This window comes from Lycium barbarum, chromosome 10, assembly GCF_019175385.1.
Source record: "Lycium barbarum isolate Lr01 chromosome 10, ASM1917538v2, whole genome shotgun sequence".
NCBI lineage: Eukaryota > Viridiplantae > Streptophyta > Magnoliopsida > Solanales > Solanaceae > Lycium > Lycium barbarum.
The window spans coordinates 38,415,967-38,488,055 of NC_083346.1; the positions used below are offsets into that span (position 1 = coordinate 38,415,967).

The window sequence follows — 72,089 nt, forward strand, 5'->3', positions numbered from 1 at the left end:
AGAGCTTTTGAGAGCTCGTTTTCTCGACCAGTAGACAGGGTTGTTCCAGCCGGGTCCTCAGCTTCAGTTTATCAGTCTCCGCCCTCCAAAGGCTGTTTTGTGTGTGGAGAGTTTGGACATATTTCTAGGAGGTGTCCCTGAACCAGGTAGGATCATTATTCCCATAGGACTCCGGCATCGTCATGCTGTCGGGGAGGTACTTCTGAGAGGGGCGGTGCTCAGTCAAGCCGCGGTGGTTCTCAAGTTTCTAGAGGTGGATCCCAGGTTAGTTGAGGTGGGTCCTAGAGTTTGAATGGTGGATCTCAGTCTGGACGTGGTAGGGCCCAGTGTTACTCATTCCCGGGTAGACCCGAGGCAGAGGCCTCAGATGCTGTTATCTCAGGTACCGTTTCTATCCGACATAGGGCAACTTTCGTGTTATTTGATCCTGGATCCACTTATTCATATGTGTCTGCATATCATGCCATTGATTGGGATTTGCCTTGTGATAGCATAGATATACCTGTTCATGTGTTTACTCCAATCGGAGATTCTGTTGTGGTTGATCGAGTTTATCGATCATTTTTTGTTACTTTTATACATGACACTTAGGTAGATTTTATGATTCTTGATATGGTGGACTTTGATTTTATCTTGGGTATGACCTGACTTTCTCCTTATCAGGCGATCTTGGACTGTCATGCCAAGACAGTCATTTTAGCCATGTTGGGCATTCCTAGACTTGAGTGAAGAGGTACTCCTAGCCTCGCTCCGAAGAAGATCATTTCCTTTTTTCAGGTGAAGAAACTAGTTAACAATGGGTGTTTAGCTTATCTGGCTCATGTGCGTGACACTACTGTTGCATCTCCACCCCTTGAGTCCATTCCTATTGTGAGCGAGTTCGCGGAGGTATTCCCGTTTGATCTGCTAGGTATGCCACCCGATCGCGATATTAAATTATGTGTTGACTTAGCTCCGGGCACTCGCCCTATTTCTATTCCGCCATATCGGATGGCACCAACCGAGTTGAGAGAGCTTAAGGAGCAATTGCAGGATTTGTTGAGAAAGGGGTTCATTAGATCAAGTGTCTCCCCTTGGGGTACTCCTGTGTTGTTTGTGAAGAAGAAAGATGGATCTATGAGGATGTGCATTGACTATCGTCAGTTGAACAAGGTTACTATTCGGAACAAGTGTCATATGCCTCATATTGATGATTTATTTGACCAGCTTCTGGGTGCTTCAGTGTTCTCGAAGATCGACTTGCGTTCAGGCTATCACCAGTTGAGGATCAGGGCTGAGGATATTCCGAAGATAGCCTTTCGGATGAGTTATGGGTATTATGACTTTCTGGTGATGTCATTTGGGATTACCAATGCCCGGGATGCTTTCATGACTTTGTTGAATGACATCTTTAGGCCATTCCTTGATTCCTTTGTGATTGTGTTTAGTGATGATATTTTGGTGTAATTCAAGAGTAGAGAGGAGCATGAGAGTCATCTTTGCACTGTACTTAGGTTGTTGAAGAAGAATTGCTTGTTTGCTAAGTTTTTGAAGTGCGAGTTTTGGTTAGAGTCTATGGCGTTCTTTGGCCACGTTGTGTCTAAGGATGGGATCATGGTGGATCCTTAGAAGATTGAGGCTGTGAGAGATTGGGCGAGGCCCACTGTGACCGAGATCCGTAGTTTTGTGGGTTTGGCCAGTTACTACCGCCGATTTGTGAAGGGTTTTGCTTCTATTACTTCGCTTTGACCAGATTGACTCATAAGGATGTTCCCTTCCAGTGGTCCGATGATTGTGAGGAGAGCTTTCAAGAGCTCAAGACTCTTTTGACTTCAGCCCCGATTCTCGCATTACTCGTGGGTAAGGATTTTGTGGCCTATTGTAATGCATCCCGTATGGGTTTGGGTGATGTGTTGATGCAGGAAGGTAAAGTCATTGCCTATGCTTCCCGTTAGTTGAAGTTTCCATGAGAAGAATTACCCTACCAATGATTTTGAGTTGTTGGCCGTAGTCGTTGCTTTGAAGATTTGGAGGCATTGCTTGTATGGACTTTATTGTGAGGTATCGATCACCGTAGCCTTCAACATGTGTTTACCAGAGAGATCTTAATTCCAGGCAACGCCGATGGATGGAGCTCCTGAAGGACTATGACATCTCTATTCTTTATCATGCAAGGAAAGCCAATGTGGTTGCTGATGCCTTGAGTCTTAAGGCAGTGAGTATGGGGAGTTTAGCTTGTTTGATTGTTTCCGAGCGTCCGTTGACCATGGAGATTCAGACTCTAGGCAATAGTTTCATTCGTCTTGATATTTTAGCCTCAGGCAGAGTTTTGGCTTGTGTAGAGGCGAGATCATCCTTATTAGATCAGATCAGGACTCATCAGTTTGAGGATGCATAGTTGAGCATGATTCGAGATAGGGTTCTGAGGGGTGAGGCCAAGGAGGCCATGATTGATTCTGATGGTACTTTGACGATTAAGGGGCACGTGTACGTTCCTCGTGTTGGTGACCTGATTCATTTGATTTTGACTGAGGCCCATAGCTCTCGATATTCCATTCATTCGGGGGCGACTAGGATGTATCGTGATTTGAGGAAGCACTATTGGTGGCATCGGATGAAGAGGGATATAGCCGATTTCGTGGCTAAGTGTGGTAATTGTCAGCAAGTTAAGTATGAGCACCAGTGACCGGGTGGTGTACTTCATAAGATGCCCATTCCCGAGTAGAAGTGGGAGAGGATTGGCATGGATTTTGTTGTGGGTCTCCCAAAGACCCTGGGTAAGTTTGATTCTATTTGGGTGATAGTTGATTGGTTGACTAAGTCAGCTCATTTCATTCTAGTTCTGATTTCCTATACCGTGGAGAAGTTAGCCAAGTTGTACATTTGTGATGTTATGAGATTGCATTGGGTTTCCTATTTCTATCATATCTGATCGGGGTACTATCTTCACTTCCCATTTCTGGAGAGATTTTCATGAGGAGTTGGGTACCCGATTGGATCTTAGTACAGCTTCTCACCCCTAGACCGATGGGCAGTCCGAGCTTGCGTTATTGATTTTGGTGGTCATTGGGATCAACACTTGTCGTTAGCAGAGTTTGTATACAACAACAATTATCTATCGAGTATCGATATGGCGCCTTTTGAGGCGTTATATGGTAGGAGATGTAGATCTCCGGTTGGTTGGTTTGATGCATTTGAGGTTCGACCTTGGGTACGGATCTGTTGAGAGAGTCTCCTTAGAGAGTGAGGGTTATTCAGGCCAATCTTTTGGCAGCTCAAAGTTGACAGAAGATGTATGCTAACCGGAAGGTCCGAGATTTATAGTTCGCTGTTGGTGACTAGTTTCTATTAAAAATCTCACCCATGAAGGGTGTTATGAGGTTTGGGAAAAGAGGTAAGTTGAGTCCGAGGTATATTGGGCCGTTTGAGATTCATGACCGTGTAGGCGATGTTGCTTATGAGTTAGCCTTGCCGCCAGGCTTGGCGGAAGTTCATCCAGTTTTTCATGTGTCTATGCTGAAGAAGTACCATGCCGATGGTACTTATATTGTTCGTTGGGATTCGATATTGCTAGATGAGATTTTGACCTACGAGGAAGAGCCTGTTGCGATTTTGGATAGGTAGGTTCGAAAGTTGAGGCCCAAGGAGATTGCTTCTGTGAAGGTGCAATGGAAGCATCGTCCTGTTGAGGAGGCCACTTGGGAGACTGAGTCTGATATGCGCAGCCGATATCCTCAGTTGTTCGCTGATTCAGGTACTTCTCTGTCCCTTTCCCTTCTTCGCTCGAGGACGAGCGATGGTTTAATTGGTAGATGATGTAACGATCCGCTTGGTCGTTATAGTCTTTTCAGTACTTTTGACCCAAGGGGACCGTTGACATGCTTCCCGAGGTGTTCGGGATTAACTTTAGTGACTTTTTGGAAAATAATTTAGCTTTAAGCGAAAAAGAGTTGACTCAAAATTGACTTTTGGGTAAACAGACCTTTTTAGAAAATCTGTCGATTCCGAGAGGTCCGGATGGTCATTTAGAACTTGTGTGCATATCTGGTTCGGTTTCCAATGAACTCGGGTGCATTTTAGGACTTGGGTTGGGTAGTTGAAATTGAAGTATCGGGGGTTGACTCGGTAAACGAGATCTATGTTGGGAATTCCGAGGCCATGAGTGCGTTCGTAGCGTGTTTTTATGTGTGTCTTTGTATGTGGTTTGTGAGCAGATGGCCTCGGGTATTAGTCGGGATTTCAGATTGAGATTGTGATTGTTGTTGGGGAAATCTGGTGCTGGTGTCCGCTTGGGCGGCATCCTTACCGCCGCAACGGTACCGCCCTAGCGGTGGAATGGGCCGCCACAACGACCAAGTACTTTGATGGCTGACCGTCATGGCGGTCTGAGTGACCGTCGAGGCGGGATCGCTGTGGTGGTCCCGCTGCCACCGAAACGGTATCGGGCTTGGTTATTTCATTAATTGTGTATTAAAAGCCCTTAGTCCCTCATTTATTACTATTCCGAAATCTTTACTGTTGGGAGCAATCCTAGGGTATTCTTGGAGGAAATTCTTGGTGGTAAGTTCTTCTAATCCATTTACTATTCTATTGTCCATAATCACCTTAGAATCCCTTTATCTTGATAGTTCATTAAGTGATTGAAGATTAAAAGTGGGTTTAATGAGTTATTCCTTCCAGGCTTCTAAATCATGATTTGTTGGTTGGGTTTGCTTCTTTAAGCATTGAATTGTTGATTAGAATCCTTTATCTCATAACTTCTTCCTAATTAATGGCTAACTCATGGAATTGGAAGTTAGGGTTTATACCCAAATTTGGGGGGTTTTGCCTAGAATCCGAAATTGAGTGAATTGTTGATTATTCTAGCTTGCTATTGATGGGAATTGATCACCTAGAGCTTTAATTTCATGTTGGGGCCTTTAGATTCCTAATTTCACCCTTCTAGTTCATAAACCCTGTAGACACCTAATTTTTGACCTCATATAATTTATTTTAATTGCTTAAAGTGCTTGAATATTAAATGGGGTAAAATTATTTTTGAATAAATCAGAATGATTTTATAAACTATGCGGATAATATTTTGCCTTTATTGTTTGGTAAAATAATTTCCATAATAAACCATTTGGAAATTACTTTACAGCAATTAATGATGTATTTTACTAATTTCAATCAGGAAATAGTGTAAAATAACTGTGTATTTAATTGTTCAAATTATCAGAATTTAATCAGCAAATATTTACCGCATTTGTATTCCAGGAAATTGATTAATTGAAATAAATAATCATTTTTACCCCCAAATTTGAATTTTCCGCATAATCAATTTATATGGACAATTCTCAAATTAATTATAATTAATTTAGATAATTAATTGTGCTTATATTTGTAAATTTCCCGTTATATGTTTAATTATGGCTATAATTGAAATAATTAATTAGTTAGTAAAATTGGGCCATAATTGGAATAACAAAATTCATGTTTTAGTTCAATAAGGCCATACTTGTAAATCCAATATTTTGTGAAAATCAGTTATGGTTTTGAATTAATCGATTATTTAGTTTTAATTAAAATGCTTTTTAAATCAATCCCTTTAAATTTTACCTACGCATTTGCATTTTTTGTCCCTTATATATATATATATATATATATATATATATATATATATATATATATATATATATATATATATATATATATATATATATGTTGAAAATTGGGCCTGCCCTTTCCTTTTTTTAAATGGACCGAGTCCAGCCCAACAAGGGCCAGACCCGGCCTAAATCGGCATACAAACAACAGCAACACAACACAAACGGACCCTAAGGTCTCATTTGTGGGAAAGGCGGGAGAGAGGGGAGGCAAACCCTAGCGCCGCCAACCCTTCCCCTTCCTCTTTCCTCGTCACCATGGCCAGTTCTGGCAAAGTTTCAGACGCGTAAGACTTTTTCAGGATTTGGTACAACCAGATCGAGCAAACATTAATTGTTTCGCTCCTTCTCACCTAACGCCACCTCCAAACACGGTATAAACCTCTGTGTTTTCTTATTGTCTCTTTACTTTTCTACGAATTAACGGTCAACACTTCTTTCTCTTTAATTCTTGTTCGTTTGCGATTTTGAATACCGCGATGCGATTGGTTCATGAAGAACCTTTCGGATTGGGTTTTGTTGGTTGAAATTCGACTATTGATGCCTTTTTTTTGTTGTTTACATTTGCTCCGTGTTTAGTTTAGTCTCCTGTTTTCATGCGTTGTTTCACTTAGTTTTTTTTATGTGGTTTGATGCCTATTTGTGAAACCTGTATGTTCTTACTTGAATATATAGGTTATAAATGGTGTTTGATTTAATCTTAGATTGAAAGTTTTCTCTTTTGCTTTAATTTTATGGCTGCCCAGTGCCAATCATGTTTGTTTATTAGATTAATCATGTTAGAGTCCATACATTGCCTGATCATCACTAATCTAGGCTAATGACTAGTTAAATAGGTTTATGTGCTTAACTAATACTGAATATTTGTGATTTCTGATCACCATATCTAGATGCTTAATTGATTTAAGGGCTTATAATTTGTGTAAATCATGTCTAAGTGTTTACTTGCCTCAGGACTAATGTGATTTATAAGTTTTCTTTTGTTGGTCAAACATAGTAGTGTCTTACCTGTTTGGGATTAGTTGACATCTAGATCATGTTTTGTCTGATCTTTTAGGTAGTTAGTTCATGATTCCTTTCTTAAAAAAAAAAAAAGAAGAGAGAATGGGCTCACATATTTGGCAGTCTACATAGGACCACTTCGCTTATGCTTTTCTTTACTCAAAACATGGATCATAGTAATTAGAGTAATGTCTGTAATAGCTAAGTCATGTTCAATAATGTGAGTTTATAACTTTATTCAAAGATGTCCTATGTGTTCCTCTAGCAAATCCCAGACCATATTTATTGAGTATGTTCCTTGTGTGCTTGTATTGGCCCCATCATTTAAAAGTGTTGATGAATATTGGATTGCACCATATAAACCAATATGTGCGTTATGTCTTTTTTCTGGAATCTGGGCTGGAAATAAAACTAATGCCCTGCCATTTTTTTTTGTTTGAAAACTGGTGTTGAGCCTCTTGTTGGCATTCATTTGGGGTTTGCTAAAATATCTAGGCCTCTAATGGGAGGGTTTTTGTTCTCTTTTCCTCTGTTTTTCTTTCTTTCTTCCTAAAAAAAGAGATTCTTTGATGTGTGAAGTGGTTGGTTTGACCTTTTTGGTTACTGTAATTTGGCCTGGTTTGAGTTTTGCTTGAACTATTTAAACTTCAGTCCCATAAACTCTATTTCTGGTATGGTTCAAAGATGATTGGGAAAGTATAACGTTTAATTAAGGTAATCCAAACTTGGCTACTCAATTATTTTAGTTTGGGACCTGTGTGGTTTGTTGTTGTCTTTCAGTCTGATTTGAGTAAGTGTTTAGTCCATATTTGTCACCTTGGGGGTTTGGTTCACATTCATGTAATTGAATAAATAGTGGAGTCCGATAAGCTTGACATACCATTCTATTTAACATTTGGGTTATCTCAATCTTTTTAGGCTTAATTTATGTTACTCTATACATTATGAGTAGTATCATGCCAAACGTATACAGAGTATACATAACTTGTATACACCTTGGTGTATACAAGGATGTATACTATGTATATCTTTCGAATAATTGTTAAGACATGTTTGTTTATAAGCTTGGGCCAAATCTGCCCCCCTCCCCTCCTTGATTCTGTTGGACTTCTCTTGGTTAAACCTCTATATTTGAAAGTCTATCATCCTTTTACCATCTTCTCTATATGATTGTTTGTATTTCTCAAATGGATGAAAGGATATACCTAGATATATAAGATATACTCAAACTTTATACACCTCACAAGTGTATAAAGGTTGGTATATCTAGCATATATGGTGTATATCACTACTATAAGTCTGTTGGCATTAATTAATATTGTATTAGTTTTGGGGGTTTAGAGTCAGTTTCTTGGGCCTTCTCTAAATGACTATGTGTAATTCATTGGTTAGCCCAGTTTGTTGTATTTCTGATAAGTGATACTATTTGGGCTTAAGGTTCTTTCTCACTATTATTTTTACTTGGGCTGACTGTCCCTTGAAAGTGTTACATTTTTAAAAAAATTCACTCGACTGGTTGTACAGTATGTGTAGTATAACTAGTTTTATGGTAAGCTGTGCATACAAATATTGATACTTGTTTCTTATATACCATAAGTTTAATACATAAATGGAGATGCTTAATAGCACTCAAGGATTAAGCTTAAGCCTTCCCTGGTGTCTGCTATGCCTGGGGTTCCTAGAAACCCCTTAGATCTTGTGCGGCATTAGGAACAAGAGGGTGAAAGTTTTCCTTTTTGGGACATTTTAGTATCTCCATGGATGTGTATATCCATGGTATATTGGCATGAAGTTTTGTGTAATTATATGGCACTGCCTACCTTTTATTTTAAGAGAAATGATCTTGTGGGCTTTCTTCTATTTGTTTTTCGATGTTTGGGTCTGTTTCTATGCTCTCTTGATCTACATGGGCCTTGGGTTACTTGAAAATTTTGGGCACCAACAACCTCGTAGTAACTTTTATGTCTTACCCGTGTAAAAGTGAACCGTAACAGATGGCGACTCTGCTGGGGATTTCCTAGGTTCTAACCATACGAGTTTCAATATAATGTGATTTTAACTGTACTTATTTGTTTATGTGTTTAAATTCCGCAAATTATAGCTGTCATTCATTTCATATCATAAACTCCGCCACTCCTGGCAAAAAACATGGTTTCAAAGGGGACACGCGGGCCCGCGGTTTTGCCTTCACTAAAAAATCCGAAACACCCTTTCTTTGGAACATGTTGAAAGTTAAGTTGGTGTGCGGTCACCTAACGGCCAACAACGGTTCACCCCGAGTAGTCCGCTCAGGTCCAAGGTCAATTCAAAAAACTCACTCTTGCATAAGCCTAAGTTAGAGCTAAGCCAAATGCAAATGAGAAGTAGACTGGGTGGTTTGGATATTTTAGACATATCAAAACCTGATAGGGAGACTACCCTGTGTCATGTACGGTTTATGACCTGAAAAACATCACATATCATATTATGTGCTATTTGAAAATGTTTAAATGTGCCTATAAATGAACCATTGCCTAGTGGGGGGGGGGGGGGGGGGGGGGGGGGGGAGGGAATCAACTTTGGTATCTGTTTTGTAGATGTCAATCAATCTGAGTTTCAATATAGTCCGGACTATGCCCGAGTTGCTGTGGATTTGGTGGGGCCAAATATCCCCGGAAGAGAAAAGAGGAATTTCATGTTATTTAGGGAATTTGACATCCATCATGACTATGACTGGTTGCAAGGAGCTGATAGAAGGGATTACCAGATTCTGGGATAGAGATAGGATGATTTTCAGATTTGGGGATGACATCGAAATGACACCAACTCTGGAGGAATTAGGGATGTATTGACTAGCATAGGCTCGGGGCTGAAAAGAAGAAAGAAACCCGACCAAAATGCTTTGATCCCAGAAAAACCCACCTACTCCCAAATTTGTAGAGTGCTTTGTTTAAATTACGATAATTGGGCCCACGGCCCCACCATACCCTTCAGAGAATTGTATAGAAGGTTTGGAAGCTCGAATGGATTTGTGGAGCATCTCGGGGAATTCAAGACTTGCCGAATGGACGGCCACCAAACCTTTGGCTTTCGCCATTTCCTTTTTGGGAACCATAGTCTTTCCCAAGGATTGGTCCTTAGCCATAGACACCCGAGTCATTTTAGTCACCTATGCCATCTTTTACGGCATAACCCAAAAAGAAGAAACCAAAAACTTTGACATAACCCAATCATATTAGCCGATTTGTACTGAGCTCTGAGCCTCTACCAGAATCACTACAAATACTTCCAAGGCTACAACTTACTCCTGCAATGGTGGATCCTCAAGCATATGGTCAAAGTTAGGGGAGAACAACACTTAAGTAAGCCGACGTAAAGGGATAATCTTTGGGATTTTTGCCCGAACTTTGGAGAACAAAACAGACAAAGTTGGACATTTACTTTCTCTAGATTGAAAGAAGAAAGCATTCAATGGGTGTTCCATGACTTTGTGTCTACTGAATTTGTAGTTAAAGGAAGAAAGTGTCCATTCTTGCCACTTATGGGAATACGAGGGATTCGCCCTTATGTACCTGCCCGGGTCTTGAGACAATTTGGGAGAATCCAAGTCATACCCCAAATTGGATGCATGGGGGATTTCATCATTGATTACAACATTGATAGACCACCGAGTGCTTTGGATTGCATACGAGAATAGAAGGGTCGCATGATTTGGGATCCCGATACTTTTTTCGAAGATAGGTTCGTTCGGGTTGTGTCGTGGAGTATAAGGATTGGTTGAGGGCCGATTTTCAAGGCATGCTTCCTCCTACACCTGTCCTCTACAGCTGTGTCCAAGACAAGGATTCGCAAGCCGAGATCCGAGCCTGTTTGGTTCAAAGGAGAGCCGACGACAGAGATGCTAAGTATTTGGAGAAAATTGAGCATGACAAAGCCGTCATAGAAAGTTTGAGACATAAGTTAGAGCTTACTAATGATTGTTTGGTTGAGCTAGACGACTGAATGAAAAAGACTTTAGACGATGTCGCTCCACTGACCTTCACACAGAAAGGGTTTCTGATAGAGGCCACTTTGATATCGGCCCATCTTCATATCCAGACTACTCTCCGGAAAGTGAAGAAAGCCAAGACTGATAGGGATCGAGCTTCATCATCCATTACTGGAGCACACTTCTGCTGATTTATTTTTATGCACTGTCTTTACTTTATCTTTTGTATCCTTTTGGGGAAGAATATTATTATTAATGATTATGGGGCAATGGTTTGATTCAATGGCACATTTATGTTTAAAACGATTAGTATGCTTAGGAGCACGCCTAGTATATTCTTATAAATTGATTTGTGTGACTTTATTTGCATCCATATGTTTTGTTTAAATGCTTAATTGATCTCGAATACCGTCCACTCACCCAAAGAAACACAATGAACAAAATTACCCATACTAAGCCTAACGACTTCCTCAAAATCTGAAGATGAACAACAAGACTGCACCTGAGCTCGAGGTTATGAGAAGGAATGAGGTCTCGCTGCGCCGCAAGGTTCAAGATCTTGAAAAGCAAATTCGAGCGGTCAAAGCCAAGATTAAGGAGGCAAACAAATTAATGGACTCGGTAGAGAGTTCGCCCAAGAAACTTGTCGAAGCTCAAGGAGAGAATGCCCTGGATAAAGGAAAAGGGATTCTTCCCGAGTACATCCCGATAATGGAATAATCCGAGGAAGAAGAAATGGAGTTGGACCCACGAGAGCCTACATGGTCATCAAAAGGGGCTGCCTCCGCTGCGTCATCCAGCCTAAAAAGGAAAGAAACTTCCGCTCCACTATCAAGCCCAAAAAAGGAAGAAACCTCTGCTGCACCTTCAAGCCCAAGAGGGGAAGGAGCTTCTGCTGCGTTATCAAGTCCTGGGGAAGAGCCCGTGGAACAAATAGGGTACATCCGACCAGCTTCGCCTGAATGGTAGGCTATTGTAGTTAAGTATTTGGATTGTCCCTACCATGTCTCACCTTAGTATATTACGAGCGAGGAAATGCTGATAAAGTTTCGAAGAAAAGGAATAGTCAGTGTTTGCTTCGACAGGTTGCTACTATGTCCTCCGGTCTTCGCACACAAGAGATGCCCTTATCACCAGGATCAGGCGGGGCACACCATTAATGAATGCTTAGCCTTCAAAAAGAGACTCATCAGGTTGATAGATGAGAAAAACATCACCAAAATATAGGGACCGCATTCACTTTTGGTCCACGACAACATTACCCCAACTGAAGGGATTACTCTAATCACTCGTATTTGGCGTTACGACTTCACAATATCCAGAGACTTTTATGCTAGCATCTTCCAGAAGCTGGTCGACATTGGGAAGATTAGCTCCGTCAGAACCAGAAGGGCTAAAACTGAAGGAGTTGGCCATCGTAAAATGTGCCAATACCATTCTGGAGCCTTAGGGCACGATATAGAAAAATACAATGCATTCAAGTTTGAGTTGGAAAATTTGGTCCATAAGGGCGCCATTTGGTTGGTACTCCCATCTCAGTTTTAGGATTTAGGGCCTGTAGGGCCAGGAAAAGGTTGAACGGACAAACAACCTATATTGACCTCAAAAGAAAGGTCGCCTTTTGGGTAGTTTTAGGGGATCCCATTTTTTGTATTTAATACGGATCCCCCCCCCCCCCCCCCCCCTTTTGTAAATGGAACTGCACCGACCTAATGTCCCAAGGAGGGATACGCAGGAAGCGTCTATTAGGCTTGGTCACGGGTAGGTTTAAATTTTATCTTATGTAAACCGAACTACGAAAGGGCATGACTTCTCCCGGAGGGATACATAGGCAGTCTACGTAAGACTCGGTCCCTATATATTATAAATATTATATTCCCCTCACTCTACAAAAAAAACGTACCCAAAACCCGGTACAAGAGATTGAGCATTTAAGTCAAACATATGATTATTTGTGTGCTGAATGTTTAAATTGCCACCTATGTATGATATCTTGATTGTCTTTTTATTATCTGACAAAACTAACTTTGTTTGCCTTTGAGCTATTCTTTTCTTATAGAAAGAAAAGTTGATTCGTGTCCACACTGGCATAATTTACAAGATCCAAAGCTGTAATATCATCCTTATCCTTACAAGATAGAGGCAAAGAAAAGATGACTGGTACTTCAGAGAACGAAGCTATCCCTACTGATATCGCACTCAGAGAATCGCCTCTACGCGAACTACCTGAGTCGTCACCTATTGAGGACGTCATGAAAATGAAATTTGAAAAGATCTCCCATATTTAAGGGGAAGTGGCGCGAAACAAAGCTGCTAATGCTGCTCGAGAGGCCCCTGCTGAAGAAAGAAGGCCACCGCCATTTTTTCCATCTCTGAATTCACTACTACCTGATCACTTCCCCACCAGCTCCGTCATGACCACCATACCATTTACCCCAGTCGATGGACACATAGGTGCCTCAAACCACACCCCACCACCACTTAACATTAACCAAATTCCCGGGATCGCTCGCTCCATCCCTTCTTACCCAACACCATAAAATACCCATCCCGGTATCACTATCCAACCAAGCATCATCCCACTACCAACCGATAAAAGCACCCATGTTACCCGAACTCGCCCTGTTATTTCTTTCTATACACCTGTTACACCAGACACCTTTTCACCCGATCAGGAAATTGACCATTATCAGGAGATGAAAATGATGTGGATGGCTGAGCAGGAAAAACAAGAAGAGAGGCTTAAGAGAAAGATGACCGCGATGCTGGAACGATCCATGAATACTACCCTCACTGGCACGGGCATGAGTTATGACGACTTGTGTATGCATCCCAACTTGGATTTACCCGAGGGCTTCAAAGTACCCTGTTTCGAGTTGTTCAATGGGACGGGCAATCCTAAAGCGCATCTGCGGGCCTACTGTGACCAATTGGTCGGTGTCCGAGACAATCAAGCGCTCATCATGAGGTTGTTTAGTCGAAGTTTGACTGGAGAAGTCTCAGAATGGTTCACGGCACAAGACATACGCCGTTGGAACACATGGGAAGCCATGGCTGCAGCTTTCATGGAAAGGTTTCACTTTAATATTAAGACGGTACCAGATAGATACTACCTGGAGAAAGTACAACAAAAGTCCACCGAAAAATTCTGCGAGTATATGAGCAGGTGGAGAACAGAGGCTGCCCGGGTACAACCCCCTATGGGCGAAGAAGAACTTGTGTCGATTTTCATCCGTTCACAAGAAACATATTTCTATGATAGAATGTTTTCAATGGCAGGAAGACCTTTCTCTAAATTAGTCAAAATGGGCGAGGCCACAGAAGATGGTCTCAAGACTGGTCAAATCGTAAGCATGACTGGAAAATCCACTGGTTCAAGCTCAACCGGGTTCATGCGCAAAAGAGGGTAGCATATCCCACACCTAATCAAGGGAAGATTTCCCGATGGAAGCATATGCTTCACCTCCTCCAAATACTTACATACCGACCCCTTACAACTCAGTGCCCATATATTACACGCAACCAACCTTCCAATCACCACCACAAAATTACCAAGCTCTACCAAATGCCTTCCAATCCCCCCCCCCCCCCCCCCCCCAAAATACAAAGCTCCATAGCCAAATTATGAACCTCCCCCACCCATTTACCATACCCCACAAAATAACCAACCCCATACCTACTAAAATCAACCACTACCAAATGTTTATAATGTGCCACATCTGAATTTTGAGAAGAAACCCCCTTGGGTATTCACTCCGCTGATGGAATCTCGGACTGATTTATTCAAAAGATTGAGTGCGGCTGGGATGATCCAGGTGCTTCCTCCAAAGGTCGTCGAGCCAAAGAATTGGTTTTACCGAGCTGGCCAAACATGTGCCTATTATTCCAATGGCGTAGGACACTGTACTGAGGATTGCATTAGCCTCAAGTACAAAATACAAGACTTGATTGACCGAAAGGAAATCGTACTCCAAACGACCCCTCCAAATGTGAACACCAACACTTTGCCAAATAATGGAAACAATGTGATTCACATGATTGGGAGAGAGGAAGACTGGGTCGCAGAAAGGCCCACAATCCGTGATTCCGTGAAAAAGCTTGAACGCACAGTAGCGACACTGTCTTCGCATGAACGCCCCCAAATTATTAATCCTTGCACCAGTGACAGCACACATTGCCCAAGTGACTCGAGCACCACCCCACAAAGAGTTCGTAGCCCAAGTTGCTGCCGCACATGGCATCACAAGGTCGGGGATATGCTACACTCTTGAGGACCTAGCCCAAGGGTCACCCCGAAGAGAGGGAAATCAGAAAAAGACTTTCACCGAAGGAGAAGCTGAAGATTTCTGGTGCCGAATGCAGCCAAAAGAATACTCCATTGTTGAGCATTTAAAGAAAACGCCCGCCCAAATCTCGATACTGGACTTGTTGCAAAGCTCACCTCAACACCGCCTGACTTTAATGAAAGTGTTGGAAGAAGCTCACATCCCGGCTGGGACAAACAGTGAGAATCTAGTCGAAATGGTCGCTCATGTTATGGAGGAACATCAAATTGCCTTCACAGAAAAAGAGTTGCCTAAGGAAGGCATAAATCACAACAAAGCGTTGTACATCACTATCATGTACCGCAACAAAGTGGTAACCCAGGTATTAATTGACAACGGAGCAGGACTTAAAAATTGTCCCGAGTCTACCTTGACTCAGCTGGGATATGACCTTGGAAAGGTTTGTCAAAGCCACACTAACATAAGATCATTTGATGGAAGACGTGATGCCACTGGAGTAGTTGATTTGGATATTCAAATAGGACCAGCTGAATTCACCGCTGTATTCCAAGTCATGGAAATACCCGCCAATTACAATTTTCTTTTGGGAATACCATGGATCCACATGGCAGGAGCAGTACCATTCTCGCTCCATCCATCTGTGAAATTTGTCTAGGAACGAGAAGAAGTGGTGATCCACGGAGAAGCTAGCATGCACAATTACCCAGACAATTATGTTCCTGTCATTAAAGCCGCCCCCAAAGGAACGGATTGTCATGTCATGGAGTTAGTGGGAGCGGCCTACAAGATAGATTCCCCGGAAGTTCGCATGCCAGCCGTTTACAAAATGATTGCTGCCACTAGGGGTGTACAAAGCAAACCGACAAATCGCACCAAACCGATAATCTAAACCAAACCAAGAAAAAAACCCAACTAGTGATTTAGTTTGACGTGGTTTGGTTTTAAAAAGAAAAACCTGAACACTATTGATTCTGTTTGGTTTTAACTAAAAAAAGTCAAATCGAATCAAACTAACCTGACATTAAATTTATAACATTTTAAACATGTTTTATACATAAAAATATTTATATATAATGTAATTTATAAATGTTTCTTTAACTTTTTCATTGCTTTTTATCTTTTAACATATTATTTCAAGCTTGGAATTAATATTTTGAATGGTCCAATAAATTTTATAGCCCAATGATATTAGTAACTCAAATAAAACTCAACAAAAATCAAATCAATATTAATGGTAACAAAAGTAATTCATAGCTAACACTGGAATGAAAATAATGTTGATATCTATTCTTTAGTTTTATATTAGTTCAGAAAGTGAAAATACACAACTTAATTTTATTTTTTCTTTAATATCTAGTCATGTAATTAATACTTATTAGCAGTACTTTTAGCTTGACTTAGTATTTTATATTATGATCATTTTTTACATGCCTTATAAATTAGTCATATTTATTGTAGCATGACTTATTACTTTTAGATTATGATCATTTTATTTTATGCAATTTCATTAATTTTTTTCGTTGAATATTTTAGTACAATTTCATTTCTCATCACATTTTATGTTATTTTCTTAATAAATATCTTAATTAGATAGTCGCATCTTACTAAGACTACAGAAATATTCGAAGTACAAGTTATATGTTTTGTATGAAGACTTTACGGAAAAAAATAAAAAAAACCCGAGAAACTCGAGCAACCCGAAAAAACCAAGAAAACCCGAGGTTAAAAAACCCGAATATTGTTGGTTTGGTTTGGGTTATACATTTAAAAACCCGATGCAATTGGTTTGGTTTGGTCTTTAAAAAATTCGAACAAACCCGGTCCATCTACACCCCTAGCTGCCACAATGATCCTAAACGGGTTCGAACCCGGAAAAGGTTTAGGAAAGAACTTGCTGGGCATCACCAAGCCCATTCCCATTCTTCAAGATAACGTTCTCTTTGGATTTGGTTTCATCCCAGCAGAGGAAGAGATACCGACCAAGAAGAAACGAGGGGTTGTGAATCTTCGCAAACCCATCCCAAATCTGTACCAGTCATTGCCCCAAAGAATGCCTATGCCTAAAAATGCTGACATAGAAGAGGGGATAAGGATGCTATTCCAAGAAGAAGATTGCCTTGTGATCCTGATGGAGAAAGTGGTGATGCTCTTTGATTGCATCCGCTTGCTTGATCTTTGATCGTCTAGCTGTCCCCTAAGCCCCTTTCGCCTATGTTGTCTCAGTCTTGGATAGAGTCCATTACCTATCTTTCTTTGTTTGAATGAGACTATTTGATGTCCTTTCATCTCAAACTGAATGTAATAAGAGTGCAAAATTCGGAAATTTCGTACGAAAAGGAGGCTATGTAGTATGGCCCCTATGAAGAATGTGCTAAAGTGCCTACCATCAGAGAGGCAGAACCGGGCGAGCAGCTGTCCAACTAGATCTCTATCCCGATACTGGATCTTCGGTAGAGAAAGATGAATTTATTTTGGAAAATGAGGAGAATCGATCGAGGCCCGATTACTCACCCTCTTTGTCACTTACATACCTAGTAATGTTTTAAAAAACAGGAATGGCTAGATCTAAGCCTGGACCATAGTTTGTACTTTTAAATATTTTTTTAAACAGTGAAAGCCTCGGTTTATCAAAAATGTTTTATTTATTTGTTGCATGCATGTTTTATACTAATATATTTTGCCTTGAATTTCTTTTCAATAATAAAAATAATAATGCAACCTTAAATGTCATGACATGTTGCGAAACGAATGAGTCAGGCAGCATAGAGGAAAAATAGTATGAGGAATACGATAGGACCACAATGCTACCCGAAGGTCTCACAGAGGAAGTAGAACAACTAGAAAATGAGCAGAAGCCAAACTTAGACGAGACAGAAGCCATAAATCTAAGTGATGAAGAGAACGTCAAAGAGACAAGGATAAGTGCACACCTAGATACGCCGACATGCCAGGGCTAAGCACTAGCATAATATCCCACAGGCTACCCATCAATGAGTGTTTTGCTCCGGTAAAGCAGAAAACCCGATAGTGCAAACCTGATCTTAGTATCCGAATCAAAGACGAAGTGGAGAAACAGATTGAGTCAGGAGTGATGGAAGTGACATCATACCCCATGTGGCTGGACAATATAGTTCTGGTACCCAAGAAGGACGGTAAGATAAAAATCTGCGTGAATTACTGAGATCTTAACAAGGCTAGCCCAAAGGATAATTTTCCACTCCCGAACATCCACATACTCATAGATAATTGTGCCAAGCACGAACTACAATCATTTGTGGATTGTTTCATCGGCTATCACCAGAGAGGATGCTGAGAAAACAACTTTCATCACGCCATGGGGGGTGTACCATTACACGGTAATGCCCTTCGGCCTCAAGAACGTCGGCGCAACCTACATGAGAGCCATGACCACCATTTTCTATGACATGACCCATAAAGAAATTGAAGTCTATGTGGATGATGTCATTATCAAGTCAAGGAAAGTTTTGAAGCATGCCACACATTTGAGGAAATTCTTCGACAGGCTCCGAAAGTTTAGCTTAAAATTAAACCCGGCCAAATGTACGTTCAGAGTACCGGCTGGAAAATTACTAGGGTTCATAGTCAGCCGAAGGGGCATAGAGCTAGACCAAACAAAGATCAAAGCAATCCAAGAATTACCTCCTCCCAAAACTAAGAAACAAATCATGAGTTTCTTGGGAATGCTGAATTACATTGGGCGATTCATAGCTCAATCCACCATCATTGTGGAGCCTAGCCTCAAGGTTTTGAAAAAGGACGCTCCTACAAAATGGACAGAGAAGTGCCAATAGGTATTCGACAATATGGGAGAAACACTCTTTCGCTCTCTTCTCTCTCCTCCCACACTCTTCCGCTCTTTTCTCTCTCCTTAAAGTTCATGCAAACCCTAATACTACAAACCCTAACTTAGCCGTAACATGGCCATTCCGGCCACTGGTCAGCGGCGGCTGACCAGACGTTCCCTCTAACCTCTTCAATCATATTTCCACCTCTACCTCAATCCAACCTACCCCCTTCATCTTCATCTCAACCAAACCCTAATTCTTCAAACCCTAACATCAACCCTTCTAAATACCCTACTTCTTCAAAAAGCTTTGCCAATGCATTAACGGGTAGAGAGGAAGTCTGTACAGCAATAAAGCAACAATGTGAGCCTATACCTAGGAAGTATCTAACGTATATTGATGTTATTCCAATGGTGAAGTGGACCGAGGCTGAAATCAAAAGAATGGAGATATTGGAAGACCTTCAACATGCAGTAATAGGCAAATTTTATCATGGATGGCCTGAGTTGGAAGAACTACGCAACATTATACCATCACAATGTGGTTTAAAAGGTGACTGTAAGGTTGGTTTATTTAGGCCAGCACATGTATTGATCAGATGCTCACTGATGGAAGATTTTATCAATCTTACGTCCAAAGGAGTATATTATTTGAAGGCTAAAGATGGTTTTACTTATCAGATGAGGCCCCTTATTTATGATTCTAAGTTCAAAGTGGATGAAAAAACATCTCAGGCAATGGTGTGGATTTCTTTTCCAAACTTATTACCTACTTTCTTTGTCAAAGAATCTTTGTTTACTATGGCTTCTGCTGTTGGAAAGCCTTTACAGTTGGACTTGGCAACCATAAACAAGACTCGACCTAGTTGTGCTAGATTCAAGGTCCAGGTTGATCTTCTTGCTGAATTACCTCAGTTTCTGATGTTGGAAATAGAGGATGAGGATACAAAGGACATCAGGAAGATGAAAGTCAAAATTCAATATGATTTCTTACCAAAATATTGTACTGAATGTAAGATTCAAGGCCATTGTAGAGATGAGTGTAGAATCCTTCATCCTGAATTGAAGAAAACAGCAGATGTTGAGGTTACAGGCTCAGACAAATGGGTGAAGGATACAAGAAATCAAGAGGCACAAACTGTTCAGGATAAAGGCAAGCATAAGGCACGTAGATGGTATCATGGCAGAAATTATCATATAGTGAAGTTTTTCCCAAAAATTAACACTTCTGATAAGGTGAATGAAAGCAAAGTTGAGAATGCTGATGCAAAGAATAATGCTGATTCAGAAGTACAAGTGATGGTGCAAAACAAATTTGATGTTTTAAACACTGTGGAGGAAGGTGAGATACCAAGTACAAGTACATCCACAGCTGAGGGGGAGAATTCTAATGCAAATGGCAACAAGGATGGTCAAAGTAATAAGGTGGAGACTAGGCTGAATAATGCAGATATGGAACAAGCAAATGTGGATAACACTACTCAAGTTTCCACACAAGGTCAGCAAATTGATCAGGAAGTTATGCTAGGCATTACTCAGGAAAAAGAAATTCATAGCTCATGGGCTGATAAGGTGGAGGAAAATGAATTGTATACAGGAGAAAGGCAACATGAAGATGGAGAACAAGGTAATACTGATGAAGACTCTAATAAAAAGGACAGTGTGGAAGAATCATATCCTTGTGGCGCCAATACAGCAGAAAAGGGAACAAGTTTGAGGCAAGTAGAGATTCTAGACAAAGAGGAGGTGCAAAAACAAGATGTTCATCCAGATCATGATGAACATGTGGCTGTTGATGATACAAGATTAGGTGGAGTAAAAGAGGCTACAGAGGGTTCTCCTTCAGTGATAATTCATAATCCTGTGCAAAGAGAAGGAAAAGTACAGGAAAATGTGCAATCAATAGAGGCAACAGTAGTAGATGCCACAAGTGATAAGATAAAGGAGCAGATATATGTGGAGCAAGATGCAGATCCACCAGATCATTCTTCCTCAGAAAAGGCAATGATGATTTCACATACTAAGCATCAAAAAGTGACATTTTGTAGAAAGTCTTCCACAGTCAAAGAACTACATGACCTGATCTCTCATAATATAGATGTATTGGAAGTAGATGAGGATGTCAGAGAACTCCATAAAGAAGACAAGGAGGAGAATATTAAGCAAAATAAGGAAAACATTCTTAAACAGGCTGATATATCTCCTAATAGCAAGTCTAACAATAAGGGTCAGAAGAAAGGCAAGAAGAATGCTATTGACAAGCAAATTCCACTCAGGGTGGTACCAAAGAGGAATGCTACTAAATCTAATGTTAAATGATGTTAAAGTCATTCATTTGGAACATTAGGTCAGTAAAGACACAAAAAGCCTTTCATAGGTTACAAATGTTAAACAAACATCACAAATTCTTTTTGATTGCTCTCATGGAACCATTTCAACATATCAGGACAATAAACCATTATAGGATGAGGTTGGGCATGTGCTTAGCTAATGCCAACTGTAATGGTAAAATCTGGTACTTTGTGGCTGATAATATAGATGTAGAAGTTCTGATCGATTCCCCTCAGCAGATTACTTTGAAGCTGTTTTTACAAGATTTGAATCAGCATCTTATTACTACTTTAGTATATGCTAAATGTAGTGCTTCTGAAAGGCTAGAGTTGTGGGAGGATATCTATCATCTTTCCAATACCTTATCTTGTTCCTGGTTAATAGGAGGAGACTTCAGTGTGGTTATGAATGATGAAGAAAAGATAGGGGGTAATCCTATTCAACCTCAGGATATAGAAGACTTTGCTTTTTGCATAAACTCCTGTGATCTTGAAGAGGTAAACTTTAAGGGTAGTCCTTTCACTTGGTGGAATGGAAGAGCAGATGAAGCATGTATTTTTGAGAGATTGGATAGGATGTTGGTGAATTCACTGCTTCTGGACAACTTTGGAAATATTGAAGTGGAACATCTTGTAAGAACAGGATCAGATCATGCTCCACTTCTATGTACCTATGGTGATAAGCATCAGAATCAGGTCAGACCTTTTCAATTTCTATAATTTTGGATAGAACATGCATCTTTCCTGGATACAGTCATGCTGAATTGGTCACTTGGGAGCATGAGGATCCTTTCATAAACTTCAAAAGCAAGATGAAAAAGCTGAAAGGAGTGTTATCCAAATGGAGCAGGGAAGTGTTTGGTGATATATTCAAGCAGCTGATCATAAGGGAGGAAATAGTGAGATTAAAGGAACAGTTGTTTGAAGAAAATCCAAGCCAAGTAAATAGAATGGCTTTGCAGAGGGCTCAGGCTGAGACTAAGAGATATTTGCATTATGAAGAAGAGTACTGGAGACAAAAATCAGGCCTGGATTGGTTTGTAGATGGAGATAAAAATACTAGATTTTTCCATAATCTAGTAAAGGGAAGAAGGAAGAAACCGCAGATCAAAAGAATTCAAAATTCATATGGTTCATGGATTGAGGATGATGACCAAATGGCAGATGAGGCTGTGCACTTTTACTCTCAACAATTTTCACAAGAAGAGTTAATTGGAGATGAAAATTTGTTGTCACTCATTCCTGTTTTGATTGATCAAAATAGAAATGATCTACTGTGTCAAATGCCTAGTGTTGATGAAATCAAAAAAGTTATTGTCAACCTTAGTGGATCAAGTGCTAGTGGACCTGATGGTTTTCCTGGAATTTTCTATTAGACATGTTGGGACATTATTAGCTTGGATGTATACAAGATGGTGGTGTCTTTCTTTCAGGGTCATACTCTTCCAAAGTCAGTTACTCACCCAAATCTTGTTCTACTACCAAAGAAGGAGTTTCGTTCAAAGTTTCTCAGACTTAAGGCCTATAAGTTTAAGTAATTTTATCAACAAAGTGATGTCAAGAGTGTTTCATGATAGATTGTAAGCTGTGCTACCTCAGTTGATATCTATTAATCAAGCAGGTTTTGTACAAGGGAGAAGCATGATTGAGAATGTGCTATTGGCACAAGAAATAGTGACACACATCAGAAAAAGGGGCAAACCAGCAAATGTAGTTATCAAATTGGACATGGCAAAAGCCTATGATAGAGTATCTTGGTCAAATTTGATAAAGGTACTCAGCAGAATGGGATTTGCTAGTCAATTCATTGACATGATTTGGAGGTTGATTTCAAATAACTGGTATTCCATCCTTTTCAATGGTCAGGCCAAAGGATTTTTCCATTCAACCAAGGGTGTCAAACAAGGTGATCCACTTTCACATGCACTGTTCATCTTATCAGCAGAGGTGTTATCAAGAGCTCTAAATGCAGAATTTGACAATGTTGAGTATGTGGGCTATGGCATGCCTAAATGGAGTCAAAATATCAATCACATGGCTTATGCAGATGATACTATAATATTTGCATCTGCAAAAGGGGAGTCATTGAAGAGAATTATGAAGATACTGCAGGATTATGAGGCAATTTCAGGTCAGCTGATCAATAAAGGCAAGAGTGCCTCTTATATGCATAACAAGATTTCTGGTGCACTGTCTCAGTAGGTGGAGCAGATTACAGGCTTTAAAAGGGATAAATTTCCATTAAAATACTTGGGATGCCCTATATTTCATTCAAGGAGGAAAAGGGTATATTACAATGACCTTATCTAGAAGGTGAAAAACAAGCTGCAAAATTGGAAAGGAAAATTGCTCTCTTTTAGTGGAAAAACAGTTCTTATCAATAGTGTGCTTTAGAGTATTCCAATATACATGATGTTAGCTGTTGTTCCCACAAAATATACCATTAATGAGCTTCATAAAATCTTTGGAAGGTTTTACTGGAGTACTAAGGAAGAAGGTAAAAGCAGGCATTGGTCCTCTTGGGACAAGGTTTGTTTACCAAAAGAAGAAGGCGGATTAGGATTCAGATCTCTAGATGATGTGTCTAAGGCCCTTTTTGCAAAATTATGGTGGAGATTTAGAACATCAAATACATTATGGTCAGCCTTCATGTGAAATAAATATTGCAAGAAGAAGAAGCCTACAGAAGTGCAGTGGAAAGGTGGGTCACAAGTGTGGAAAAGAATGATAGAAGCAAGGGATCGGGTGGATCAACAGATATGGTGGGAACCTAGAAATGGAGCATGTGATATATGGGAAGATAATTGGACTAAACTTGGTTCACGCAAACAGGTAATACCACTAGATTTTCAGATTGACACCAGCATTGAAGAAGTATCACACTTTATGAATGCAGAAGGTTGGGATGTACAGAAATTGCATAACAAACTGCCAAGTAATGTGTGTGATCATATCCTACAAGAGTTGAGTATAGTGGAGCATTCAGAGGAGAAAGATAAAGCCTGGTGGATGGCTAGTACTACAGGAGATTTCACTGTATGGAGTGCTTGGAATTTGCTCAGGAAAAAGGCTCAAACATCAGCTCACTTTTCAAAATTGTGGTTCAAAGGAGTTCCATTCAAAATATCATTCTTCCTTTGGAGATTGTGGAAGTTCAAAATACCAGTGGATGATGTACTAAAGAGAATGAATATCAGCATTGTATCTAGATGTAGATGCTGTCTGAACCCTCATCAGGAGGAGACAGTTCAACATCTATTCCTAATAGGTGAATTTGCAGCAGAAATTTGGCAATATTACAATGCTGCTGTAGGGATAATTGTTCCAAGGATTCAGATTCATCAGACCATAGTGCAATGGTGGTATATGCAAGGTCCTACAAAACTCAAGTCAGTTATGCAGGCTGCACCAGCATTCATATGCTGGCAATTATGGAAGAGAAGAAATACTATCATGCATGGGGGTAAGATGAATAAAATAAAGGTGATAAACAGGATCAACTATAGTCTACAACAACTGGTGAAGACATTATATCCTTGTCTGAGAAATATTCCACATGATTGGCCTCACATGGTGAAATATTTGGAGGATTACTGGCCTAGAATAGGATATAAGATGGTGCAATGGAAGTTTCCTAATACTGGCTGGTTCAAGTGCAATACAGATGGGGCCTCTAGGGGTAATCCAGGGTTGAGTTCAGCTGTTTCTGCATTAGAGATGAGGTTGGAAACCTGATATTTACTGGGGCAAGAAGAATATCTGATACAACTAACATCACAGCAGAATCTGTAGCTATATTGGATGGAATTGAGTTCTGTATTAAAAATGATCTGGTGCCTGTAATGATTGAATCAGATTCTGTCCATGATAAACATTATTCAAGGAATATGGGAGATTCCATGGAAGATCAGTATGGAAGTTAGTAAGATCAACTTTTGGAGGAACAAGGGACAAGTGCAGTTTTCTCATATCCTTAGGGAAGGCAATGCACTTGCTGATTTTTTAACTAACCTGGTTTTTTATTTTGCAGGTACAGTTCATTTTCATTCATTTGCTGAGTTGCCAACAGGTGCAAAGAAGATTCTCAATAGTGATAAGATGATGATGCCTAATTTCAGAAGCAAGATCTACAGAAATAGAGAACCAGACTGATCATATGCATCTGATCTCTGTATACATGCCAACAAGTGATGACACAAGATTCAGTTTCACAAGGAAGTAAAGGTTCATGATAACAGCTTCATCTGATTGTTGTAGTCCCGGTTGGATGACTAAGGTTATCCTTGTTAGTGTGTGGTATTAACAGAAATGTTCATCTTACTAACAGGATCTCCTTAGTTACCTAATCCAGCTCCAAACATTCAACATAACCTCATGTGTAAGATTGATCAGGGATATTGGACAGCAAAGGACAGCAACTATGAGGAGCTTCATACCACACTTCTTCTTGAAAGATTTTCAGTGAGATTAGATACCATAGCACCTGGTGAGAGCTTGAGGTGACTGATAATGGCATCAATCCAAAGAATGAGTGTTCTTGTTTGCAGTTTCTTCATTGTTACACTTGGCTGTTCAAACAAGGCTTAGACTTTATTTTCATTTCCTAGGATAGAGTAGTATAGCTTTTTTTCATCTTTCTTTCATTTTGTTCTATAAATATCTTTGTTTATTTTTAATAAAATCCAACAGCATCAGGCTGATTGGTTTTGCTTAAAACAAAAAAGGTATTTGACAGTATCAAGAGATACTTATCCAACCCACCAGTCTTGGTACCACTAAGGCCCGGGAGTCCGCTGCTGCTATACTTATCGGTTGCTGAAAAGGCCTTTGGTTGCGTATTAGGGAAACACGATGAAGAAGGAAAAAAGGAGCGTGCCATCTACTACCTGGGCAAGAATTTCACAGCCTGTGAGGCGAGATACACACTAGTGGACAAAACCTTCTAACTTGGGTGGCTCAGAAATTGAGGCAATACTTGTCTTCATACACCACTCATCTCATATCCAAAATGGATCCGTTGAGGCACATATTCCACCAACCCATTCCCATCGGGAAGTTGGCCAAATGGCAAATGCTATTTGTCACAACCCAAACTGATGAGTCATGACGAGTGCCTGACCTCTATCAACTAGACACCCTTATACTCGTACCTCGATCATACTGAACAACAGGGTGGCCTATAAATGGCTAAACTGAACTATAATGACCCTGTAATGACAACATCATGAACTCTACATTAAGAACTCACAACCACCTATATACATATATACTGAAAATAACAGTGCAAGCCGACTAGGCCGCCACATATGATGTATAACAAAATAAGAGCCGACAAGGCCTCATAACATCCCAACTATATACAACTGTCTGCAGACCTCTAATGGAGTACAAAGCGTTAGAAAGGATGGGACAGGGCCCCGTCATGTATATATATATATATATATATATATATATATCACAAATAGCATACAAAAAATAGACTGCAGCTCCGAACCAAGTGGAGCGCACTGACTACTGCTGGGTGGAAGTCCTACTGAGCTGGACCGCCTACCTGTCTACCTAAACTTGCGGGCATGAACGCCGCCCCCCGAGCAACAGGGGAGTCAGTACGAATAATGTACCGAGTAGGTAAGGCATACGAACACCATATACATGAGAATCATGAAGGATATTTGAAATATGAGAGCTAATCCAAATATCTGAAAATATATGTGTACTCTGTATAACTGAAAGTGCCTCTGTGGCGTATGGTATGCATGCTTCTTTTCAAAATCATATACATATATCATAGTATAAATGCTAGTGCCGTGGAACGTACATCCCGATCCATATATCATGTCATCCTGCGTGCGGGGTAATCTCATAATTTGCCCTCTGTAGTGGTGTGCACATCTGCGTGCCTTCCCGGCTGACTATAGCGCTGCGCAGTGTAAGAAAATAGTTGTACATATATGTAAATGCATCAAAGACTCGTAAAAGAATTCCCTAAACTCCTCAGGGTAACATAAGATGCTAGTATATCAATATAATCGATCTCTGGAAGCTATAGATATGGAACATATGAAATCAAGGATACAATGAATCCTATACTATCTAGGAATATAGTCTTTGGAACTCGCTCGTTTACTTCTTTCGTTCGTATCATAAGGATCATGCCAAAATGAAAGAAAGGGACAACCTTAACATGCCTTATCCGCTCAAGCTAACTATGCTTATGTCCTGGGCTTGACGAATCTACACACAAGACCAAGTATGCCATCTATTAGTCTAGAACGCTTATATTCCAACCTTTAAATTAGTCTATAACTTGACAAAATTCGAACATCATCTCCTCTGTAAACTTAACAATCCCTCAAATTCCAATTCAACCCGAACATCAACAACAACAACAATACCAATAGCTACATATCAAAATATAATCAATTCCTTCCCAAAACATCTCCCAAATCAGCCCCTGAACTCAATTAAACTCAATTAACTTACCGCTTTCATAACTATGTTTTCTTCACTTTAAATTACTAAAACTCTTGGTAATCAACTCAATAACAAAGATAAGAATCATATACATGCCTTGAAGGAACTAGAACTCCAACCATAAAACTTCAAATCCAACTCTTAAGCTCAACAACTGCAATACAACCCCAGGAACAACTTTCTCTTCACTAGCTCGGTTTCACGAGGCTTGGATCTTGCCAAAACATCAATAATAGGATGGGACAGGTTGGGAGGAATATATTAGGGTTTGCATCTGGTTGGGGGAGTATAAAATGAAGAGTAAAATGTGATTTGGCTATATATATAAGTGGAACAAAAGTTCCTGCGCCTCCGAGTCGACGAGCAGGGTTGACGGCTAGTTAACACGTCGACTTGCGCCGTCGTTCTGCCACCCAAGATTCAGGGGCCTCGGCATATTGACAGCGTGAAATGACGCCACGTCCTGGTTCCCTGAGTTGCTTCGATTCACATTGATTTGATTCGTTTAACTTCAAATTCTATCGTATTGTAAGGAACATATACTTGTACTTCGGTATACGCAAGCTAGGGCACTTAATATCTCAAAAACTCGGGTACAAATCTCTGTACTAAGGATATACACAACTAGGAATCCGTAGACTTTCTTACAACGAAAACGAGAGGCATAAAATTATTCCCCCCTCAGAAACATTCGTCCTCGAATGTTCATACAAGTCATGAGTTATAAAAATTTCGGCAGAGTCTCCTCTGTAACTATACCAATCCAACTTGTACACAGTAACCCAAAATAATGCCACACAGGGCCATATGCTAAAATATGCCACATTATGGCCTCACACGATCAATCACAATAGCTATAAATAAATCCAATACCTGGGGATGATGATGTCTCAAACTGGGCCTCTTGCGACAACAGAAACATGTGCGGGTACTTCGTCTTCATCTCCTCTTCAGCTTCCCAAGTCATTTCCTCGACATCGTTATTTCTCCAGAGCACTTTAACAGAAGCCATATCCTTAGTTCGCAGCCGATGGACTTGTCAATCTAATATAGCCACATGGGTTTCCTCATATGATAACTGCTCAGTCACCTGGATATCATCTACTGGTACAACTCTCGAGGGATCTCCTATGCACTAACGGAGCATGGACACATGGAATACTGGATGTACAGACTCTAGATCAGAAGGTAGCTCTAACTCATATGCTACCTTACCTACTGTACGAATGATTCTATATGGCCCAATATATCGAGGGGTTAACTTACCCTTCTTGCCAAATCTCATCGCTCCTTTCATAGGTGAGATCTTGAAGAGACCTAATCGCCTACCTCAAATTCTAACTTACGTCACCGATTATCTACATAGGATTTCTGTTGACTCCGTGCCACGAGTAACCTTTCTTGAATCACTTTCACTTTGTCAACCGCTTGTTGTATTAAGTCTAGGCCTACTGACTGATTTTCTCCAACATCAAACCATCCTATGGGTGACCTACATCTCCGTCAATATAAAGCTTCATAAGGAGCCATCCGAATACTGGAGTGGTAACTGTTGTTATACGCAATCTCAATAAGAGGCAAGTGATCATCCCAGCTACCTTAGAAATCAATCACATAAGCCCTCAGTATATCCTTCAACGTATGTATAGTACGCTCAGCTTACCCATCTGTCTGTGGGTGAAATGCAGTACTAAGACTCACCTGAGTCCCCAATCCGTTCTGGAACGATCTCCAGAAGTTGGCTGTGAACTGCGTTCCTCTATCTGAAACAATAGATGTTGGAACCCCATAAAGTCGTACAATCTCTCTAAGGTAGAGCTTCGCATAATCTTCAGCTGAATAAGTAGTTTTGACAGGTAGGAAGTGGGATGACTTTGTAAGTCTGTCGACTATAACCCATATTGAATCATACTTATTCTGAGTACGGGGCAAACCTGTAATGAAGTCCATATTAATTACCTCCCACTTCCATGCCAGAATTTTAATAGCCTGTAATAAACTTCGAGGCTTCTGGTACTCTATCTTAACTTGTTGGCAATTTGGACACTGAGCGACAAACTCCGCTATGTCCCTCTTCATACCATCCCACCAATACACTTGCTTGATATTATGGTACATTTTTGTTGTGCCCGGATGGATAGTATAGCGAGAATAATGAGTTTCCCCATACCCTGCTGATGAAGCCCTGTAACATTAGGAACGCATAATCTATCTCGATACCTGAGTACTCTATCTCTTGTAATTACGAAGGGTGTCTTTTCCTTCTGAGGAGACGTATCTCTGTAATAAACTAAAATAGGATCCTCGTACTGACGCTCCTTTATCTCAGCTACCAAATATGACATCGCAGTATTCTGGATAGTAACTCTTGTATCACTTGACTCTACCAATTGAACTCCAAGACTGGCTAGCTGACAAACTTCACAGACTATCTCTCTTTTCTCTAGCTGCACATGTGATAAACTACCCATGGACTTACGACTAAGAGCATCGGCTACTACATTGGCCTTCCCAGGGTGGTACAGAATATCAACATCATAATCTTTTAGCAACTCTAGCCATCGCCTTTGACGTAAGTTCAAGTCTTTCTGCTTAAAGATGTACTGGAGGCTCTTATGGTCGGTAATAATATCAACATAGACACCATATGGATAGTGCCTCCACATTTTCAAAGCATGGATCACTGCAGCCGACTCAAGATCATGGGTTGGATAATTCTTCTCATGCTTCCTCAGCTGTCTAGAGGCATAAGCAACAACTTTACTATGTTGCATTAATATATAGCCCAATCAAATACCTGAAGCATCACAATATATCACATAGCCACCTGTTCCCTTTGGAAAAGTCAAGACGGGTGCTGAGGTCAACTTGTCCTTTAATATCTGAAAACTCCCGCTCACATGCATCTGTCCACTGAAACTTAGCTGATTTTTGAGTCAACTTGGTTAGTGGAGCTGAAGGAGAAGAAAATCCCTCGATGAACCGCCTATAATATCCTACTAGACCCAAGAAACTACGTATCTCTATTGGTGTCGTGGGTCTTGGCCAGTCCCTTACAGCCTCGGTCTTCTGATTATCCACTCCAATGCCTTCATCTGAAATAATGTGACCAAGAAAAGCCACAGAATTCAGCCAGAACTCACATTTAGAAAATTTCGCATATAACTCTCTATCTCAAAGAACTCTCAGTACTGCACGTAGATGATCTGCATGTTTAGCTTCTGACAGTGAATAAACTAGAATATCATCTATAAATACAATTACGAACAGATCTAGGAAGGGTCTGAATACACGATTCATCAAGTCCATGAATACAGATGGAGCATTAGTTAACATGAATGACATAACACGAAACTCATAGTGCCCATATCTAGTCCTGAATGTCGTCTTCAGAATGTCTTCCTCCTTCACCCTAACCTGATAATACCCCGATCTCAGGTCTATCTTCGAAAAATATTTGGCACACTACAGCCGATCAAATAAATCATCAATCCTCGGAAGCGGATACATATTCTTTATAGTCACTTTATTCAATTGCCTATAATCAATACACATTCGCAAGGAGCCATCCTTCTTTCTTACAAATAATACTGGCGCTCCCTACGGCGATGTACTGGGTCTAATGAAGCCTTTCTCAAGTATACCCCTCAATTGTTCCTTTAATTCTTTCAATTCTGCAGGTGCCATTCTATAAGGAGGAATGGATATTGGCTGAATATCTGGTAATAGATCTTTCATGACCCAACCAGAGGGCCATAACAGGTACCCGAAGCTAGCCTACCAAGCACCACCTAGCATACTTCTTCCCATCTATCTCAGTGGACTATATGTCTAACTCTCAATTAACACCATATGAACGAATGTAAATTCTCAAGTAAAACTCATCGTAAGACAACCTTCAACTGCACCTCACCTACATACATACGTACAATCCCACAAGGTTACAAAAATGATATACAAAATATACATTAGTGACGCCATGAAACTTCTAGCTATCCACATATGTCTACGAGCCTCTATCTGGAGTATTGGAAATCATAAGGACGGGATAAGACCCCGCCATGCCCAATATATACACAAAAGAAGTATACCACTAGACTGTGACTCCAAAGTAGTGGAGTGCTCCTGTATCTTCGTTGACAAAGATCCTAGGGGTCTGGATCGCCTCCCTGTCTACCTGTGGGCATGAACGCAGCGTCCACAAAAGAAAGGGCGTCATTACGAATAATGTATTGAGTATTTAAGGAATGAATAATAACATAATAAAGAGATAAAGAAACATGAGATGCAGAGATAACCTGTACATATGATTGCCTCTTAAGACGGATACCATGCATGATCACTTTTACTTTAAAACATGATAAACATATATATATATATATATATATATATATATATATATATATATATATATATATATATAAACTGTACGGTGTAATCATCATTAGCTCAATAATCTCCAATTTTCATTATGAAACAACCATCATCGCTATACCTCACCTTGAAGGAACGAGTAACATAAGGTGAGATCAACAACAATGAGCGAAATCCAGAAAATCATGAAATAAGCTCAATAATCTCATAATGGCATCGCAACCATAAGATTTGTAATCTTTAGAATTTGATCATCATTATTATCATTGCCATCATAGGAAACATCTATCCATATCCTCATAAGGATTTAAAAAAAATCATAAGCTTCTAGCTCTTTGGGGAAATAAGGGTGATATGAATGGCACATATAAAAATATAATAAAGGAATCATGCCTTTTGAAAGAAGGAGTAGCTTTACATACCTTCACGTCTTCTTAACGACTAAGCGCTTCCCTCCAAAGTTCGCAACTCTACATTCAAGAGGATTCGTACTAAGTTAGGTTATTGCAAACATGCTTAAGTTCAAGCTAGGGCAACTAAAGGCTAACGGAATTTGGGCAACATTTCCCCTATTTTATCAACTTCCACTATTTATAAAACAGCTCCCAAACAATATTAACAACATCCATAATATCATAATCTAGTAATTACATTCAATTCAATCTCAAGTTCAACCAAAATCCCCTTTTCAAGCTCACAGCATAGTCATCTTCTTCACTATCACACTTCTGCTTTTTCCACTTTAATTCTTTCCCTTTCGAGGGGTCACTAAACCATTACATCAATCTAACCATATAACTAAGATGAAATACATACCTTATGGTAAAGGAACCTCACCTTGCTCAACTCCCTTCAAGACCAAGTTCACTCCAACCTTGAAAGAAATCAAGAACAATCACTTTCCTTGGATTATCCTTGGGTGTTAATGTTGATTCTCTCTTTGGATGATATGGAAGGATGTGAAGTGTTAGGGAACCTTAAAGAATTTCTTAGAAGTCTCTAGAGAGGTGGATAAATAAGTAGGAAAACTTGGAAATAAACTTAGGGTTGTTTAGGATTTAAAAAGGTGGCAACTCCACACCCACGCACCGTCTTGCGATGGAGATGCGACATCGCATGGTGGAGATACGGCCGCATCTCCCCTCCTATACTTAGGGAGGAGACTGGGTAGTGAGGGCTTGTTCTGTCCATATGCGGTCCAACATACTGAGTATGCGACCACATATGGCCCTATTTTGTCCGGTTCCGCGAAAATGCGTTCTTTTTTATTCGTTTGACCTCCAATCCTTATGGAACTTTCTTGGCACTGGTATAAAACTTCATTAACCATCCAAGGAGCTCTATATCTCTTCCTTAAAGTGATTCTAAGTAATGCATAGCTCAAATGATACGAAATTTCCCAAAATATGGCTCAACCTTAGCTTTCTCCGACAAACTTACTTCTTTTGCCTCAAATGCCTTTGGAATCTTAAGGTATACTCTTAGAATTATCAATTATCTTTCTTAAACTTATAGGGACTTCATGTACACCCTAGAATTACATTAGTCTATTCGTCATACGAATAATATGAGATTTCCAAGGTGTGACAAGATCGATAGTAAAATCAATCTCCGGCTCCGGCGGAATGCCTGGAAGTTCATCTGGAAACACCTCTGGGAATTCACTAACCACAGGAACAGACTAAAGGGTCGGTGACTCTGCTTGCATATTCTGAACTCGAACCAAATAATAAATATACCTTTTTTTGATCATCTTACTTGCCTTAAGGTAGGAAATAAACCTACCCCTCGGCGAAACAGCATTACCCTTCCACTTTAAAGCTGGCTCGTCTGGAAACTGGAACCGAACCACCTTTGTTCTACAATCAGCATTAGCATAGCAGGAAGCCAACCAATCCATACCCATAATAACATCAAAATCGAAACTCAATCAAGTCTGCTATGGTATGATGATTATAAACTATAACTCCAAAACCTCGATATATTCGCCTAGCTATGACTGGGTCACCAACTGGCATAGACACCTTAAAAGGTTTAATCGACTCAGGCTCTATCCTAAATTTACCAGCAACAAATGGAGTAACATATGGCAAAGTAGATCCTGGGTCAATTAGTGTGTATACATCATCAGAGAAAACTAATAATATACTTGTAACAACATCAGGAGACGGCTCACAATCCTGTCGATCGGCTAATGCATAGATGCGGTTCTGAGGACCGCTTGAGCTAGATGCTCAATCCCTTCCTCTACCACGTCCGGCTGGTGTCTGAGAACCTTGCCTTGATGGGTGTATAGATAAAGAAGAACCAGCTGCGGACCCTGTGGGATGAACTATACCTACACTACCTCTCAGCGGACACTCCCTCATCACATGACCTGGCTGGCCACAAGTATAACAAGCATCTGACCCCAATCGACACTGTTCAGCGTACAGTCTACCACCCTAGGCACACCGTGAAAAAGGTGGTCTCATCTGGCCTAACTCCAGTCTATAATGAGAACCCAAAGCTCTGGAACTCTGACCCACTCTGGAATAAAAAGACCGGTCAAATCTCTGACCTGAAAATTACGGAGGTGCACTCGCCGCTGAATGGGATGGATATCGGAAATACTGTTGTCTCTGTCATCTTCTAAACCCTTCAACAATATCTAAAGATCTAGCCCTCTTGCCATGGCCTCGGTCACGCTCACGCTCTGTCCTCCGCTGACGCTTACGGTCCTCCAAATTCTGTACATATGCCTATATGTGAGAAATATCTATACCTGGCTGTAACGCAGCTGTCGTACACTCATCAATAAGATGTGGCCCTAAACCGATCACAAAATGATGAACTCGATCCTTCATCTTGGCCACCACAACTGGGGCATATCTAGCCAATGAATCAAAGGGCACACTGTACTCTCGAACACTCATGTCGCCATGATGAATAAGCAAGAACCTATGTGCTCGGGCCCGTCGAACCTCTGGCGGTAAATAATGGCGAATAAAGGCCTCTGAAAACTCCTGCCATACTGCTGGAGGGGCATCCTCTCCCCTATATAACTCCCAAGTCTGGTACCACTGCACCGCAACATCACGAAGTCTATAAGAAGCCAACTCCATGGACTCAACCTCAATAGCATGCATGACCCTCAAAGTCCTCTACATGCTATCGATAAAATCCTGAGGATCTATATTCTGTCTCAAACCCGAGAACTCTAGGGGATCCCAACCAAGAAAATCCTTGACCCTTGCACTGATAGCTCAGTCTGCCTGATCAACACCAACTCCCTCACTCGGTGCATTTGGCTGAGGGACTGGAGGCAGTAGGGTAGGTGCTAGAGCTGGGGCTGGCTCCCCTCTAAGCTCTTTTGGTACAGGCGGGGTATGCAAAGTCTAAGATGGTGTCTCATTCTGAGACTCGCCCCGAGCTTTGGTAATCCATGGAGTACGACTAATAGCCTCTCCAGTCACTGTCTTGCCCTTTTGGGCAACTGTAGCTTTCTTCGGAGGCGTCACTGAAATCATAACAAGTTATTAGAAGGTGAAATCTTACTACACGGCTCTATCGCACGATCTAAGATAGAAAGAATGACAACATCCTAAATGCCCTGCAGCCTCCTGTCTATAAGTGTAGTGCACAACACCCATAAACATGATTCTACTGGACACGGTCTGTAGACAACCCTAGGACAGAACTGCTCTGATACCACTTCTGTCACGACCTAAACCGATGAGTCATGACGAGTGCCTGACCTCTCTTAACCAAACACCCTTATACTCGTACCTGGATCTCACTGAACAATGGGGTGGCTTATAAATGGCTTAACTGAACTATACTGACCCTGTAAGGACAACATCATGAACTCTGCATCGAGAACTCACAACCACCTATATACATATATGTTGAAAATAACAGTGCAAGCCGACAAGGCCGCCACATATGCTGTAAATAAAATAAGAGCCGACAAGGCTACATGATATCCTAACTATATACAACTGTCTGCAGACCTCTAATGGAGTACAAATCTGTAGCAAAGACGAGACAGGGCCCCCTCATGCCCATATATACATATCAAAAATAGCATACCAAAAATAGACTGCAGCTCCTAAACAAGTGGAGCGCACTGACTACTGCTGGGTGAAAGTCCTACTGAGCTGGACCGCCTGTCTGTCTACCTAAACCTGTGGGCATGAACACAGCCCCCCGAGCAATAGGGGAGTCAGTACAAATAATGTACCGAGTATGTAAGGAATAAGAACAACATATACATAAGAATCACGAAGGACATCTGAAACATGAGAGCTAATCAAAATATCTAAAAACATTTGTGTACTCTGTCTAATTGAAAGTGCCTCTGCGGCGTATGGTATACATGCTTCTTTTCAAAATCATATACATATATCATAGTATAACTACTAGTGTGCTGTGGAACATACAGCCCGATCCATATATATTGTCATCCCGCGGTTGGGGTAATCTCATAATTTGCCCACTGCAGTGGTGTGCACATCTACGTGCCTGCCTGACCGACTATATTGCGGTGCGGTGTAAGAAAATAGTTGTACATAGATGTAAATGCATGAAAGACTCGTAAAAGAATGCCCTGAACTTCTCAGGGTAACATAAGATGCTAGTATGTCAATATAATCGATCTCTGGAAGCTATAGATATGGAACATATGAAATCAAGGATACAATGAATCGTATACTATCTAGGAATAGAGTCTTTAGAACTCGCTCATTTACTTCTTTCGTTCGTATCATAAGGATCATTCCAAAATGAAAGAAAGGGACAGCCTTAACATACCTTATCCGGTCAAGCTAACTATGCTTATGTATCGGGCTTGACGAATCTACACATAAGACTAAGTATGCCAACTATTAGTCTAGAACGCTTATATTCCAACCTTTAAATTAGTCTATAACTTAACAAAACTCGGACATCATCTCCTCTGTAAACTTAACAATCCCTCAAATTCCAATTCAACCCGAACATCAACAACAACAACAATACCAATATCTACATATAAAAATATAATCAATTCCTTCCCAAAACATCTCCCAAATCTGCCCCTGAACTCAATTAAACTCAATTAACTTGCCGCTTTCATAACTATGTTTTCTTCACTTTAAATTACTAAAACTCTTGGTAATCAACTCAATAACAAAGATAAGAATCATATACATGCCTTGAAGGAACTATAACTCCAACAATCAAACTTCAAATCCAACTCTTAAGCTCAACAACTTCAACAGAACCCTAGGAACAACTTTCTCTTCACTAGCTCGGGTTCACGAGGCTCGGATCATGCTAAAATTTCACTAATATGATGGGAAAGGTTGGGAGGAATATATTAGGAATTTCATCTAGTTGGTGGATTATAAAACGAAGAGGAAAATGTGATTTGGCTATATATATAAGTGGAACAAAAGTTCCAGCGCCTCCGTGTCGACGACTCGTCAACACGTCGATAACTATCGACTTGCGCCGTCGTTCTGCCACCAAAGATTCAAGGGCCTCGGCATGTTGACAGCGTGGAAGGACGCCACGTTGACAGGACATCCCTTTGCACTGTCAAAGTGGACTGGTTCCTGGTTTCCTAATTTTCTCCGATTCGCGTTGATTCGATTCATTTAACTTCTAATCCTATCCTTTTGTAAGGAACATATACTTGTACTTTGGTATACGCGAGGTAGGATACGAGGCCTGCATCCTAGGTCTCAGAATGGCACTGGATATGGACATCAGTGAATTATTTGTCATTGGAGATTTCGACCTGCTGATTCATCAAGTACAAGGCGAATGGGCCACCAAGAATGAAAAGATCTTACCATACGTGAACTTGGCGCAAAGATTGTGCAAGAAATTCAGAAAGATCAAATTTTGACATACGCCAAGGGCTCAAAATGAATTTAACGATGCCCTGGCCACAATAGCATCAATAATCCAACATCCTGAAAGCAGTCATATCAACCTGCTAAGGATAAGTCTGAAAAAAAAAGCATGCCCACTATTGCCATGTGAAGGCCGAGCCAGATGGAAAGCCATGGTATAATGATATCAAAATGTATATGGAAAGATGGGAATATCCTGAAAGTATTACAAATGGACAAAAGAAGACGATCCGAAGAATGGAAAATGGTTTCTTCTTAAACAAGGAAGTGTTATATAAACGGACACCGGATTTGGGTCTACTTAAATGTGTAGATGTCGGCGAATCCTCCAAACTCCTAGAAGAAGTACATGCTAGGACATGTGGGCCCCATAAAAATGGATTCGTGCTAGCAAAGAAGATTCTACGAGCAGGATACTATTGAATGACCATGGAAAGCGATTGCTGCAAATATATGAAAAAATGCCATCAATGCCAAATCCACGGTGATCTAATCAAGGTCCCTCCAAGTGAGCTTAATGCTATGAGCTTACCATTGCCTTTCATTGCTTGGGGTATGGATGTTATTGGACCCATTGAACCCGCAGCTTCAAATGGCCATCAGTTCATTTTAGTTGCTATTGCCTACTTCACCAAATGGGTGGAAGCAACGTCTCACATATCAGTAACTAAGAAAATGGTAACAGACTTCGTGCGAAACCACATCATATGCAGATTCGGTGTACCCGAGTCTATCATAACAAACAATGGAGCTAATCTGAATAGCCATTGATGAAGGTTATCTGTGAGCAATTCAACATCACCCATCGAAACTCGACAGCCTACCGGCCACAAATGATCGGAGCCGTTGAAGCAGCCAACAAAAATATCAAGAGGATAATGAGGAAAATGACAGACAATCATAAAGGTTGGCACGAGCAGTTGCCTTATGCCTTATTGGGATACTGTACTACGGCCAGAACATCAACAGGAGCAACTCCATACTTGCTGGTCTATGGAACTGAAGCAGTCATGCTTGCTGAAGTTGAGATACCTTCCCTGAGAATCATTCAGGAAGAAGAATTAAATAATGCTAAGTGGGTCTGAGCTCGATATGAACAATTGGCTCTAATTGACGAGAGAAGGATGGTAGCCATATGTCACGGTCAATTGTACCGGCAAATGATGGCAAGAGCTTTCAATAAGCGAGTCAGAACCAGACTTTTTCAATTTGGGCAGATGGTGCTCAAAAGGATTTTTCCACATCAAGATGAATACAAAGGGAAGTTTGTTCCCAACTGGAAGGGTCCTTATATGGTCCGCAAAGTACTCTCCGGAGGAGCAGTAGTATTGGCAGAAATGGACGAACGAGAGGGGCCGAAGCCAATCAACTCAGATGCAATTAAGCGCTGCTATGCATGAAGAAGGAGTTTCTCAGTTTGTAATAGTACTCTTTGCTTGTAATTGTTATTCTGTTTTTCTTGTATTAGTTATTTCTTTTTTGCTTGTAATCACTTTATAATAGATAGGCAAAACAAAACATCTTTGTAATATGAACTACGCAATGACCTGATTTCCCCGTAGTAGGATACGTAAGCAGTCCGTTTGGGACCCGATCGCTTTATTAGTAAAAACCAAAAGTCCATTATTTTTATTCTGAACAACGTTCGACCTGAATTCCTGCTGCGACAGGATACGAAGGCGCTCTTTGAGCTCGGTCGTACCAAAAGAAAAACCAATAAATCCCTAGGAAACCTCATAAATAAGACCTCACAAAGGAGCAAGGATGGTTGCATGCCCAACTGGGATAGAATTTTTTAGAAGATCTCAAAAATTCACGTTGGCAGTCTACTACAAAGAGTCAGCTAAACCTAAAGTTTCAAACTGGGTCAAATTTTTTTATAAAAGCTCTCAAAATTCCTCATTTACTCATTACTAAACTGGGGCAGAAATGTTGAGGAGACTTCAAAATTTCTTAAAAGATTCGGCATGAGAATTCATCGATCAAAATTTAAACTGGGCCAGAATTTTTTAGAAAAGGTCTCAAAAATTCCGCGTGAGGAAGTGAAGAACCCCAGTCACGGATGAAGGGAGCTCCCTCATTCAAAGCACATGTCATGACAATTAATCTTACTGCTTTCAAAATAATGCATTTATTTTCCTACACATAGATACTTCTATGGTAACTTTGCCAAATGATTTTCTGCGTAGTGAAAATAAATTTATCTTTCGAATACCGGAGCCGAAGGGGTTTTCGGGTCCAGAAAGCCGAAGATGCGATAGCGCCAGCGACACGAATCAACTTTAAATAGAAAAAAACTAATTCGTTTTTATGCAGGTCCCAGGACGTTGGAAGACAATCCTTTTTCTAACTTTTCTTTATGTGCAGGAAGCAGTTCGCCAAAGAAGGTCAAGACTGCTGCTGAGATCAGGTTTTCAGAAAAAATATCTAGCCACGAGGGCTATAAAGGAATTTGAATGCCATGAAGGCAAACACCAAGCCACAAAGGCTATAAGGTTTTGAATGCCAAAAGGGCAAATATCTAGCCACAAGGGCTATAAAAGACCAAAATGCCTAAAATATCCAGCTGCAAGGGCTATAGGTTTTGAATGCCAAAAAGGCGAATATCTAACCATAAGGGCTATGAAAGGATGAAAAAATGCAACAGAAGCAAAATATTAAGCCCATAAAGACTACAAAAGGACTGAAAATGTCACAATGGCAAATGTTTGGCCAAAAGGGCCGCAGTAAAACAATACAACATAACTGACCAAGAGGGTCAAGTGGTACCAAGGACAAAAGAAAGACGATTTAGCCAAAGGGGCCATATCTGTCACTTGCATAACTTCTTCTTATTTGACAAGAGGGCTATTGCATATCTACTTTCCTGCTACCGAGAGGGCCATCACTTCTTCTTATTTCCCAAGAGGGCCATTGCATATCTATTTCCTGGTGCCTAGAGGGCCATCACTTCTTCTTATTTGCTAAGAGGGCCATTGCATAGCTATTTTCCTGCTGCCGAGAGGGCCATCACTTCTTCTTAATTGCCAAGAGGGTTATTGCATATCTACATTCCTGCTGCCGCGAGGGCTGTCACTTCTTCTTAATTGCCAAGAGGGCCATTGAATATCTACTTTTCTGCTGCCGAGGGGGCCGTCACTTCTTCTTATTTTCCAAGAGGGCCATTGCATATCTACTTTCCTGCTGCCAAGAGGGCCATTCATACAAACATGCCAATAGGGCCATTCATACAAACATGCCAAGAGGGTCATTCATACAAACATATCAATAAGGCCATTCATATAAACATGCCAAGAGAGTCATTCATACAAACATGCCAAGAGGGTCATTCATACAAACATACCAAGAGGGACATTCATACAAACGTTCCAAGAAGGCCATTCATATAAACATGCCGAGAGGGCCATTTACTTTAATTACCGAAAAGGCCATGCATATAAACTACCGGATGCAGCAAGACATCAAAGCGATGTAAAATCGGTCATGAGACCGCAGAATTCGTCCCATATAAAACAAAGTGATGTAAAACCGATCATGAGACCGCGGTACTAGCCCCAAAAGACAAAGCGATGTAAAATCGGTCAGGAGACCACGGTATTCACTTAAAAGACAAGACAATGTAAATCCGGTCGGATGATCGCAGTATTCGTCATCCAAAATCAATGTTACTCAGCCAATGGAAGCAGATTAGTAGCCTTCAAACAGAGCAGGTCGATCAAATCAAATCCGAACAAATTGCGGAGCAAACGAGGAACTTTTTCTTACGCAATCAGTCAAGATAGGGTGCCCATGAGAGTCAAGCTCTCCGGCTAGGACTTGGAAGATCACTACTCACCATGCTCAGCCACACAAGAATGCTTATTTGCTTATGTGCTTTATTTGTTTTTCTTATTCCGCAACCGGTCAGACACACACCAGAACACGCAAAGGCATTCCCCACATAAGGGATACCCTTTTCCTCCGATCGAGTCAAACTACAAGTGATTTGATTCCCAAGAACAGGGATATGTGGGCGGACTCAATGCCAGAGAGTCAGTCACACTCCTACCAATCACACCGGATTTCCCGGCTTGACAGCTAGAAAATTCGCGAATTCGCTTAAATTTGCATTTAGAAGTCATAATCGAGTCGAACTACAAATGGCCTGAATTCTCATGAAACCTGAGATATGTAGGAGACCCAGAAACCAGGGTCTGACCATATATTTTGAAAATTGCTTTGAAAATGAGAGGTAATATGAGTTGGGTCAGGGTTAGTCAAATTTCTTTGCTCGAGAATGGTCCCGCCATCCCCGAACAGCAAAGGGGCAGTTGTTGACACATAATTTTGACCTCCCATAATTTATTTTAATTGCTCAAAGTACTTGAATATTAAATGGGGTAAAATTATTTTTGAAAAATCAGAATGATAATATTTTACCTTTATTGTTTGGTAAAATAATTTCCATAATAAACCATTTGGAAATTTATTTACAGCAATTAATAATGCATTTTACTAATTTCAACTAGGAAATAGTGTAAAATAGCTGTGTATTTAATTGATCAAATTATCAGAAATTAATCAAAAAATATTTACCCCATTTTAATTCTAGGAAATTGATTAATTGAAATAAATAATCATTTTTACCCCCAAATTTTAATTTTCTGCATAATCAATTTATATGGAAAATTCATAAATTAATTATAATTAATTTAGATAATTAATTGTGGTTATATTTTTAAATTGCTCATTATATGTTTAATTATGGCTACAATTAAAATAATCTATTAGTTAGTCAAAATGGGCCATAATTGAAATAACAAAATTCATGTTTTAATTCAATTAAGGCCATACTTGTAAATCCAATATTTTGTGAAAATCAGTCGTGTTTTTGAATTAATTGATTATTTAGTTTTAATTAAAATGCTTAGTAAATCAATCCCTTTAAATTTTACCTACGCATTTGCATTTTTTGTCCCTTATATGTGTGTGTGTGTGTGTGTGTTTGTGTTGAAAATTGGGCTTGCTCTTTCCTTTTTTTAAACGGACCGAGTCCAGCCTAACAAGGGCAAGACCCGACCCAAATCAGCATAAAAACAACAACAACACAACACAAGTTTGTGTGAAAGGCGGGAGAGAGGGGAGGAAAACCCTAGCGCCGCCACCCCTTCCCCTTCCTCTCTCCTAGTCACCATGGCTAATTTTGGCAAAGTTTCAGACGCGTAAGACTTTTTCAGGATTTGGTACAACTAGATCGAGCAAACATCAATTTTTTCGCTCCTTCTCACCTAACGCCACCTTCAAACACGGTATAAACCTCTGTGTTTTCTTATTTTCTCTTTACGTTTCTACGAATTAACAGTCAACACTGCTTTCTCTTTACTTGTTCTTGTTTGTTTGCGATTTTGAATATCGCGATGCGATTGGTTCATGAAGAACCTTTTGGATTGGGTTTTGTTGGTTGAAATCCGACCATTGATGCCTATTTTTTTTATTTAATCCCCAGCCTATGACATAAGATCTGAGGAGGAAATCCCATCTTTGGGGAATTATCCCACATCGGTAATTGGGGTTTTGGTTTTGTGGGGTTTGCTATATGAAGGACCCTAAGCTATGTTGAAGAAGGGGAGAGAAAATTTTTGATAATATATTTCTCAAACTCGAAATACCTAGTTAAAATTTTTTAAAAGTCTTTTGTAGGTTCTGTGGTTTGAGCATTCGAGGAGTGACCAAAGTCTCCAAGTTCGAATCTCAACCAAGGTTGCACAAAGAAGAGGTAATTCCCTTTTCTATTCTATTTTTCGCAATTTTTTAGTCTTGCCCTGTAAATAGATTAATTTCCTATTCTTGTGTGTTTAAATTTTCTCTGTTGTTTAGTCTAAATTCCTGCTTTGTGTGTTGTTTACGTTTGCTCCGTGATTAGTTTAGTCTCCTACTTTCATGTGTTGTTTCACTTAGTTTTTTTTATGTGGTTTGATGCCTATATGTGAAACCTGTATGTTCTTACTTGAATATATAGGTTATAAATGGTGTTTGATTTAATCTTAGATTGAAAGTTTTCTCTTTTGCTTTAATTTTATGGTTGCCAATGCCAATCATCTTTGTTTATTAGATTAATCATGTTAGAGTCCATACATTGCCTGATCATCACTAATCCAGGCTAATGACTAGTTAACTAGGTTTATATGCTTAACTAATATTGAATATTTGTGGTTTCTGATCACCATATCTAGATGCTTAAAATATTTAAGGGCTTATAATTTGTGTAAATCATGTCTAAGTGTTTACTTGCCTCAGGACTAATGTGATTTATAAGTTTTATTTTGTTGGTCAAACATAGTAGTGTCTTACCTGTTTGGGATTAGTTGACATCTAGATCATGTTTTGTCTGATCTTTTAGGCTAGTTAGTTCATGATTCCTTTCTTAAAAAAAAATGGGCTCACATATTTGGCAGACTGCATAGGACCACTTAGCTTATGTTTTTCTTTACTCAAAACATGGATCATAGTAATTAGAGTAATGTCTATAATAGCTAAGTGATGTTCAATAATGTGAGTTTATAACTTTATTCAAAGATGTCCTATGTTTTCCTCTAGCAAATTCCAGACCATATTTATTGAGTATGTTCCTTGTGTGCTTGTATTGGCCCCATCCTTTAAAAGTGTTGATGAATATTGGATTGCACCATATAAACCAATATGTGCGTTATGTCTTTTTTCTGGAATCTGGGCTGGAAACAACACTAATGCCGTGGCATTTTTTTTTGTTTGAAAACTTGTGTTGAACCTCTTGTTGGCATTTATTTGGGGTCTGCTAAAATATCTAGGCCTCTAATGGGAAGGTGTTTCCTTTCTTCTCCTCTATTTTTCTTTCTTTCTTCCTAAAAAAAAAGAGATTCTTTCATGTGTGAAGTGGTTGGTTTGACGTTTATGGTTACTGTAATTTGGCCTGGTTTGAGTTTTGTTTGAACTATTTAAACTCCAGTCCCATAAACTCTATTTCTGGGTTGGTTCAAGGATGATTGGGAAAGTATAATGTTTAATTAAGGTAATCCAAACTTTCCTACTCAATAATTTTATTTTGGGACCTGTGTGATTTTGTTGTTGTCTTTCAGTCTGATTTGAGTAAGTGTTTAGTCCATATTTGCTACCTTTGGGGTTTGGTTCACATTCATGTAATTGAATAAATAGTGGAGTCCCATAAGCTTGACAAACCATTCTGTTTAACATTTGAGTTATCTCAATCTTTTTAGGCTTAATTTATGTTACTCTCTATGAGTGGTATTATGCCAAATGTATACAGAGTATAAATAACTTTATACTATGTATATCATTCGAATAATTGCTAAGACATGTTTGTTTATAAGCTTGGCCAAATCTGCCCCCCTCCCCTCCTTGATTCTGTTGGACTTTGGTTAAAACCTCTATATTTGAAAGTTTATCATCCCTTTATCATCTGCTCTATATGATTGTTTGTATTTCTCAAATGGATGAAAGGATATACCTAGATATATAAGATATACTCAATACACACCTCACAAGTGTATAAAGGTTGGTATATCTGGCATATATGGTGTAAATCACTACTATAAGTATGTTGGCATTAAATAATATTGTATTAGTTTTTGGGGTTTAGGGACAGTTTCTCGGGCCTTCTCTAAATGACTAAGTGTAATTTATTGGTTAGCCCAGTTTGTTGTATTTCTGATAAGTGATACTATTTGGGCTTAAGGTTCTTTCTCACTATTATTTTTACTTGGGCCTGATTGTCTTTTGAGAGTGTTACATTTTTAAAATTTTGTCACTCGACTGGTTGTACAGTATGTGTAGTATAACTAGTTTTATGGTAAGCTGTGCATACAAATATTGATACTTGTTTCTTATATACCATAAGTTTAATACATAAATGGAGATGCTTAAAAGCACTCAAGGATTAAGCTTAAGCCTTCCCTGGTGTCTACCATGCATGGGGTTCCTAGAAACCCTTTGGATCTTGTGTGGCATCAAGAACAAGAGGGTGAAAGTTTTCCTTTTTGGGCCATTTCAGTATCTCCATGGTATATTGGCTTGAAGTTTTGTATATTTGTATGGCACTGCCTACCTTTTATTTTAAGAGAAATGATCTTGTGGGCTTTCTTCTAGTTGTTTTCGATGTTTGGGTCTGTTTCTATGCTGTCTTGATCTACATAGGCCTTTGGCTACTCGCAAATTTTGGGCCTATTTTGTTTGATGTCCCCAATCTATGTATACTTAGTCAGTTTCTTATCCTATTTAATGATGAATCGCCTGCCTTATACATATATGCATTACACGAATCTGATTTTATTTGCCATCTTAATATGAACAAATCTTAATCCTTATCCCTTTTTATTCTTGCTTGCATGAAATACCTTGGCTTGGGCGACTTTCATTTGCATAAACCCATTGGGCTGAGGGCCCAATGACTCATTTTTTATCAAGTCCGTAAAAAATATATAGAAAGAGAAGCTAAATTTTTGAAGGCCCAACTATGGGTGAAAATAGTCTATTGGTGGGCTTGGTAGGCCCACCAGCCTGAGCTTTTCCCTTTATTTTTTTCATATCTGTTCATATATGTGTATTTATAAAAACTTTTGCAAAAATATTCGATCCCTATGCATGTGTAGAACCTAGGAAATCAACGTTTAGTGCTTTAGGTAAGTCGTTAAACCTTTTCTCTAAAAATTTGGGAAGGCAATCAAATTTTTACATGGTAAATCAAACTTTAGGTAATTCTTTCAAATTGCTTTAGATAACACTGTTTGTGGCAAAGAAGTGTAAAAATGGGATTTTTCTATTAAGTTCAAAGGAAAAGCGAGTAACAACTAATGTTTTCTTCAAAAAATGGTAAATCATTTTGTGATTCTAAAAAGAAACCGCTTAGCATTTTTCTAGAATTAAACCGTGTTGAAATAAATTCTTGGTAAAACTCGAGGAAGCTGTTTTGTTTGGACGTTTGAAGGATAAAAATTGGGTGCATTTTAAAAACTGAAGATGGGTTGTGAGTTTAAGTATCTCATAAGAAAAAAGGTTGATTTGGGTCTGGAAGCCCAAAACCAAATGGATAAAAATAAAGAGAATTATACTTGGACCAAATGGAGGTATGATGGATTTTGGACTGTGGAAACGGTAAGACTGTATGGGCTTCAAAAGAATAAATTTTGGACCTAAAAGAGATTTTCTTTTTACATATACCAATATATGTATGTATAAATATAGGAGAATACTCCATATTTTCTTGCAAAAAATAAAAACTCCTAAGAACTAAACTCATCTTATTAGGACTAGAATAGTGGAAACTCTACTCGGGAGAAATCCCGGGTGTGTCGTAGTCTGGCAATAAAGTGAGTTGAACACTTACGTGGATTTTCAAAAACCAAAAACCCCTTTTTAAGGAGAATTTTTGCCAATTTTTTTCATGAAGTTATGATATGGATAAGAATGACAATTTTTGCCAAAAAATAAAACATCTTCAAATAAATAAGCACATTAATCACACATGGAAACTCGTAGGTCAACCGTATTCTACGGATCTTTAATACTAGGGTGCGTAAAACCTTCCCTAGGGGATCACCAGAACCCTTACCTCGAATTTTGATACCAAAAGATTTCTCTCTTACTTGAAAAAGCTCTTATTCGGTTTTCCTAGTTTTCCTTTAATAAATAAGGTGGAGACTCTAAAAAACACTAAAAATTCATTTAGGGCACCAACAATCTCGTAGTAACTTTTATGCCTTACCCGCGTAAAAGTGAATCGTAACAAACCCTATTCCAAAGGTTGGGGATTTGGATCTTGAATAGAAGTAGGGTTCGTTTGATGTACTTCTTGATTCTAATTTTTTTATTCGAATATGCTTAGACTTTCTTACTCTCGAGGTCAAAGGAAGGGGAAGTCTAAGGTGTGATTGTCGGTGATATTGTTGTTCGGCCTTCCAGGTAGGTTACGGTTTACCCTATAGTGGGACTTCGTTTAGCGAAGCATATATTTAGACGATATTGTCAGAGAAAGCATGTAAACCTTCAGGTAAGAAGTTGGGTTGGATATTGTCCTAGGTTGGGCCCTGTTGTGTGATTGTGGTTAGCTACCCCGTTGTGTTGTGACTTATCTTGTTCTATTATTGTTGGCTTGATGCCACATGGAGATAGTAGATATTGGAGACTATTGATATATCTTGATCGTGATATTGTAGTATCTTACTTATTGACGTTTGATACGAGGATAGTGTTCTATTATGGCTTATTGTGTAGCCTTTTCATGATATTATTGGTGTGCCCATACGTGGTACTTGTGATATTGATATGATTATTGACATTGAACTCATACATTGCACGCATTCTCATCCTTCATGATATACTGTTGATACATTGATGATACTTGAGGAAACACTGTGATGAGCTGGGCTCAATTGGACGAGAGTGACGTGAGAACTGATATCCGATGGTTGTCCCGGAATCGAGGTTGTGCATAGCGATTGCCGAGGTTGTTGCCGGAATCGTGAGGTAGCAGTATCCGAGGTTGTTGTCGGAACTGTGAGGTACATGGACTTTGCGGGTCCCCCATGGGTTGTGCTACCTAGATGTGATGTTCCATAATCGGAGTACATGTGTACACAGCATTGCATTGCATTCCTCATTTCATACATTACTGCATTACATTGCACTATGGTTTCTATTGTGATATTCTTGTGATATATGGATTCTAACTGAGTATTTGAGACTTGGCACAATTGGGTTTAGATGCTAAACGTAGGTGATGACGTATACTTGGATTCTAGCTCGTGTTTGACTTATACCTTGTTGATTTACCTGTTTATCTTACTTTATTGACTTGATATGTGTTAGCTAAACTTAGTCGTCCTGTGATACCTACCAGTACTTGTTGTTTGTATTGACCTGCTCTTGCATCATTCTTTTATGAATGCAGAGTTCCAGGTGGGATCTACCTCCGCTTCTCGTGGCTGATTGAGTTTCGAGAGCTGTTGCTTAGAGTCTTTCAGGGTGAGCTCCAGGATGTCCGCCGCCTTGAAGATTCTTCCTTATTTTATGTCTTACTTATTATTCCAAGACATATTCAGACTATTGATGTATTATTGATATTTCCAGACTCGTAAATTTTAGCTAGTTGCTTTTGTATGACTAGACAAATTTCTGGGGTGGTTTTGATGTATTCCGCATATTCTATCTATCATTATGTCAGACTTATGTTTTTCTATTTCTTCCGCTTACTTATTTATTATTTCATGTATTTGAGATTGTTGGGATAAGGGTTCGCCTACCGAGGTGGGAAAGGTAGGTGCTCACGCGACTTAGCTAAATTGGGTCGTGACAATCTCCCTGTCTCAATCCCTTCCTAGCCTGAAACCTGGAGTAAGTACTTCATTTAGAAACATTGAATAGTTGACTAGGTTAACATATGATATTATCCAATTGGTGAACTTAATAGGAGACCCCAACTCAAATAAGAACATGTGAAGGAAGCCCACTCAACAAAGTCATAGCTTTTTTATGTGTATTTTGACCATATATCTGGGAGATACTCCTTTCTGATTATACCCTTTGATCAACTCATATGCTACTATCACATTATCTAGTATATTCCTCCCCTCTATGAATGCATACTGGGAAGATCCTACCAGATAATCAACCACAAGTTTGAGTCTAGCATTGAGGATTTTAGATGTCAGCTTGTACAAAGTGGTTCAACAAGATAGGGTTGGGCACTTAGGGACTAGTGTGACTGTTGTATAGTTCAGAGGCTTCAGCAATTTTCCATTGTCAAATAAATGCTTCACAACTTGTATCACATCAACCTCAACAACTGACTAGTGTAAACCATCAATTTCAGGGGCCTTATCACTAGGCATATCTGAAAGTGCTAGCATTATATCTTTCTTGGTGACTAGTTGAATGAACATCAATTATTGCTCTATAGATTAGTAGAGCCCATATCTAGCAATACCCATATTTATAAAGGAAGTTCAGTAGCTGAGTCACCTAACAGAGAGTGAAAGACCTGGAGTTATTTTTCTTGTATCTGCTGAGGTTTAGTGAGCCAAATGTCTCCTTCTGTAAAAATACATGACACTCTTTGTCACGACCTAACTAAGGGGCCGCGACGAGCACCCGGTGCTATCCCACCCGGGCACCCCTTGACAGACTTTTGCATAATATCTAGGTGAGCCATATAATTAAAACATACATTTCTATTCATCCATCATTCTAGTCCCCTTGGGCAACAAGATTCTTTATATCATCATAGGCATTTATGCCACATCAATGTACATGGGCCGACAAGGCTATCAAAATGATATACAAAATATGGGCTGACAAGGCCTGACATATCTAACCATAGACAAGTGACTACGAGCCTCTATGAAGAGTATAACATAACACATAAGCGGGACAGGACCCCGCTATGCCCATAATATGTACACAAAAGAATAAGTACCCAAAGCTATAGCTCCGAATGAAATGGAGCTCCGCTATGTAATCACCGAGAATGTAGCTACGAATCAACTCTATCTCCCTGGCCACCTGCGGGCATGACGTAGCGTCCACAACAAAAGGACGTCAGTACGAAGAATGTACTGAGTATGTAAAGCATAGTCAATATCAATATAGAAGCATAGATAGCAACATAAGAAATAGCATAGGATGGGAGATGGCAATATCATCGGCATATGCACTTACTTGCCTTTCATGGGAACTTTCCCTTGCTAATACGTATTTGTGTACATACATCACTATCCGTATTCCACCATAATACCCGTACCATATTTGTGCTCGTATTCGTATACATGCCCTTATTCACATTCATATACATGGTCATATCATATTCGTATTCATATCATATACATAATCATGTCATACACATAGCATTTACATAGCATACCCGACCACGTTGGATCGGTGTTTCATACCTATCCTTATATAACATACCTGACCACGTAGGATCGGTGTTTCACGTACCCGACCATATATAGGCTCGGTGATCATACATACCTGGCCAACCAAGGCTCAGTGTTACACGTACCTGGCCCTACCAAGGCTCAGTGTTGTCCATACCCAACTGCAGTGGTGTGCGCGCGTTACGTAAATATACATACATATACATCTATACATATACTACCCGGCCATATAAGCTCGGTGTTCCATAATAGTCATACATATACACAATAGCTCATAAGCATCTTTACTTTTAACCCTACTATCATAATCGTCATCGTTATTATCATTATAGCTATCATCAATGCCATTATCACTATCATCATCATTCATTTCATCTACCTTAATAGGCCTACTCGTCTTGCGAGGAACTTAGTACAATCGTAGCGTATCAAGAATCGTGAGCTTACAAGCTCGGAAGATCAAATCATTTCAAAGACAACATACTCGTATAGAGGATTTAGATGTTTGGCCAAAGAACCATGCCTTATGAAAGAAGGGTTAGCCTTACATACCTTTCTGTTGCACTATTCTACACTTGCGCGTTCTCCTCCAATGCTAGCGTTTCTACCTTCATTGAAGTCATACTATCATTAGAATCGATAGCTAGCATATATGACAAAAGCTAGAGAAAATCGGACAACATCTTCTCCATAACGTATCTCAACTCCCAAACGTCAATAATAAATTCACGATGCCATAACAATAGCCATTACTCATTCACATTATCCATATTTCTAGACTTACATTCAATTCATCCACAACCATGGCCATAACACACACGACGTCCATTTACATACATTGTTCATCTCATGTTCTCAACATCATTTATATCATATGTGCATCACAATACATCAAGACCCATATCTCAAACCATACTATTTCTCAAAATGACACTATTCCATATTCATGACTCATTTTTCTATACTCTTCTACAATCCAAGTATTTCAACTCTTAACTACCTTGAACAACATATAAATATCATGAATCTTACCTTAAATGTTGTAGGTACAAGCTTTAGTTGATAATACTCCACTTTGAGCAAAACCCTAGTTTATCTCCATTTAGATTTCTTGACCTTGGATGATCTTGATGGTTTTCTTACACTTGATTCCCTTGATTTATGTTGTTGACCACTAAATATCCTTGAATTCTTATGGAATATATGTAGAGAGATGTTCTAGAGAGAAGGGGTGTGATGTAAAAGTGAAATGAAATAAGCCTTGGTCCCCTTATTTAATGACTTAAAAATCTGATTTGAAGTGCACAGTGGTCATAAACTTGGTTTACGGTCCGTATTCCAGTTTACGGACCGTCCTTCGTGGTCGTATTTAATCATATCAGAACCAGAAACTTAAACTGAGATGTGGTGATTTACAGACGCAGTTTACGGGCCGTAAACCACTTTACGGTTCGTATTTTGGGTCGTTTTTAACCATTTGCTCATTTGGCAAAAAGTTGAAGTTTTGGAAGCCAAAATACGTTTACGGACCGTATACCACTTTACGGTCGATATTTCATTTTACGACCACTGGCCAGAATGCAAACTTGCAACTTTTCACATTTTCAAAACCTATAATTATTCATTATGGAGCATAACCTCTTTCTTATTGCGATTGCCTTCGGAATCTCACTTAGGGTCGTCAAATGTTATTTCTTACTCGCGGAAACATCGTACGCTCGTACTCATCACTAGTTCATTCACTTGCGTACCAACGGAAGATTTTTCCGAGGTGTAACATTCATCCCGTATTCTCATGCGTTGGAAAGTGTGCGAGTTAAACGATATTAGTAACGGACACGAGGTTATCCCCTAAGCTTATAGGTTATTAAAGTGATGGTACAGATGTACCATAAGGATTAGAAGTTAAACAAATCGAACAAAATAAGTTTCGTCGAGGTTTGAAATTTATTTGAATGAAATACGGTCCAAGCTATAATATCCTGTAATTTGGGCCGGGAAATTGAACCGTCCAACATGAGCAAATTTACCCAAGTCGGGAGAATTTGGTCATATTCAATCATAAAAATTAAGAACTCGGTGTATACAAGGAATGAAGTCTCGAAATGATTTAGGACTTAAAAGTGTGATGACGGTGATTGAAAATAATATTTTTATGGGTGGTAAATGAGACTATGGACTAGTGCTATATCACATGGTCATGATAATGGATATATGGAGTATGTTAAAAATGATTATTATTTAAGTGAATTGAGTTCAAGAAATTAATTACATGGGAAGTTGATAAATGTTGGAATAAATTGGGAAAGTAAAGAATTAATTGTGGTTGTAATTAGAGTTAAAAGGATAAGTATTTTGGTGGGGCTGCCACATGGAATTAATTGGGCGACTAGGTGGCATTAAATTGGACTTAATGTAGTTGGATGAGTCAATGGTACCCCTCTTTACTAAGGACACGTGCAGTGACAAAAGTCACTTAAAATTTTATTATATATCACATTCTTGGCTTTGGATTAAGGAAAAAAAAGGATGCTGCAACATTGACATACTCATATGAATATAGAATTGGAACGTGTATTTTTATTACTATAGCAGCAACGTGAATTGTAATTTCACGGACATGAAGTGTAATTCTTCTCAAGAACAACATACGGGTTTGGCGCACTGCTTCGATCACGTTGTACCATTTTATCGCGTTGTTGAATCCGTGCTTTCTTCGTAATGAAGTAAGGTGGAAGAAGATTAAAACTTGGCATATAAGGTAAGAAATCCTCTCTCCTAGATGTATTTGTGTTATCCGAGTCGTATCTACGTTGCTAGATGAAAGAATTACGAAAACTATATCGTAAATCGGATAAATTGTTATTGTTATCATGTAGGCTGTTTGGTGGTTGTTATGAATTGTTTTGTGGGCTGGAATATCGTGGGATTGGTTGTAGTTGTTGTTGTTATGTTTGTTGTTATACTATGTATATACGGAAATAAAGAAGTGTATACAAGCATCGGTATAGGAATTTATATTGGGCTGTTTTGGAAGTGATTTAAGAATGGATTTGATTCTATTTGGGCATGTATTTGTTGGTATTGATGTTAATATTGGTATTGATGTTGGAATCACGAGGATTATTATGTTTTTAGGGAAGATGCTGCCCGAATATCGTTAGATTTCTAAGTAATTAAAGGTTGGTTTGAAAGAGTATCCTACTTTGATTATTGGCATATTTGGTATTGTTTGTAGATTGGCGAAGCCCGAGACCTAAGTTATAGTTAACTTGAGAAGTGACAAGGTATGTTAAGGGTATTCTTTTTTTTTTTTTTTTTTTGGCATGGTCTGTATGAGAAAAACAGACGACGAACGTATAAATTCCAAAGAAGCTCATATTCTTAGAGATACTAGAATGGCTAATGTTCTTGATTTCCAGAAGCTATTTCATTGTGTCCTGATACGTGTCAATGATTCCTGAAGTCCTATTTTGATATAATCCATAGTGACATTTGAGGGTGCTCCCAGGTTGTTCAAGGAGTTCAAAAATAATTTTATGAGTCTTACTTGCATTATGACTCCAATGAATTCTAGTTCTCAGTGGTACTTGACGTGACTGTTGTCTTGATTCTCAAGTGTTAGTTCATTCTAATTATTCTATTGAGTCTCAGATGATGATTTAGTTTGCATATGGTTGCTCATTATTCTGCTCGTGCATGCCGTTAATATATCTTTCACCGAGTCCCGGGCCGGGTATATTTTCGTGCACAGTTTCACTGCATTGTTCACCGAATCCCTCATTAGAGGGCGGGGTATGTATGTATATATATGATGATATGATTATGGGACCGAGTCCCATGATGGGCCGGGTATGGTATATGATGACTTCACTCACCGAGTCCCTTACTAGAGGTCCGGGTATGGTATATATATTTATATTTCACCGAGTCCCTTATTAAAGGGTCGGGTATGGCATATATTTACACTTTTAGTCATTGCCTTCGAGGCTATTCATATTACAGGTGGTTTCTCATACATTCATTATGGCTTATGTCTCATTCTTTATGATCACTGCTGCCTTACATACTCGGTACATTGTTCGTACTGACGTCCCTTTGGCTGGGGGCGCTGTGTTCATGCCACACAGTCCCAGATTGTTTTGCAAGTAAAAGTATTCAGCCAGGATGGTTGGCTATCAACTAGGATTGGCAAACTCCATTTTCTTCCTGGAGCAGTGCCGAGTCATTATGGTTATCATGTGTGTGTACGGGTATGTCGGGGCCCTGTCCCGATTCATGTAATTCAAGTGTTTACTCTTAGAGACTTTGCAGACAGTGTCTTGTGGTTAGTATGCTAAGATGTCATGCATTGAGTAAAGCGACCATGTAGGCCGATATGTCAGCTTGTCTTACTCGGTTTTTGATTAATTGAGTATCGTTCGCAAATTTCTATAGTTTGACTGAAAGTACTTTGTTATATGTGCAGTTTCATTATGTGAATGCCAGAGGGTTCGCTCACCTCTAAATAAGAGTTGGGTGCCCATCATGCCCTATCGAAATTGGGGTGTGACAAAGTGGTATCAGAGCAGTTCATCCTAGGGGTTGTCTGCAAAGTCGTGTCTAGTAGATTCTTGTTTATGGTATGTTGCGCACCACATTTATAAACAGGAGGCTATAGGGCATTTAGGATGGTTACTCCTTTTTTCATATCTTAGTATCGTGCGATAGAGCCAAGAGATAGGAAATGATATCCCTTATATACTGACCTTTGATTTCAGCAGGAGAGTGGTGTCGACAAGAGAAGGTAAATAATGATACTGGGACTTACATAGGCTAATATTTTATTGAGGTTACGTTATCAGAATTTGTATATACAGAGTGGCGAACTGGTCATCATCAAGTTAAGTAATTGTAAGTATAGTAAGAAAATGGATTGAATGTATATATATTGATGATAAGTTCAGTTATAAAGTGTGAACAGAAGAAGCTGAAGTAATCAGTAAAAAGATAGGTAAGCAGGGTATATGTTAGATATGGTATGAATGTTGCAGGTATGATTAAAACCTGCAGTTAAAGATTAAAAGGGAAAGTAAACAGGAAAGTATAACAGGTACAGTTTTAGTTGGACATACGAGGTAAGTTCATCATTTTCATACGGTTGTTGATATTGAGGGCCCCGTGTGGCTATGATATATGATATATATATATATATATATATATATATATATATATATATATATATATATGTTGGCCCTGTGAGGCATTGTTGGTATTTCCTGCGTGCAGGTTTTGGGATAGTAAGAAATACAGAGGAAACTCTACCAAAATTTTCCTAGAAATAAAAAGGGAATGAGATATAAGTTCGTAATATGTCTTGAAAGATCGTGTTAACAATAATGATAGGATTTGACTAAGTTTCAAGTACGGCGAACTTCGAGAAATAAAGTTAACTATTGAATTGATAATAATAGTAATTATGAGGTCGATATCGATATGGTAAAAAGAAATACTAGGATAATTTGGAATGGCTTGTGATACTAAGAGATGATTTAGGAAGGGCTAGCAAGTCTTAATAGAGTGTTATATTGAGGTATCGACTGAACTGATAAGCAGGGATAAATTACGACGAGTTTATAATTAAAAGAAGTAATAGTATGATTGAGACAAAAGTGCAGAGGAGGAAGAATCGTGACGAATATGAATGTATTGATAAGACAGCTTGTGAGGTATTAAGGATAAGATTGATCAGAAAGGGTAAAAGGTTAAGTATGCCGACCTCGCAGAGTGTAATTAAACTATAGTAAGAATCGTGAATAAGGTTAAGAAGTGTTACACTATAGGATTGATTACAAACAGGATATTATGTGAATATAATAAGGATTGTTATGAAAATGAGTAAAGCCTAGTGAGGAAGTGACTAAAAGATATGACGTGATCTATGTGACTAAAGTATAAAGGCAAATGTGAAATGGAAATGCAAGGTATAGAACGAATAAGAAAGATTTATAAAGTTCTATAGGGAAAGTTCAAAATAAAGATTATGTGATAACGAAAATGAAAGCGAGCGCAAGAAAAGAAGGAGTTAATTGAAGGAAGGACATAAGAAGAGAGCGAGATAACATTGTAGTAACAAGTTATGACATGTATAGCCGAGAACATGAGTAATATAAGTGACGGAATTATGAAAGACCAAACTATAGAAAGATGAGTAACAAGGTAGAATGAGTGCCAGAAAATGACTGGTATGATAAGAGCAAACAGGAATGAACAGAATACGTTTTGAAAATGAGAAATGGGTTATGCAAAAGTAATGTTTTCCGAAGGGTATAGAGGTAGCATAAGATTCCTCGTGAAAAGAATAAAGATGGACATAGACTGGAGAAATGGTAAGGGAATTCTAAAGGAAGCACCCAAGATAGACGTAATTAATTGAGTACGAGTGTAGAACGCAAGGAAAATATATAGCTATGAACTTAAAGGTGTAGTGCGATGACAAGGTAATAAGATAAGACTGTCATTAAGATGAACCCGATATGATTTTGAGTAAGTTACAAGTCGGTACTGGGTGCACAACAAAGGTAAGAAAGCATAAGGCATAAAGGAGTATTGCGTGTATATGACTTCACCTCGAAAACAGTGAAATCCTTAAAGGACAGGGACTGTAGGTTGAGGAACAAATGATGTATTGTGAATTTATTAGAGGAAACGGATGATACAAGTTGGGATAAAGATAATGTTACAGGAGAACTTTGGACACTTATCATCAGAATATAAGTGCTACCTAACTGAGAATTTGGAATGACTACAAGTACTAATTAATTAATTGGTTGGGGTAAGTGGAATGTGGCCTTGGATGAGTTGCTACATTAGTTGCATTACTCGATTACAGACTATCAGATGAGATTTTGTACTGTATATAGAAAGGTTCTCGTCGTTTCATGGTTTTATAAAGGTTTCATACGTGGATAATGAAAGTTACAAATTATAAAGAAAAGACATAGATATGGTACAGTATACCAAGTGAATTGGAAAAAGGACCAGATGAATTTGAGATTGGAAATGGGGACATAGAGCAGAATATAAATACATAATGGTATAAGTACACCCTAAAGGGGGGAAGCGGGTGAGAGAAATGCAGGTGTAAGATGGAAACAATTGACACTGAAATATATTTGATATAGGTTCTTAAATTTCAATTGAGATCCCTTGCTAAAACAAGTTAGTAAGATCTGAAAGCCAGCAATAAATGGATAGAAGTCAGGATGGTATTTGAGACAGTGATAAGAGTCATTTGTAAAGAACTTGAATGATATGACATTAGAAAGTGGGTGCTTATAAAAAGAAAGAATACGACAAGAGAATGGTAACGAGTAACTTAAGAGATATTATAAAGGATAGCAATGCTATACTGGATTAGAGGCTAAGATGTTGGCAATAGAGTTGTTTGCTAATGATATAGCGACTTACAAGTAGCAAAGGAGAAGGGATAGAAAATCTCCTATAGTAGGATATGAGAAAATCAAAGGGTGAATAAAGGAAGGGAAATAAGTATGACAAGATAGGCTATGAACGATTTTTAGTACGGATGAGATATGTATATCAGAATGAACCAGGAGAAGGAAAGACTATGACTAAGATTGGATATACTTTATACAAGTTGTACAAGGATAGTTATGCAACCTACGAATATTTGTATGCTAAGAATGAGACCAAGTGAGTACTTGATAAGAAGAGTAAGAATTTAGTAATAGCAATGCGGTTATGATATTTTGGGTACATCAAGGAAAGGTGTAAGATGGTTTGAGCCAAATTACCGAGATAGAATTAGTACTGAGGGAAAATAGGGCATGGCCATGGTTGAGCCGAAGATTTATCCCGATACCGATCGTAAGATACGAGAGGAGAATGCAAGGTAAATCATGAAGACTAGTGAAACAACGCTAAGGCATTTCTCGGGCTAATTTGAGCACCTTCACATATTTTTGTAAAGATTGCAACATAATGTGTGACAGAAAAAACTAAGAGCAAAATCTGAGTAAAGAGGCAATAGAAGAGTTTGAATTAAAGATAAAGAAACGACACGAGATAATATGCCTAAAGTGTTGCAACTGGGGTTAAGGGAAATTGCGAAATGGTTTAAGCGAGATGATCAGAACGAGCTGGTTACTAGAAGACATTGAATTTATATGTCAAATAAAAAAAAATCTTTCAGAATTATACTAGTTAATGATAGTCAGATCACAGAGCAGCTATGTAAAGTTATTACATGAGGGAACTCCAGCGCTATTTAATAGCCAACTCTAAAGATTGAGATTAAGAGCTAAAAAGTAGAGTGACAGGTAAAGTCTTTTAAAGAAGTCGAGAAGTGATACATGAAGCTGGAGATTCCAGAATATGGACTGGAATAGCAGAGCAATGTAAGGTTATTGAAGTAAAATAATGTTACACCTTAAAGAAATTTCATTTTATTCGTAGAATCTGCGAAGGGTCTACAAGTTACCAGAGGCATGAAATACTCCAAGGATTGTAAAGTCTAATAAATCGACGAGGGCCTTCTACGCGTTATAAAATCTTATGTGAAGATTAAGAGGTAAGATGAAGTGAACGATATATCTTAAGGGAGTAACTTATAAAAGAAGAAAGAGTCAAGTTATGACTAAGTGCACCAGAGAGAGAGAGTAAGATTTCAGTAGAATAGCTCGCAATACAACTGTCAACCAACTGCGAAATAAAGAGGAGCGTAAATACAACGACGTGGAATTATTATCTCGAGAGGCAAGAGCAAGAGGAAATATTATGGGAAGGGTTACTTAGAGACCTGGAATGCGTTATAGTAAATCGAAGGGAATCGACCAACGAAAGAGGCATGTGAAGGGCGTAATTCAATAAAAGAACACTTGAGGAAGTATTGGGAGTGCAGGACTAGTTTAACATTCGAGGACAAATGTTCTAAAGGGGGGAAAGATGTTACATCCCGTATTCTCATGCGTTGGAAAGTGTGCGAGTTAAACGATATTAGTAACGGACACGAGGTTATCCCCCAAGCTTATATGTGATTAAAGTGATGGTACAGATGTACCATAAGGATTAGAAGTTAAACAAATCGAAGAAAATAAGTTTCGTCGAGGTTTGAAATTTATTTGAATGAAATACGGTCAAAGCTATAATATCCTGTAATTTGGACCTGGAAATTGAACCGTCCAATATGAGAAAATTTACCCAAGCTGGGAGAATTTGGTCATATTCAATCATAAAAATTAAGAACTCGGTGTATACAAGGAATGAAGTCCCGAAATGATTTAGGACTTAAAAGTGTCATGACGGTGATTGAAAATAATATTTTTATGAGTGGTAAATGAGACTATGGACTAGTGCTATATCACATGGTCATGATAATGGATATATGGAGTATGTTAAAAATGATTATTATTTAAGTGAATTGAGTTCAAGAAATTAATTACATGGGAAGTTGATAAATGTTGGAATAAATTGGGAAAGTAAAGAATTAATTGTGGTTGTAATTAGAGTTAAAAGGATAAGTATTTTGGTGGGGCTACCACATGAAATTAATTGGGCCACTATGTGGAATTAAATTGGCCTTAATGTAGTTAGATGAGTCAATGGTACCCCTCTTTACTAAGGACACGTGCAGTGACAAAAGTCACTTAAAATTTTATTATATATCACATTCTTGGCTTTGGATTAAGGAAAAAAAGGATGCTGCAACATTGACATACTCATATGAATATAGAATTGGAACGTGTATTTGTATTACTATAGCAGCAACGTGAATTGTAATTTCACGGACATGAAGTGTAATTCTTCTCAAGAACAACATACGGGTTTGGCACACTGCTTCGATCACGTTGTACCATTTTATCGCGTTGTTGAATCCGGGCTTTCTTCGTAATGAAGTAAGGTGTAAGAATATTAAAACTTGGCATATAAGGTAAGAAATCCTCTCTCCTAGATGTATTTGTGTTATCCGAGTCGTATCTACGTTGCTAGATGAAAGAATTACGAAAACTATATCGGAAAATGGATAAATTGTTATTGTTATCATGTGGGCTGTTTGGTGGTTGTTATGAATTGTTTTGTGGGCTGGAATATCGTGGGATTGGCTGTAGTTGTTGTTGTTATGTTTTTTGTTATACTATGTATATACGGAAATAAAGAAGTGTATACAAGCATCGGTATAGGAATTTATATTGGGCTATTTTGGAAATGATTTAAGAATGGATTTGATTCTATTTGGGCATGTTTTTGTTGGTATTGATGTTCGTATTGGGATTGATATTTTGGCTAAGTTGGAATCACGAGGATTATTATGTTTTTAGGGAAGATGCTACCTGAATATCGTTAGATTTCTAAGTAATTAAGGATTGGTTTGAAAGAGTATCCTAATTTGATTATTGGCATATTTGGTATTGTTTGTAGATTGGCGAAGCCCGAGACCTAAGTTATGGTTAACTTGAGAAGTGACAAGGTATGTTAAGGGTATCCTTTCTTTCTTTTTTTGGCATGGTCTGTATGAGACAAACAGACGACGAACGTATAAATTCCAAAGAAGCTCCTATTCTTAGAGATACTAGAATGGCTAATGTTCTTGATTTCCAGACGCTATTTCATTGTGTCCTGATACGTGTCTATGATTCCTGAAGTCCTATTTTGATATAATCCATAGTGACATTCGAGGGTGCTCCCAGGTTGTTCAAGGATTTCAAAAATAATTTTATGAGTCTCACTTGCATTATGACTCCAATGAATTCTAATTCTCAGTGGTACTTGACGTGACTGTTGTCTTGATTCTCAAGTGTTAGTTCATTCTAATTATTCTATTGAGTCTTAGATGATGATTTAGTTTGCATATGGTTGCTCATTATTCTGCTCGTGCATGCCGTTAATATTTCTTTCACCGAGTCCCGGGCCGGGTATGTTTTCGTGCACAGTTTCACTGCATTGTTCACCGAATCCCTCATTAGAGGGCCGGGTACGTATGTATATATATGATGATATGATTATGGCACCGAGTACCATGATGGGCCAGGTATGGTATATGATGACTTCACTCACCGAGTCCCTCACTAGAGGTCCGGGTATGGTATATATATTTATATTTCACCGAGTCCCTTATTAAAGGGCCGGGTATGGCATATATTTATATTTTTAGTCATTGCCTTCGGGGCTATTCATATTACAGGTGGTTTCTCATACATTCATTATGGCTTATGTCTCATTCTTTATGATCACTGTTGCCTTACATACTCGGTACATTGTTCGTACTGACGTCCCTTTGGCTGGGGGCGCTGTGTTCATGCCACACAGTCCCAGATTATTTTGCAGGTAAAAGTATTCAGCCAGGATGGTTGGCTATCAGCTAGGATTGGCAAACTCCATTTTCTTCCTGGAGCAGTGCCGAGTCATTATGGTTATCATGTGCATGTACGGGTATGTCGGGGCCCTGTCCCGATTCATATGATTCAAGTGTTTACTCTTAGAGACTTTGCAGACAGCGTGCTATGGTTAGTATGCTAAGGTGTCATGCATTGAGTAAAGCGATCATGTAGGCCGATATGTCAGCTTGTCTTACTCGGTTTTTGATTAATTGAGTATCGTTCGCAAATTTCTATAGTTTGACTGAAAGTACTTTATTATATGTCCAGTTTCATTATGTGAATGCCATAGGGTTCGCTCACCTCTAAATAAGAGTTGGGTGCCCATCATGCCCTATCGGAATTGGGGTGTGACACACAATCTTATAACCACCCTCACACGACCATACTAACAAGGATACCACCAAATGCAACATCCAACAACCCACAATTCTAACTCCATGACTAAGTTATCAAATAAAAAATGTAGTGAAATTGAATCCGTATCTAATGCCGAGAACCACCGTATATCCTCCACTATCTTTAATCACCATGAAAATTTAATTTTCAAATAAAGATTAATTCAACTCAGATTTTTAAATTTTAGAAAAAAACTTATTTCAGTTTTAATAGGAGAAACAAGTCTTATAATGTCTGATTTCATTTGAGCCGAAAATCCACAATCTTCAAATCGAAAAAAGTTTTATTTAGAATGAGTCTCAAAAAAAGGAGAAGAAATATAGAATTGGGCAGGGAAATTTGGATTCAACATTAAAGGTGAAAAGGAATTAGAGTGGAGGGGGAAGTTCGTCCAAGGAAGGTTGAAGAAGAGAAAGATCACCGTTGGGCCTTTTTTTGGATGAAGAAAGCGGGGATTGTGTTGGAGGGGAAGATTTCTCTATCTAAAATAATAAAGTATAGTTATTTTTAAAAACTTGAAAATTTTACTTTTTTGTTTTTTGAAAAAATATGTGTAACGACTAATCTTTCGTTCCTGAAAATAATAATCAAGACAAGAAAAATAGCGATAAAGAATAATATTTGATTTCAAGAATTTGCGCGGTGGTTACAATCTTTATGAAATCTTAAATAAAAAGATGTAATCCTCTGATTCTTCTCCTCACGATATGGCCGTCAATCAAGGGCTTTTGCTTGTTCTTGAATGGACGAATCACTTGTTGTTGATATTTCACTACGAATGCGGAGCCGAGCTTTAATCACAAACGTAGAGGTATGGAAACTTGCGGCTCACTACTTGGAGCGAAGACTTCTTAGTATGCGGAAGACTTGCGGCTGAGAGCTTCTCTATGTATTTTTTTTTTTTTTGGCTTTGTGAAGACCCCTATTTATAATTGCAGGGGAGAGCTAGGGTTTGTATATGATTGGTTGAACCATGTCATTTGAACACTTGGCGACATTTGATTGATTCATCTACTGACTTGACATGTTGCGTCACTTATGCACGTGACATGATTTTATTGGTCCTTGACTCGACTTGGCGCGCCACGTCATTTGACACGTGGCATGGACCTTGGGCTGATAGAGTGGGCTCATCATGTGAAGTCCGACAAGATAGACTAGCCCAATTGAATTGGTCCTTCAATTAAATCCATACCAATTGGACTAAATCAATTAATTCAATTATATTAGCCCATAATATTTGTTTGGACCAATACATCTCGAATTTGGAATATGATCCCAATTAATTTGTGAATTTAAGTCCGACTAAATTTCAGTGCCTACAAATACCCCCTGCTTCAAGGCTGGTTGAGGTGCATGACTTGTCGGGCCTTTTAGAGACGAGACTTGAAGTATTCGTGAAGCAAACACTTTTTTTTTACTCCATCTAGTTGATTTCCCCAAAATATTTGAAATGTGATAAGAAATAACTACGCTCAAGTTCTTCCATGGTGCCGCAACTTGATCGTCCACAAGTTTTTTTTTCTGCGGTGGCATTCTCTAATTTGCAAGAGGTCCAATTAGCTTTTGGTCTTTCGCCAACTCATTATTTTTGAATTTGAGGTGTTTCCGGCTTATGAAAATATTGCATGGTATTCCTTTATTACCAATAGCTGGGAAAACGAAGTTTTGTCGAAATATGTAGCCAATTTTTTTTTTTTTGACAACTACACAAGGGGCATAATGTGTATCAAGAGAATGGCCCGTAGACAATGTATGACTTAGTCCTGAGCATAGCACACGGCTAAAACTCGTATTAGAAAATCCCTGTAGCCCTTTTTTTTTTTAGTCCCAAGCAAATCATACCATCAACATGCATATCTCTCATATACTTTCCATATTTGCATGGTACTTCTTTGAGTTATTAGGAGAGAATATGAACTTTCCATAAGTTTAAGCTTTCCATACATAAGCCTAAACTTTCCATGATTAGATTCCAACTAGAACAAGGATTTCTTTGTGTAGTCTATGTAGGAACCAAATTTTGACATCTATAAATACACCGCCTTCTCTTGGTGTTTGAGCGTCAATTTGAAGCATCGTCAAGCTGGTTCGACCCATCTCTATCAGGTAATTTTCTTCTTCCATATGTATTTTCGTCACTTTCTTCACAGCTCTGCATGTCTGTGGTAGAAAATTCATATCTCAATGTAGGAACGTCGAAATCATGATCCGCTTGATGTTTCGGAAACTAGACTCGTAGAGCTACGTCACACATGGAAACTACGACCCAATTGCATCTATATTTGCTCAGATATTGATCGAGAATCAGACTTTGAGTTCTGGTTCGCTGGTTTATTAGTCTTGTGCGTCCTGACGAAAAATCTTATATCTTGACTTAGGAACATCGCAATCACGAACGGTTTGCGGCGTCGGAAAGAAGACTCATAGAAATACGTCATATAAGAAAACCACAATCAAATTGCTTCTATATTGGCTCAGGTATATTTTTTTTAATCAGCCACAAAATCTGATTTTTGCTTTCTTGGCTTTGGACATGTTCTATGAAACTTACTTGTCCCCTTTATTTTATTTCTTTTGCAGGTCTTTGGGCGCATTTGTACGGCTTTAACTTTAAATAAAGATGATGCACTTTCGTGACCGCGATACGCCACGTCCTCATCTAGAGATAGTGAGCGACAAACGAAATTCGAACGCCAAAGTCCTTGCCTTGGAGGTTCAACCTCCAGTAATCGGTGCCTTCTCACTTGACGGAGAGCTTTCTACGCTTTATCTTGCCGAATGGTATAAAAAGGAGACCAAAGACGTCACGAGCAACTTCTCAGGCAAGGCCACTGTTATGGACGTCCCTCTGTTGAAGTCCGCAATTCATCGAGAAGTCGCGCCCACCGAATCTTCTCATCCCAATGGATGTTTCAACAACTGGAGTGTCCCGCCTTCTGGTTTCGGCAAAGTTTGATACACACCTGGCTATTGGGAGTGGGTGGAAGATGTGCTTCCCCGCTATAAGGAAGTCTTGGAGCGTGTCAAAGTTTACGATGCCATCTACGCTTCTTTGTTTACATATGATTATGATGACAACGTACTGCATGCTTTTTGTGAGCTTTGGCGTCCGTCTACCAATACGCTTTCCACTTTCATCGGGGAGATGTCTATCTCACTTTGGGACTTACGAACAATTGCAGGACTTCTCATTCACGGATATTTTTATGATGAAGTTGTTCCTTCGGCGAAAGAATTGACGCAAATGGACAATCAGGGGAAATCATGGCTCCCCAAGAGCTGTGTATACTTGCTTTCATCCTCTTACAAACTTGCCGAAGGTGGCCGTCATGAGGTGTCCATCCATGATTGGGTGAAATTTTTGTTTAGAGGACCAAGCAGGTACGCGGAGCCTCTGCAAAGGGCATCAAAGGGTCATGCAACGAAGCGAAGATTGAATCACAATCCTTCCGGGCATATTGACATGAATTACTTACCACGAACCGATGAGGAGCATGCCCCCTTCGTCGAGCTAGGAGTGTTGGAATCACAAGATTCCAATTTCAATGGAAAGAGGACTCATTGAACTACAATCTATATAAAAATCACTGCCAAATTCCTTCTATATTTGTACAGATAATTCTCCAAAGTTAGCTTAGATTCTGCTTTGTTCGACTTTTCAGCTTCGCTTCGGTGGGAGAAAATTCATAACTCGGAGTACGAGTGTTGGATTCACAAGATTCCATTTTCTATGGAAAAAGGACTCATTGATATACAATATATATAAAAATCATGGCCAAATTTCTTATATATTCGTACAGATAATTCTCCAAATTTATCTCAGACGCTGCCTTGTTCTATATTTCATCTTTGCGCTTCGATGGGAGAAAATTCATAACTCGGGGAACGAGTGCCGAAATGACGAGATTCAAATTTTGTTAGAACGATGACTCATTGAAATAAAATCCTTATATAAATGAAGGCCAAATTATTTCTAGATTTGTACAGATAATTCTCAAAATTTAGCTCAGACGCTGCCTTGTTCTATTTTTCAGCTCTGCGCTTCGGTGGGAGAAAATTCATAACTCGGGGTATGAGTGCCGAAATGACGAGATTCCAATTTTTTTGGAAAGACGACTCATTGAAATTAAATATTTATAAATATGACGGTCAAATGCTTTCTAGATTTGTACAGATAATTCTCCAAATTTAGCTCAGACGCTGCCTTGTTCTATTTTTCAGCTTTGCGCTTCGGTGGGAGAAAATTCATAACTCGGGGTACGAGTGCCGAAATGACGAGATTCCAATTTTTTTGGAAAGACGACTCATTGAACTACACTATTTATAAAATTGACGGCCAAATTCGTTCTACATCTGTACGGATAATTCTCCAAGTTCAGCTTGGAATCTATCTTGTTCGACTCTTCAGCTTTTTGTATGTGTGGTAAACAAAATCTCAACCGTCATAGGAGCGACATTCTAGCTTTGGCGAGCGACTAATTGGAGCATCCATCAGATTTTTTAGTGGCATCATTCTTTGAAGAAATAAGGCCGACTTGATAGAAGCGTTTAAAACAAACTGCAATCATCTTCGGCTTCAATTGCTGTGAATTGTCTTCTTCTTTCCAGTTATGTTTGTCTCCTCGCTGAAAGAGGTCAAGCGTCGATCCCATATCGCCATGCTATATATGTGTGTGTGTGTGTATATATATATATATATATATATATATATTACTCATGCGACTGAACTTAGAATAATACTCTAAGCGCCTACGTACCTCGGTAAAGAGGATCAAGTCATAACGTAGTTCAGAAATAAAAACAAAAAAAAGGATTTTTTTTTATGCGACTGAACTTAGAATGAAACTCTAAGCGCCTACGTACCTCGGTGAAGAGGATCAAGTCATTTCGTAGTTCCGAAAAAAGAGGATTTTTTTTGTCCTAACTTTTTCCTAGGCCGCCCCTTTCGAGGTTTTCAACCTAGAGGACTTTTTTTGTTTGTCCTAAATTTTGCCTAGGCCGCCTCTTTCGAGGTTTTCAACCTAGCGGACTTTTTGTTTTTTGGGCCGTACACAGTTTAAACTCATGCGGGCTAGGAGTATCATCTTGCTTCAAGGATAGTACATCTTCAAGAATTTTCCGTTGATGGGACCGATCCGCAAGCCATCTGCATCTATAAGCCTGTAAGCACCACTTGTATAGGCTTCTTGGACAACATATGGCCCATCCCACTTTGAAGTGAACTTGCTTCCAGATTTATGAGATATGATAATAGGTCTTCTTACCGCCAAGACTTGATCACCAACTTGGAAGGACCTCAGGCGAACCTTTTTATTGAAAGCACGGGAAAGACGAGCTTGATAACATTCAAGGCTTTGCTGATCTTCCAGCCTTTTCTCATCAAGGGCTTCTAACTCTTCAAGGCGTAGACGAGCATTTTATTCTTCAGTGAGCCCTTCTTGGATAGCGAGCCGCAATGAAGGTATTTGGCATTCAAGTGGAAGGACCGCTTCAGCTCCGTAAACAAGAGAATAAGGAGTTGCTTGAGTCGGTGTGCGATGAGTCGTTCGGTATGCCCAAAGAGCTTCTTCCATTCTATCATGCCAATCTCTTTTAGACTTGGAGACGACCTTCTTTAACAAGTTGCACAAGGTCTTGTTAAATGCTTCAGCTAGTCCATTTGCAGCAGCATAATACATAGACGAGTTTCGTTGCTTGAAGCCAAAAAGCTCACAAATCTTAGTCATCAATTTGTTGGAGAACGGCTTGCCATTATCTGTTATGATATAACTAGGAATGCCAAAACGATAGATGATGTTTACTCGAATGAAGTTTGCCACATTCTCCTTTTTTACTTCTTTGAGGGCGACAACCTCAGCCCATTTTGAGAAGTAATCCGTTGCAACTAAGATGTACAAGTGGCCACCAGAAGATTTCGGTAGCGGTCCAACCACGTCTAGCCCCCAAGCGTCAAATGGCCAAGATGCAACAGTTGGATGTAACACCTCAGGAGGTTGGTGTATAAAATTTGCATGAAATTGGCATGTTTTGCAACTTCGCGCATAGTCCAAACAATCTTTCACCATTGTTGGCCAATAATACCCCATTCTTTTTATATGAAAGTGCAGTTTTGGCCCAGATTGATGTGATCCACAAACTCCAGAGTGGGCTTCTTGCATAGCTTGAGTCGTTTCTTCTTCCCCCAGACAACGCAAGAGAACTCCCTCGAACGATCTACGGTACAAAGTATCTTTGTAGTAAAGGAAGCGAGGGGCACGACGACGAATTTCGGTCTTTCTTTTTGGATCTTCTGGAAGAATACTATAACACAAGTAATCGATCATGGTTTGTCGCCAATCGACTTTCTCAGCTTCAGTAACTGCCACAAGAAGCTCGAGTTTGCTTTCTTCATCCTCATCATCCTCCGGCGGTACTATCCATTTCTGGCAGATAGTGATTTGCGCTTGGTCAGACAAAGTCAATGTTGAAGCCAAAGTAGCCAAAGCATCAGCCTTCTTATTTTCCTTTCTTGGCACGTGCTGGAGAGTTATGTTGCCGAGCCACCCAATTAATTTTTGTGCATAGTGATGATAGGGACGCAATTCTGGCTTTTTGACCTCATAGGTACCCAACAATTGATTGATTACCAATTCAGAATCTCCAAAGACTTGTAATTGTAACTGCTTCATATCAACAGCCATTTCAAGCCCAAGTATGAGTGCCTGATATTCCGCAACATTGTTGGAGCAACATTGTGTTAAAGTGAAGGAATACGGTAAGACCTCCTCCTGAGAAGTGACAAATATCACACCAGCGCCAGCTCCTTCGCGATGTGCAGCACCATCAAAATACATCTTCCAAGGCTGTTAAATCTCAATGACCATCGCATCCTCATCGGGTAGTTCATCAGTTAATTCCCAATCATCGGGTATCGGATGGTCTGCTAGAAAATCCGCTAATGCTTGCCCTTTCACAGCTTTTTGAGGAACGTACACAATCTCAAACTGTTGAACTTAGAGATACCACCTTGCTAGTCGGTCGCTGAGGACAGGTTTCGACATCACAAATTTGATGGGGTTTGCTTTGGAAATAAGACGAACTACATAAGCTTGAAAGTAGTGTTTCATCTTCTGAATCGAGAAGACTAAGGCCAGACACAACTTTTCAATCGGCGAATACTTCAACTCATTTGGCGTCATCATCCTACTCAAGTAGTAAAGGGCATTTTCTTTCCCTTTGCTATTCTTTTGGGCTAAGAGTGCTCCAACTGAACTTTCTTGTGCCGATATGTATAGTATCAATGGCTTTCCAGGCACAGGAGCCGCTAGAACTGAAGGTATGGTCAAGTAAGTATTGATGCTCTCAAAGGCGTTGGCACAAGCTTGGTCCCATTCGAAAGGAGAACCTTTCTTCATGAGACGACTGAACGGCTGACACTTCCCTGCTAGATTTGAGATGAATCTCCTAAGATACGCCAGCTTCCCTTGCAGACTTTTCAACTCATGGATGTTTCTTGGCTCAGCCATCTTCACAATTGAATCTACTTTGGCTTGATCAATTTCTATCCCCCGATGTCGAACGACAAAGCCAAGGAATTTTCCGGAGGTAACCCCAAATGCACACTTCAAAGGATTCATTTTGAGTTGGAGCCTTCGTAGTAGGTCAAACACCATTCTCAGGTCTTGCAAGTGATCACTCTTTTTTCTTGATTTTACCACCAGATCGTCAACATAACATTCGACGTTTTTGTAAAGCATATTGTCGAAGATATTTTGCATAGCTCTTTGGTATGTTTCTCCAGCATTCTTCAAGCCAAAAGGCATTACTTTGTAGCAATAAATACCTTTAGGAGTGCGGAATGCGGTAAGCTCTTCATCCTTAGGTGACATGCGGATCTGGTTATAGCCGGATGAGCCGTCCATGAAGGACATCGCCTCGTATCCAGTAGTGGCATCAATCATAAGCTCAGCAATGGGAAGTGGAAATTCATCCTTAGGGCATGCATTGTTGAGATCCCTAAAGTCAACACATACTCGAATTTGTCCATTCTTCTTTCTCACAGGGACAATGCTCGAAATCCATGTGGGGAACTTAACTTCGTGAATGAAACCAGCCTCAATAAGATTGTTAACTTCATTTTCGATCAAGGGAACCAATTCTGGCCTGAAACGTCGTTGTGCTTGTTTGATAGAACGTGTGCCGTTCTTGACAGCGAGATGATGGACCACAACTTTAGGGTCTAAGCCAGGCATCTCTTTGTAACTCCAGGCAAATACATCCTTATACTCTTTAAGTAATTCAACATAAGCACTCTCTTCATCGACTGCAAGTAAAGAATTTACATAAGTGGGCCTTGGATCTTCATCAGTGCCAAGGTTGACTTCTTTCAATGCGTCGACTGTCGTTTTTACCCCTTCTTCAAATTCGGGCGGAGCATCCTTAGCGTCTTCATCTTCTTGAGGTTCGCCATCATCGACAGATATATGGTAACACAAAAAATCCTCCAATTCTTCATCAACCCTTATTGGAGATAAAGTATCCCTTTCATCTTGTACAATAACGTGATATGAAGAGCCGACACTTTCTTCATCTTCATCCCGCTCCTTGGTGTAGACCACAACATGCGACTTTTATTTTATCACTTCTCCACATGAGACCACAAGATTCGTTTGCTGCCTCATCCTAGAAGGGATCAGACTTCGGAAGTCTTTGGAGATATTTTGCGATTTGGGAAAAACTGATGATTTCATAAGCTTGTGGTTTCTCCGAATCTTGCTTCCATTCTCCATTGGTCCTAACCTCTCAAATACAGAAACTCTCGCGGTCGACTTTCCCAGTCGGTCAAAGACAGACGGCTTTTTGTTAGAAGCAAGAGGTTCCTCTTCCGCAGTGATGTAGGTGTTACTTGCCCTTCTTATGGAGATGCGAACTGGTGGGGGTTGTTTATACCCCAAACCTTCATGTTTTTGCCTTGCCGCAGGTTCCATTGGAAGCTTCCCCAATTTTGATGGTTCGCTAGGATTGTATCCAGCCTTTGCGAGTAGTTTGTAAGCATTTGGATCGAAACCTTCACCTGTACGCTTCGTAGGGAGTGCTTCATTTTGTGGCGAGCTGCTAGCCACAAATCTTCCAAGTAATTTTGTGGATGACATTATTGCTTCAATCTGATTGATAGGAAGGGTTAGTCCTCCCAACATGTTTCCCTCGTCCCTTTTGGCCTTTGGAACATAACGAAGAACAGAAGTCACTTTCTTACTCGAAGAAGCGCCATTTGTGTTGGGAAACTTACTGACATCGAATGACCTTTGATCTTCCTTAACTGCTGCCTTCTCCTTACAAGCAACCACCTTTGCATTTTTGTTCATAACCTCAGCATTATCGATTATCGCAACTTCATCAACTTTTGCGGCACATTTCTTTAAGTAGAACTTAGCATCGGCGAAGTGCGCTTCGACTTCAGTGAAGGGATTATCATCGGCCATAAAGTTCTTTTCAACTCTGTCTTCATGATACTTCAAACACTGGTGGTAAGTATAGGGGATCACCTTGTTCTCATGTACCCAAGGCCTACCGAGCAAGATGTTATACGAAGTCCTTGAATCGATCACATGCAACCACGCGCTAGATTGCAACTCGCAGATGGTTTGGTCTATTTAGACAGCTCATATGGCTCTTTGTCCCCCTTGG

General features: G+C 39.4%; 3 protein-coding genes and 1 long non-coding RNA gene across 4 annotated transcripts; all 4 read left to right on the forward strand.

Moving 5' to 3' along the window:
- The first annotated feature begins 13,289 nt into the window (after nucleotides 1-13,289).
- LOC132612947 (uncharacterized) lies at nucleotides 13,290-14,003 on the forward strand. Its single transcript, XM_060327015.1, has one exon. It carries the CDS (start codon nucleotides 13,290-13,292, stop codon nucleotides 14,001-14,003), a length of 714 nt encoding a protein of 237 aa, XP_060182998.1.
- A 7,146-nt stretch (nucleotides 14,004-21,149) lies between these two features.
- On the forward strand, nucleotides 21,150-23,574 carry LOC132612948 (uncharacterized). Its single transcript, XM_060327017.1, has 6 exons — nucleotides 21,150-21,710; nucleotides 21,794-22,367; nucleotides 22,636-22,787; nucleotides 22,881-23,016; nucleotides 23,062-23,145; nucleotides 23,486-23,574. The coding sequence occupies exons 1-6, from the start codon at nucleotides 21,150-21,152 to the stop codon at nucleotides 23,572-23,574; spliced, it is 1,596 nt and encodes a 531-aa protein (XP_060183000.1).
- A 14,596-nt stretch (nucleotides 23,575-38,170) lies between these two features.
- On the forward strand, nucleotides 38,171-38,826 carry LOC132612949 (uncharacterized). Its single transcript, XM_060327018.1, has 2 exons — nucleotides 38,171-38,419; nucleotides 38,518-38,826. Exons 1-2 carry the CDS (start codon nucleotides 38,171-38,173, stop codon nucleotides 38,824-38,826), a joined length of 558 nt encoding a protein of 185 aa, XP_060183001.1.
- Nucleotides 38,827-42,870: 4,044 nt separating this feature from the next.
- Nucleotides 42,871-48,925, forward strand: LOC132613546 (uncharacterized). The gene is made up of 3 exons (XR_009572001.1): nucleotides 42,871-43,029; nucleotides 43,421-43,496; nucleotides 48,663-48,925. It is a non-coding gene; the product is annotated as an uncharacterized LOC132613546 (long non-coding RNA).
- The last annotated feature ends 23,164 nt before the right edge of the window (nucleotides 48,926-72,089 follow it).

Excerpts from the sequence above, each read along its gene's own strand:
- LOC132612947 (XM_060327015.1), top strand. The coding sequence starts at position 13,290 with ATGAAAATGATGTGGATGGCTGAGCAGGAAAAACAAGAAGAGAGGCTT.
- LOC132612948 (XM_060327017.1), top strand. The coding sequence starts at position 21,150 with ATGAGGTTGGGCATGTGCTTAGCTAATGCCAACTGTAATGGTAAAATC. Across the intron at positions 21,711-21,793 it reads GTGATAAGCATCAGAATCAG|CATGAGGATCCTTTCATAAA; the intron begins GTCAGACCTTTT and ends GTCACTTGGGAG. Across the intron at positions 22,788-22,880 it reads CTTGGTCAAATTTGATAAAG|GCCAAAGGATTTTTCCATTC; the intron begins GTACTCAGCAGA and ends TTCAATGGTCAG.
- LOC132612949 (XM_060327018.1), top strand. The coding sequence starts at position 38,171 with ATGGAAAGCGATTGCTGCAAATATATGAAAAAATGCCATCAATGCCAA. Across the intron at positions 38,420-38,517 it reads TATCAGTAACTAAGAAAATG|GTTATCTGTGAGCAATTCAA; the intron begins GTAACAGACTTC and ends CCATTGATGAAG.